Consider the following 72089-nt stretch of genomic DNA (forward strand, 5'->3'; position numbering starts at 1 on the left):
CTTTATGATTATTTGATTATTTTGTTACTATATAAGTGTGTAAAATCTTATTATTTATTAGCATTGTACTCTACTGAAGAGAATTGCTCGAAATATATTTAGTGTTTTTTAAATTGTGTGTCTTGTGTAATTATTACAATTATTGCATAATTACTGGTCACTTATGTTCCAATATTAAATTTTTCCTATTTGATTTTTCAAAACTAGCTGTTTGATGATGTTAACGTAGAAGCCTACAAAAAAAAAACAAGATATAAATAATAAAATCATGGTAGTCCTTGCTTATAGGCTTAGCGGCTAAATTGAACATGAACAATTAGTAAAAATTAACCGAAAAACTATTATCAGAATCAAAACATTTCAAACTTAAATTCTATAAAATAGATTTTAACATTAAACTTCAGACCTTTTTTTATATTGAATAAATCAACTTAAGTTTTATTTTAAAATATAATTGATCAATTTTTGTCAGGAAAAAATCTAATTGAAGCGGTACAAGATTTAACGAAACAACTATATTACAAAAATTAATCAAATGATAAAACACAAGTTTAATTAACGAAGTAAATTTTAAATTAACACAAAATGTCTTTACGCAACTAAGGTTTTAAAAGTATTGAAATAGTTTCAAGTCTGGTTATTTTTTTAAAATTATAATATTTTTCCAATTACTAAACCTAAAAATTTCGAATCCATTTCTTAAAATACGATTGTTGACTTAAAGCTGAGCTATAGAAGCTCGTTTAATAAAAATTGAGACTACTACTCTATCTTTATTTTCTACATAAAAAATAGAAAACAAAATAATCGATTTTGAAAGTTAAATCAATATTAAAAACACATAATTTAAAAAAATACTACAAAATTTACCTAAATAGAAAGCTATGTTTTGCTTAGTATAACAATAAACCTTTTTAAGCTTGCTTCATTATCTCGAAAAGTTTGTGCACGCATAATATTTGTTCTTTATTTACATAAAATTTCGGTTAAGCAGTTCTAAAATATTTAAAAATTTTTGCATGCTGTATTTTAGTGCTTTTTAAAACAAGAAAACTTAAACACATTTTGTTTAATTTTTTATAATTAGCAGCACAACATTTATTTATTCTTTATTGAACAATAAAAGTTTGGTAAACTACCTTTATTACACTTATAAATTCTTGCACGCAAGGGTAACGATTACGAAGCCTTGAGTAAATGCAAGCCTTGCATTATTTTATTGTTTATCAAAAAACAATTAACGCTCAAAAAATCAAACTTTGTTTGGTCTAAACACCTAGTGTACAATAAACCCTATTGGTTATCGAGTCGTACACCACATTCTTTTACAATCTATTACGATTTATTAAAGAATGTTTTTATTTTAAATTTAATCTTCCACAAAGAAAACAAACGAAAAAAGAAAGAAATTAAAACTAAATTTTAAGTAGTGTATTTACTTTGAAAATTGTAAGCAAACCGTACACAAAAACTATTCTAATAACATGCAAATAAATAAGAGTAAAATAACAGTCGTGCCCAAATAGGTGTATATTTTGTCTGGTTTGATTAGATATTGATTAGTTAAACAGATTTAAGGCTATTGTTTACTGGTTTAAAATATTTATTTTAATTAGTAGTTAAGTTAAAATCATTACCTTATTGTAAATTAATCCGATTATTTAAACTAATTATGTTTACTATTACACTTATTATCGTTTTTAGTGCAGTTATATATTGGTCCGATTATAACTTGAAGCCTTCAGGTGAAGGGGCCTTAATATTTGCTGAGTCAGCAGAAAAAAAAATTTAAACTTATCTCTTATCTCTAGCTCACCTTACCCAAACATATTTAAAATTTATCAAAAACAAAATCTTAAATAATAAAATATAAAAAATAAACAATTTTTTTTGGTAAATCAGCAAATATTAGGCAAACCTGACATTAAAGCTATGTGTTAAGTCAAACTTTTTTTCAGCTCACGAAAATCTCTAGACTTCGGCATTGTAAAATATTTTGCCCTGATATATATTTTTATGATTTACACTGTTAACATTAAAAAAATTATACAAATGAAATTTCAAAGAAGTTATATTATATAGTATTGTTTTTATTAATTTATTTTACTCGTTTTATGATTCAGTGAGTATCTTATCGATGTCTTTGCTGTATTCAATAGCACAGTGATGAATTTTAGGCTATACAAACGAACAACATTCTAAAGTTTGTTATAATAATTTAGTAGTTTAAGTCCGGCTTACATTGTTTAGTTGTGTTATAGTTTATTAAATTAAAACCGTTTTGTATCTTGTTTTGTTGTCTTTAAATTGGTTTTAATTGTAAACACTTAAAAAATATTATATAAGTAAATTGTTAAAAGGCTTATGATAAACATGTTTGCTTTTTATATTAATTTCATTCATTTTTGATATAATTCGTATCTAAGGCGTGTGCACACCTCTTAAACGGCTTACCTTACCAATGTCTTTACTTTTTTAAAGCATATTTGTATAAATTTGGTCGTGGTAGTAAAATATTTATTGAATATCTAATTTTAACAGAAAAAGTTCCTGCTAATTTTGTTAAATATGGTCAGCTTTGCTAGTTGTTTTAAGTTTAACAGTTAAAGCTTAATGTTACAAACAACTTAAAGTTTATTCTAGATTGATCTCCTTTATAGAACTAGGATAAAACAAAGGTTGGTAAAAACATGTTTTTTGTTTTATTTAAGTTTAGATAATTTTTTAATACCTGTACACATTAACTGTACTAGATTGATACATGTGTTCAAAAAACATCTTGTTTTGTACAATATAATGTTTTTAAATTTGGATGTGAACACTTTAGTTTAACTTGTTTTGGCAAACAATTGAAAAATATAATGGTTATGATTAACTTTAGGTGGGCACCAATATCAAAGTGTAATTTAATATATAATTTAATATAATTTATGTTTGATAATTTAGAAACTTTAAGTTTTTTTGATTATGATCACAGCCTGTTTTATTTAAGATTTATGTATCTAAGTTTTATTAACACTTGAAAGTGTTTTAGATCAAATTTGTATTTATAAAATAAAAAAGTCATTATTGAATTTGGTTATGGTTAACTTTAGATTTTTCTAACTTTTTAATATAATCAGTTATTAAAACTTTCAAAATATTATTTTATATATTGTTTTGTATTATTTTATAATTAGTTATTTCTGCATGTTTAATTTCTGTTACATTAAATTAATTATTTGCAACATTTGTAAAAACATATACAGTTAAATATTTGATATATATTAATTCAGTTACATATTTGACTAGGGTTATTTTTAATTGGTTTAATTACAAAACATTAAAGAACATATTTATTTCAACTTGTATTTTTACTATTTCAATAAGTTTTGTATTTTAGTTTTGTAAAATTGTTTGGTAATTACTAGTTACATAGGACAATGTCGCACCAATATCAAGCTGAATTATATTGTATTTGATCAAAGTTTTGATCTTTTTTAATCGAAGTTTTAGGCTAGGGGTCGGCAAACTGTGGCTTGCGGGCCGTATTAATTTTTTTTTTCAACTTGTTTAAAATATTAATATTCTCAAAAAACAAAAAGTAAATTTTGTTGTTATCTTTAAAGGATTATCTATTGCCTAAATTTTTTTGTTCAAAATAATTATTTTTAAGTATAGTTTTTAAAGCACCTAGAAAATGTTCATTTTTGACCTGCCAACCCTTGTTTAGACTAAAAATCAATGTAAAGCCTAAAATAATTAATCTAACTAGTAGTTATAACGGCCATCATCAACAGAGTATAGATGTTTTTAGCCATCAATAATAATTAATGAACATTACCCAAGATCAACAACAACAGCATCAGAGAAATTCTACAACTGGTTTCGTCCTAATTAGGACTCATCAAGCAGGCATAGTAGTGTGAAACCGCTGTTAAGATGTAACCAAGCTGGCTTAAGTACCAGGTACTGAAAGCGACTGTTTGTGGGTAAAGTTGATGATGACCGTAATAACTACTAGTTAAAACTGACCAAACGAGCACATACTATAATCTCAAAATAAGCTGACAATGTTTGAGACGTTGGGCTGTGAATGATTTAGTTGTGTCAATTTTTCAACTTTACCCACAAACGGTTTCTTCAGTGCTTTGTACTTATACTAATAGGACAAAACTGGTTGTAGGTTGTCTCAGATGCTGTTTTTGATGATCTCGCTGTCAAGTTCAATTATTATTATATCTAATCTTAAAAGATACTTTGTTTAAAACAAGCTATATACAGGGTTTCCAATTACCCTGAACACCTGGAATTTGACAAGTTTTGAAAAAAAAACTTTAAAAACCTGGAATTTTGAACAATTAACATGTTTGGTAGAAAAAAATTCAATTTGACACTAAAAATCTACAATATAGATAAAAAAATTATCATCATCAAATTTTTTTATTAATTATGTAGCATGTTGTCGCACCAATATCAAGTTTACAATATATCATATTCAATGTCTTATTTGACCACAATTTTAGGCTAAAAATTAATGGTTTAAGCTCAATATGTTTAGTCTAAAAAGATACTTTGTTTTACGCTATCTGTATATATACAAAAAATAGAACTTAATGTTATATAAACTAATAACATATAAATATCTAGTCGTTTTATTTTACAATATTGTAATCAATAGAAAGTATTATATGATTGTTTAATATTGTCAAATAAAAGCAATTAAGTATTTGGTAATTATTAGATATTGATAAGTAAGTTAAGTTCTGTTTATTTATTTGTATAACATTTATTTATAGCCAAAATTATGGTTAAAAAGAAAACAAATACTTTAAAGACCCCATACCCAAAAGTGTGTACTTTTAGAAACCTTTAGATAGATTTTTAGTGATTTCTAGTTATTTGCTGTTTTAGTTTGCGCCTCCCATAAAGAACTTATTGTTGCTTGCGACTTTGACCGGCGATATCTCAAAAATTATTTAGAATTTTTTAAATCTGTAAAAAGAATTTTGTAGCTTAGTAAAAACTATATAAAATGAGATCAAAAATCAAAAAAGGGTGTTTACCCCCCTATGCCCTTAAAAACCCCATACCCAAAAGTGTGTACTTTTAGAAACCTTAGAAAATTTTCTAAAAACATTTGGCAAACCTGTATATAAATACATAGTAAGAAATAAATTTATATATTATAAACTGTAATATTTAATCAACTTTATTTTACAATATCACAATCAATATAAACATTTGTATTGATACAACCACTTTATATTGTAAAATACAACTAATTAAATGTTTAAGTTATATTAGTTTATGATAAACAAGTTTGAATTTATTTATGTTAAAATAAATATAAATATTATATAATAAAAGATAAGATTTTGGCCTAAAATTATGGTTAAAAAAGATATTGTATACAATATGTATAACCTAAACTTCATATTGAGGCGATATCATACTAGGTAATAATCAAGTGTTTTTATTGTAATTTAGCACAAATAAATAAAATTTACATAATTTTTTTTTTTTTAAGCTTTCGTATAAAAAAAATTAAATATTAACTTATAAAATTGAATAAAAATTGTAAGTTCTCCTATAAACCTGGAATTTGACAATTCAGGCTAAAAAACCTGGAAAAACTTTAATTTGGGAAACTTTGAAAAAAACACCTGGAATTTTTAACAATTTAAATTGTTCAGTAATAAAATTTTAATTTGATACAAAAAAACTATCATCAGGGTTCGTGCGCGTCAGGCTAAATCAGGCTAAGTCAGGCTAAATCAGTTTTTTTGAAAAAAATTGAAAAACGTCAGGCTAAATCAGTTTTTTATTTAAAAATTTGAGAATCTCAGTTTTTCTCGATTCAAATGCTTCAAAATTTTTGATTAAAAAAAATTCAGAAATATTTTTCAGATCAAATTAAGATGTGAATTTATTTCTAAATAATGATTTACTTATTAAAGACGAATTCAGTCAGTATTTGTATAAGTAAATGCTAAAAACCTTTTGTTGAATCTCTAAAAATTTTTAAGAATCTTCATTATTTTGTTTTGAGTAGATTATATACGTCATAATTATGAAAATTCATAAAAAAAATACAGTTAAAACATTACAGTTTAGTTCAATAACTTAGCTTTTTGTTTGAATTTTAATACTCGTGTAAGCGTTTTATTTTAAATTTTAATAATACAAGACAATGCATGTCGTTTTATTATAAATATTCTGGTTTTTACTTAGTGCTTAATTAAGTTGAACAATTGTGTTTAGTAATATATATGGAATTTTCACACTAGTCAAAGACTAGATATAACACTTATTTCAAAACTTATCACTGAATTTGTTATGTTAAGGGCATAGGGAGGGTTTATCACCTTTTTCACAATTTGGTCTTATTTTATTGAGTTGTAACTAAGATATGAAATGCTTTTTGCAGATTTTTAATGCTCAAAATATTTTTGAGATAAAGCTAGTTGGAGTCGGAGACTAAAATAGTACTAATAAAGACCCCTGAATATCTAAAATGACTTCTAAAAGGGATTTCCCTTACTTTGAAAAAATGTCAGGCTAAATTGGTCCCAGTCAGGCTAAATGAAAAAAAGTTTCGCGCACAAACCCTGTATCATATACTAAAGAAAGTTTTGTAATCATCAAAAAATCATCAAATTTTTTTCTATTTAAAAACACATTTAAAGTAGCTTTACAGTATCTTTTCAATGTTGTTAAACTACAAAACACAAAACTTAACTTTAAAATAAAAATAAACTAAAAATGTGAACTTTATAAAACCTAAAATAAGTTCATAAAACCTAGAAAATTTTTCTCAAAAACCAGTGGCAACCCTGTATAAACTAAACCAACCAAGCTATCTTGATGTAACTCACAACTAGTTTTTGGTCACTCAAGTTGGCTTTTTTGTCTCAAAGAGTGGCAACCCTGTAGTAAAACAGTAAGGCTTTGACAAAAGTTATGCAAAATTTTTAAATCTTGTTTGTTGTATTTGACAAAACTCATACTAAATATAATAGTTTAATGCATGATTTTTTGGTTTTACTGAAGTCAACAAGATTATATTACCTAGAAATACCTATAAAAAATTTTATTTAGAAAGCTTTGGCAAAAATTGGAATTTGATAATTAAAAAATAATTAAATTTAGACAAGACAAGAAATACCTATTATATACTTCAAATGTATTTAAAATTCTAGTTTTTAAATTACTTATCTTATTTTTTAATGTAAATTATACCATTCCTAAGAAAAAAAAAACATTTATAACTAAGTACTTCAGTAATTTTTCTGGAACTTTCTGCAAGCAAATTTTTGAGGAAAACTATGAAGAATTCTGAGTAGTATTAACACTATTAAATGGAAAAGCTGGTTGGATTTAAACTCACATGACTTCTTAAATACTTGAAGCAGAAAAGTAACAAAACTAGTTTTTAAACAAAAAATCAAGTTCTATCTAACTATGTTTAACACTTAGTTAGACTCTATTAAGCAAATAAGTTTTTAATAGTCAATGGTTGCTTAAACCAGATTTTCACTGCACTGTGTCCCACTATAATTTGTTGTTTTATTTTAAAAAGTTTATACATGGTTGCCACAAAACCTCGAACCTGGGAATTTGACACTTAATTATTATTTTAAGTTTATTGTCCATATGATGCCACTTAAACAGAAAGGCACATAGCAAAAAAATCAAGAATTAATTTAACTTAAAATGTTCATTTTCTTTAAAACAAAGATAAAAACATATGTTAATATTAATATAAAGTTTATAGATAACCTTAAAAAGTAAAATTTTTAACCACAAACTTTGATGTAGAATGATCAACATGAAATATTAAATGAAAACTAAAAATAAAGACCTAAAGCTCCAAGCACATTAAAATAGACTATCCAGATTAAAAATCATTAAACACGTCAGAAAAGGACTCATAATTGTTAGAGGAAAGGGGCTTTTAATAAAACTAAACTATGAAATCTTAAAATTTAGTCAATGGTTTATAAAAATACTAAAAAGATTTACTAACAAACACTTTATTTCAATCAAACTTTTAAAACTTTAATCAAAGTTTTTGATCTTTTTTGCAAGAAAAAAAACATTTTGAAGATTATTCCATATTTTAATGACTGATAAAATAAAGAATTATACCAAGCTTCATTATTGAAATGATGTTTTCATGTAATTTTTTGTTATTTGCTCTCAGTAAGTAATTAGTTCTATAAGCTTCAAAGATTGGTTGTATATTAATTGTAGTTTCACTGTTGATTAGTTTAAAAAAATCAATGAGGTCAAATTCAAGTCTCCTATTTTGTAAACAGGGTTCCCACTTCCCTATAAATCCCTAGAAGTTTGCAATAATCTTAAAAAAACCCTAGAAAAAATCAAAAAGTGTGTGAAAATTCTTAGAAATCCTCATGAATTTACTTTTTTTTGCTTGGTGATTGAAATTTATAAGCCAAAACTTTATAAGCAACACTGTCTTGTGAAAAACACATAGAAAAATTTAATAATTTTTTTCCAAGTCAAAATCTTTGCAATCTCAGAAAACAAGTTGTGTCACTGTGGAGCTGTTTAGCAGATATTATTTCTCTTAATATATTAAGGTCATAGAAGGGGATAAGTTATGTTTTTTACACGTTGATCTTATTTTATAGAGTTTTTACTAAGCTTCAAGTTGATTTTACCATTTAAAAAAATTCAAATTAGTTTTTGAGATATGGCCAGTCAAAGTTGCATAACAGGTTCCTCATGGAAAGGGAAAACTAAAACAGCAAAAAAGACTATTATGTTTAAAATCTATCTCCTACATTTTCCAAGCAATCTTCTTCAAAAACTAGAAAAATTCACAGTCTAACCTTCATACAATAACAAAAATGTTACTTAGACTAAAAAAAATTTGGAGTAAAAATATCTTTTTTTAATAAAAAAAAGACTTTTTACAATTTTTGTGATAAAATGTTTATTTTTTAGTTTATTAAAATTCATAAGTAACATTTTTTTTAATATAATGTAAGAAACATTTCATGAAAATTTGAAGTAGATTGCTTGAAAAATGAAGGAGGAGATAGATTTTTAGTGATTTTTTACATTTCTTAGAAAATTAACTGCAAAAAATTTGCGGTCTATACGTTTGTATCAGAAACTTTTTACAAAAAATGAAATATCTCAAAAGTTAATTGATATTATTGAATTCTATAATAACTGGCTTGTAGTTTGTACTAAAGCTTTCAAATAAAAGCCAAAGTTATACTTTGTAAAAAAATGTGTTAGACCCCCCTATGGCCTTAACTACTATTTTTTTAAAGTTTACTTGTTTAACTAAAATTAGAGCTCAAAAACCTTCAAACTTATGTAAGTTTTTTATTAAGACCTCACTTATAAACGGTTAATAACATATTTTACTCTATGCACCTTGAAAATATATTTGTAATGTTTAAAGTTCATTGATATTTTTGACAATTCCCTAAAAATTAGCATGTTTTATAGATTTCTCCATAATTTTTTTTTGAAATTTTAGTGTGAGAAAATTTGTATGATGATTTGTATTAAGGTTTGTTATTAAGGATAAGAAAACCTGGAAAAACTTGAAATTTTAGAAATTTTTAAAAAACACCTGGAAAAATTTAGAATTTCGAACAAAGGTTACCTAAAAACCTGATAAAACTTGGAATGTTAAACAATTTTTACATGTTAAGTAGTAAGGTTATAACATGACTGGAAAAATCTTTCTTATATATAAAAAAAACTTTTGTCATCATCAATAAGTTCTTAATAAAAATTCTTAAAGTAGCTTTACAGTATCTTTTCAATTTTGTAACACTACTTAAAACATTTTTAATCTTAAACTTAACTTACTAGATATAAACCTAAAACATGTATTTTCATAAACCTGGAAGAAATTTCTCAAAAACTAGTGGCAACCTCGTATATACAATTGTGTAATTAATTTTTTTTTTCTTTCCTAGACACATTTGTATATCTTAAAGGTATTGAGTTATAAAATTAGTTTTTTAAGCTTAGAAAAAGTTTAGTTTAAATTATTTTTTATGATTCAAAGAGTACTATATTCAGAGATCTTAATTTTAACTAATCTTTAGCTTTAAACCTCTTTTAAAATTTTTACAAATATGTATATTATATATATATACTGTATAATTGCACTGACTTGCTTAAGTTTAAATTTATAACCAACATTATATGTCTGTTATCTTAAATAAATTATATGTTGTCACATTAATACCTTGTAACTGTTGTTACAATTATTTCTATTCTACAATAGACAGTTAATTTAAAAAACTGTAACACAAGTATTACTGTATTTTTAAATTCTTAATAATTTCAGAACAACTTAAGACTCCTGAATAAAATCAAATCATAGCTTCTGTTATTTAATTAAGTGTTTCTGTAGTTACATGTAGCATAGACAATTTTTTATTGTATAAAACTTACTATTTTAGTAAATGTTTATAAACATTACTTATTTTCTTGTTGTAGTTAAGTGCAAGGTTCTTACTACACTGGAAACATCTAGGAAAACTGTACTTTATAAAACACAACACTTTTTTTTTTGCTTAGTGGCAAAATATTTTTTAGTAATATTTGCATAATAAAAAAAGTACAGTTTATGTTGTTTATTTATATATGTTAAACAATTTAACTTTTTATTCAGACATGGAGAAATGCTTGATTAATACAGAAAACCAAAATTAACAAACCAAGATTTTATGCTGATTTACTAATTTTTCTAGTCCCTAACAGTTTCTTCTAACATATACTTATTTTTTTTTATTCAAACTATTTTTTTAAAAACAACACATGATATTAGTTTTAAACTTTGGGTTTTTTTATGCTTAGTTGGATCCCTGTAATTTTTTTTATTAAAGTTGTAGTTTAGCTTGAATAAAATTATGACTTGGTAATTATGATAAATTTGCAGTAAATCTTAAGTTTAATGGAATTTACTTTAAATACATAAACTGTATAAAAAATATTTTACTCGTAAAAATTTGCCATGTTAAAACCTTATCTGAAATAAAAATAATGGTTTACCTATCACTCTGGCTGAGTTAAATTAAAAAGAACATAATTTAACTCAGACTAGAATTTTCTTTTTTAATTGACTGAAAAATTCAGTCTAAATCAGACTCAAATGTTTATGTCTCTTAAGTTCCAAGACTTTTTAATAACTAAGAAAAAGTCTTTTGTTAAACATTTTCCATTAATAAAACAGAATAATTCTTTTAGTTTTTGTTTAATTTATTTAATAAGTGTTAACCTCAATTTAATATTTTTAGTTTTGAAACTTACAACTTCAGTAAAATTTTCTCATAAACTCGGGCTAGCTTTTTAGTTTTAAGAATTACAATCCTCTTCATTTTGTAGTTATATATTTTTTATATTTTGTCTATAATATTTTAAGTCTTAATAGTAAGGTTTTAAGCAGCATGAAATTGATTCTATTGTTATTTTTTCTGTCACTTTATATCATAAAGTTTCAAAAGCAGGTATTATTTTTGAAATTCAAACTTTCATAACCAAAATTATAAATTAAAGCTCACATTTTTGTTTTAAAGTTATGAAATAGTAAAAATATACAATAAGTATTTACAAAAATAAAAATAAAATAGTTTGCTTCTCACTCAGGTTTTTTCCAAATACCAGTCTTTTTGGAGTATTTATAACTTAGATTATTTTTTACATTGTTTATGAATTTTGTATATACTTGCTTAAACTACTTCAATTTTAAGATAAAAAAATTAGCTCAATTATCAATAATATTTTTTAACTGCAGGTCCAATTATTCAGTAGTTACTTTATAAGCTGTACCCATAACTCTTGCTAGTTTATTTTTTCATATTGTTTCATTCCAACATTTAGTGTTCTTACAGTTTTAATTTTAATTACAGTTTTAATCATTTTTAACTTTATTATATAAATGTTTTACTTTTTTATCTCTAAATTTTACAGAATATATATCTTTAAAACCTTGAAAATACTGGTACAGTTTCTATGAAAGGAAAAGGTAAGCTAAGGTCTTGTAATAGTTGTTAAGTTATTTGTAGTAAAAAATTATTCAAAATTTTGTTTATAGTTAATCACTTAATTGAAACACCCTTTGTTCATTATATTTGATTCTTATAAAGTTTAATGACAATATAGAATATTTTTGTTGTAATGTTAAAATTGAGCTATTAGGTTTCATAAGGATTTAGTTGTTTGTTTAAAATGTTTTATAACAGCAGTAAATGCTTATCAAAATAAACATTTTTAATATAAAATTGTTAAATTTACAGTAATTTTTTTTGACAATGTAAAAATGTTTCTTAACTAACTTCATAAAATATAGATATAGTCTTATTTTACTTTTTACAAAACCTTTAAATTTAATAGTTTTTTTTTTAGATTAATGTTTTTTTATTTTCTTTAAAAAATACTTATGGTCTTAGCTATCAAATTATATGTTAAGGTCACAATTTTTTTTTTGAATTACTAATATATTACCAGTAGGTTTATTACTATAAATAATTGAATTAAAAAATGTATTATAAATAGTTAAATACAAATATTGTATAGGAAATTTTATAGAGATACAAGGTGAGTCATCTTCTAAGAAGTGGCTTACTGATGATGGAAAAATTGGATGCATACCTATCAGTCTAGATGACCACAATTCTAGTTTAGTCCATCAAAATAGTAAGTAATTTTTATTATAAAACTATTATAAGCGCTTATCAAGTAGTGAAATATTGGTAAAATGTCACACTCATAAAAATAATAACATAGATAATATAAAGTAAAGTATTGTTCTATTTTTTTGATGTACTTAAAAGGCTGAATAAAGATAATTTGATTAAAGTTTTTATTAGTTATTTTACAAAGTGACACAAAAAGTAAATACTATAGTCAAATTAATTAATATTCTTAAAAACTTTTTTGTAGGTATGTTTACTTCTTGGTATTTTTATAGGTATTTTTACTTTTTGTTTACTTCAAAAAAAAATCATTATGAATTGTCTGTATTTTAACATTTTTCAATAAATTTTTTTTTAAATGTTAAAGCTATATCTTCTACAGTAGGTGGAAAAATATTTGTAAAATTAAAGTTTACAAATGGCAAAGAAGATTTTTATGATAGAGACACAATTAAAGCACAAGAACCAGATCCGGAGTTAGAAAATTTAAATTATTGAAGCTTTTTAATTTTTATAATTGCTTTAATATCGTAAAATAGAAAAAAAAATATTTTCTTAGATATTTTTGTTTTAAACAAAAATTTATAACATTGAAAATTGCACACAATTATTTAATTTAACAGATATCAAATGAATAATATTTTTAAGATTTTATTGTTATCAAAGTTTTTAAATTCTCAATTATTTTAATAGTGTAATAAAACTTTTTAAGTTATATACAAATATAAATTATAGAAATTGCTATGTTCAGCTACTGCTTATATAGAAAATAGTACTCAAAAAATAAGTTCAAGGTTTTATAAACTTCAAGTACTAAAATTAATGCTATGACTATAAGTATATGCTATCGCTATAAATATCTGAGGTAGTGTAATAAGTATCCATTTAAAAAATAAACCTAATTAGATTGCTATAAGTTAAGGACATAGGTAAGGAAGCACCTTTTTAACAATTTGATCTTTTTTACAGTTTCATCTTAGCTGTCAGCAGCTTGTAATATTTAAACAAAATTTTAAATCAATTTTCACAATTTAGTTTTATATTGAGTTATGACTAAGTTACAAGTTACTTTTTACACATTTTCAAAACTCAAAATAATTTTTGAGATATAGCCGGTCGAAGTCAGAGACTGCAATAGGTTTCTTATGAGAGGCGCAAACTAACATATTTAAAAACATTCCAAGAAACATTTTCTGAAAGTATGAAGTAGTTATCATAAAAAACGTAGAAGGTGATAGATTTTTAGTGATTTCTAGCTATTAGCAGTTTTAGTTTCCGCTTCCCATAAGGAACCTATTGTTGGCTTCGACTTTGACCTGCTATATTTAAATGTTTATTTTGAATTTTTGAAGTCTGTAAAAAGCATCTCGTAGCTTAATTATAATTCTTTAAAGTAAGATCAAATTGTGAAAAATGTGTTTAACCCCCTTAACTAGTTTGCATTATACTATGAATTGTGTGTCTTATTAGGCATAAATTTTTGTTAAGTTTATCAAGTTAAGAAAGGGTTTTATCAGTGTCCTGTCCACATGATTAAAAAAAAAGTGTGGTCAAAGTTATTGTCTGTTTGTTTATTATGCTTAAACAATTTTATTAAATACTTTTGTTGAATATTATGTCATTTATCATGTATGTATTGTAATTTTTAGTTTAATGAATCTTAGTAATTACAATTAAAAGAAGTTTTTAAAAACATATATAAAAATTTATAAGTCTTCTAGTACACTAATGATTTTACGTCTAAAAAGTGAGTAAAATATGTTTTTTTGACAAGCAAAAGTTATCTAATAAAAATTATAAATAAATAATTTTGAGAAATTTCATTATTCTAATAAGAAAATCTAGGGTTGCACTATCTGAGCTAGTTTTTGCGAAAAGTTATCTAGGTTGAAAGTTCTTTTCAAGTTACAGGCTAGATTATTCCAATACTTAATTGAAGTTAAGATATTTTTATTTTCATAGTCATTTAAAGTTGTTTTACATTATAAGTCCGGTCCTGTAATCAGTAATTGTGAATTGAATGTACTTTTATATGTGTTGATTGAACTTTAATTTAAATCATAATACACAGTGCAGTTTTACAAAATCTAATTTATGTTATTACTTACAGCACAGCTAAAATTCATTCACTAATTTTAGATGATTTACGAAAAGTTGGACTCAACGAATCTAGTGTAAGTTAAAAACTTTTTTAGATCAAGTTTGTATTGTATGTCGTATAAAGAAACTTGAGAGTTTTTTATTTTTTTAAAAAAGTTTTCTGATTTTTACGTAGTTTTAAACCATTCAATTGAATTAATTAATGAACTATTTTATTATTTTGGTTCTGTGTTTTGCACTTTGAATTTATTTATTTTATGGTTATGTTAAAGGTATTATAAACTTTTTATTTTTTTTACCACTGTTTTAGTAAAATCAGTACCACTATTGAGAACAAGTATCGTTACACTACTCAGAGTTGCTACATTACCTGGAAACCTGGAATTTGACAATTTAGGCAAAAAAAACCTGGAATGTGAGAAATAAAAAAAAAAACCTGGAATTTTGAACAAAAACCAAAAAAAAAATTGGAATTTTAAACAATTTTTACATATTAAGTTGAAAAATTTTTATTTGACAGAAAGAATCTTTAACACAGTTTTTTCACCTAAAACTTAACTTTAAACTAAAAATTGATCCAAAAATGTGTACTTTTAGAAATCTGGAGAAAATTTTGAAAATCTGGAAAAATTTTGAAAAACTACTACAGATAGTAATCTAAAATATGACACTAAAGGTTATCTCTCTTCTGATTTTGCAGGACAATTAATATAATTTAACTAATTTATATATTTTTTAGTTAATGCACTTCAGTTATACGAAACTTAAGCCTGTATTAATATTATATAATTATATTTTACAGGACTCTGATTTTGATCCTAGTGATTGCGATACTGAAAACAGTGTTGTTGATTTTGAGCCGAGCAAAGACGCTTTTTCAAACAAAGACAGAAAAAATTCTATGAAATTTGAAGTATTGAAATCTTATACATCTGAACAGTTGATGAATTTAGCTGCCGTAATAAATTACTTTTTTGGATCGAACAAAAGCTGCTCTTCCAACACCCTGGTTAATTACTTTAAAAACATAAAAGGTGTATCGGAAGCACAAATCAAAAGGTTCAGTCAAGTTTTCCGCTTAGTCAACAACGGAGCCCTTATGTCGCTGCAGCCGGCAACGCCCAATGGAACAATGATAGACCGTAACATTTGCAGTGAAAGAATTAAAGTCATAGCAGATTCGATTTTAGGGAAGTTGAAGAAAATTAGAAGCGGCCTCAAGGTGTTTGACGATGTAACTAATAATGATTTTAATAATTTTGATGCAGAAGTAGAAAAATGGAGTAAAACTTACAACTTAAATATTCAAAAAAGGTCTGGAAAAAAACCAAAATCTAAAGCCGAATTACCAGAACTTCATCCTCAAACTTCCATAAGTCAAAATTATAAACGTGAAGCTTTAAAAAAGTATACGGAAGATGAAATGAAAGAAGCTGCGGCTTTTTTTAACTTGAAGCGTGCTAAGTTGAAAAAGCTTAACGAACCAGCCTTTTTAGAACTGGCTACCTATTTTAGTATGAGATTAGATAAAGGAAAAACAAAAAATAATACTTTAGTTAGGGTAAGAAACATAGTCAGGTATATCCCTTCATATGGTATTGATCTTTCTGTACAAAAATATACTCCGGATGGAAAATTTATTGACAGAAAAGCAAGCAGTGAAGCGATAACAACTTGGGTTACAAAAGTATTAAATATACTAAAAAGTATTCGGAATGATTCAAGTTGCTTGCCTGAAAAAGCCAAGGAGGCTTTCTTTAAGTTTAACAATAGTATTGATTTTTGGAGTAAAGCAATTGATTGTTATGAAATTTCACATCCATCAAACACTGACAAATCACTTGGATCCAGTTCTAATTTAAATTGCAATGGCGTTATTCAAAAAAAGAAGCCACAAGACCAGTGTCCACTACCAACTAAGTATCAACTTGAAAAAGCAAAAAAAACAAGTTTATTCAAAGCTGTAAAAGCTAACATTGTAACCGTTTTTCATTGGTTTTTCAAATACAAATGTAATATGAACTTACTAGCTCAATTTTTGCAGCTCCATGTAAAGGAAAAAATTAAAAATGAAAAATTATGTGAAGTTATTAACCACTATTCAGATTGTTTTTTAGAAAAATTTGATGAGTCAATTGACGAAAATTTTAGAAAATTAGATTCAAATTTTAAATGTGTTTTAGTTGACATCATTATAAGTATTCAAAAAAACAACTGGTTCTTTACAGTTGATGAAATTGTAGCAGATTGCAACAAAATTATTGGAGTCAATAACGCAAATGGAATTCCTCCCGATAGTGTTTTTCAGAAACTGCTACCCAGTTTAAGTTCCACCAGCATGTTTCTAAACTCATTTGAAGGTGTTGAAAGAATGATCAAAAACATAAAGAGCTTTCATTCACAACTGCTTAAAAATGATAAAGTAAGGACTACCTTCTTGCACCAAACAGAACTCGTTTTTCCTGATAACATAAAAAAGCTAGTCAGTGTTAAGTTCTGGTTTGGATATAGTTTAGAAACTAGGAAAATAATAAGTTTTGCGTTGATTGTCGACGAAAGCAGTAAGCTGAAAAAGGAAAATTGTGGCGCCTGGATTGAACTCGAAAGCGGCCTGCAGTACAAAATAGATTTTCCGCACCGGGAACAAGCAAAAAATGAAATTGAGATGATAACAAAGATAATGGATGAAGGCAAAGACGTTCGTCATTTAGTTATTGTTGACCGAATAGATCCAATTATGGAAACATTTTTCTTAAGGGAAACACAGAAAAAAGGCAATTTGGTTTTGAGACTGCCAAAATGCAACCCCGAAATGGAACCAAGCAACCAAATAAATTTTGGACGACTCTTTCAACGTATAGTCACCCGCCATTTTTTCAACCACTTTAAAGAGCATGGTACCAACATCAAAGAAATTAAAGGTGAAGACTTCGTGGAGGCTATTGAATGTGGCACTATAAGTTTGAACAATGTTTTAACTGAAGATGTTTTAGAGGAAATGTATAAGGATACTGGCTTGAACCCCATTGACTTAGATCGTATTTTTGATGCAGATATTGGAGAACTAGATGAAAAGTATAGAAAATTGCTTAAAAACGATGGGGACATTATCAACATGTACTTGGGTACCGCGCTTTGGAAAAATGATATCAAACCTCAGAAAATTAAAAGCACAGCTGCGATTGATAATAAGAATGAGAATGAAAATCCGAAGTCATTAAACAAAACTCCACGTATATCAAATAAAAATATTAAAGGTACTAAAAAATCTGAGGGTAAAAATGAACAATCAATTGCAAAACCAACTATAAAATGCATTAATTGGAAAGTACCACTGCAACAGCAACAAAAAAAATCTGATGATGTAAGTGATTTTGCTGTAAGTTAATAAATCTTTTAATATGTTTTTAAAATAATTGTATATTAAGTTTATATATGTTGTTTTGATATTGTTTTATTTTTTAGATATTAGTATAAAATTAGTTTTTTATTTTGTATTTATCTTATTTTTAAATAAAAACTATCTTTTTATCAAAAGTAACAATTGTAATCAGTTAGCTTTTTAAAATTTGGAAGTCAATTACTCATTTTAATTTTTATTTAAATATGTATTTATTGCAGCAGCATACTTCGATCATAGATAAAGCATTGAAATTACATAGCAGCAATAATGAAAAAGGGTATACCGATAGGGAAGTAATTGAACAGAAAATAAATCAATATGTTGTTAAATGTCTGCTTTGTAATAAAAACTTCTGCTTTGAGAGCCATTTCCGCAATCATATTTGTTCAAATGAGGACGGTTAGTTAACAACATGTTTAGTTTTCATTCAGCTAAGTTTACAAAAGAAAAAAATGATAGTATATTTTAATAACTTATATCAATTAGTTAAAACGTAGTTATTTTTGCAATTAAACATAAGTTTACGGGTTGAATTTGAATAAACAAGAGTTTTTTTGCATTATAAACTCTGAAAAAAAACTTTAATTTTTCTTTTAGTTTATTTTTGCATAAAAATATGAGTTCTATAATAATATGAGTTCTATATAAACATGAATTAAATTAAACGTGAGTTTTTTAGAATTATGTAGAATTGAATAATATAATTCTTACGACAAAAAAAAAATCAAAATATTTTCAGTCATTTGATTAGTTCTTAGTGAAAATTTTTAGATGATAAGTTTAAAGCTATAAATTTATAGAGGAAAGTTAAGCTTTAGAATATTGATAGCTGTGAAAAAATGATTACATAAAATATATTATAGTAGTGTTAATTATGTATATTTTCAAACTTTTATTTTGTATTGAGTTATCAATGTGTTTTTAAGTGTTAATGATGTAATATTTTGACCTAGCACGTCATTTAACAAAAGTTAAAGTTAAATTAATAAATTACCTAAACTAAATTGTAAAATTAGGCCTTGTTAACAAACAGTTGAAATTTTTTTTTCTAGTATATTTTTTTATTATCTTTCTCAATACTTTTTTTTACCATTACTTTGAGTCCTAATCAGGACGAAACCGGTCGTAGTTTGTCTTGGACACTGTTGTTGATAGTCGAGTGGTATAGTTCATTATTTATCATTACTATAACATTTTTTTTCAAAATGTAAAATTTTAAAAATTACTAATAAAACGAAATACAGCGTATATTCAATATGTACAAAGAAAACATAAAAACTATTACAGTTTTATAATATTTTAAACATTTCTAATGTTCTAGAACTAATTTTTTTAATAAATAACAGTTTTTCTGGTGATCAAAGTAAGTTTAAACATATTGAAAACATATGTGAAATTTTTTTATTTGTTTCACTAGATATTAAGCTCCAACTTTTGTCAAGCATTGTTGACCAAATTTAGTTAAAAAAGAATTTGAAAATATACATATATTTTTTAGAAATAACTGAATAAAGCACTTTTTTTGAATTAGTGTTTTTTGTTTATATAATTATATATTTATAACCAAACTCGTTAAGACTGTGCTTATAATAAAGTTTTTTTTGTCATATAGTTCACTTGAAATAAGTATCCAGCAGTGTAGTTATTCTAGTTGTTAACTATTAGTTTATCATTAATTTTAGCGTTTCTCTAAATAATCTCTAAAATCTCCAAAGTTAACAAATTTCTATGGTTTCAATTGCTCTTAATTTTTGCAGAGTCCAACAAGGTTGAGAGAGACTTCGAAATACCCTTCAGAAATGATTTTTCTGATTGGTTTTATCCTCTAGTTGAAATAAATCCAAATGAAGTAGAAAGAAAGTGGGAGACTAGTAGAAAAGAACATCAGAAGTCAAATCTCCATGAGGCTAGAACTGTAATAATCCTAAAACGTATGTTCTAAAGTTTTTATTTTTATAAACTCTTAGTGTTTTACGATATCTACACTTGTTAGTTGTTTATTTAATTAAACAATAGAAGTATGTTTACTAGTTTATATTGTTAGGTATAATTTTAAACAAAATTACACACTAGTGCTTTATTAAAACATCTAAAAACTAGATATATAGTAAATTATTATATATATATTCTATTATCAGAAAGGATTTTGATGTATTCGAAAACCATTTGCAACTTAAAATCCCTATATGTTTAACTTCATAAATTCATTAATATTAAAAGCTTTTCAAATTATGCTCAATTCTTTGTCAAAAGTAAAATAAGTTGTAAAAATTTTTTGATAACTCATTAAATTCGAAAAATATTATTACAAAACTATAAAATCTTATATAAAATTGAGCTATTTCACTAATGTTTAAAACGAAAGCAAGTTCAAGGCTGCTTGTGTATTTAATTCGGGTGTATCTTGTTCGATTAACATCAATTAAAAGCCATAAAAGTTTACCTCGAGCACACCTCTGAAGAACTTTAATATTAAATAAATTATAAAAATCAATAATGTAGATATTTTCAGTTATAATTAAAATAATATTATCATACTAATTATAAAAAATACAACAGACTTTTTAGACGACACAGTCTTAGAGTCTTCAAACAGAATTCAAGAACCTACGTATATACGAAGTAAAGGTATCTTTGTAGTTTTCTTTTTAACATTAAATTTGTTTTATTTTACTTAGTTTAGAATTTTCAAAGAAATAAAAAGATTATAATTATTAGCTTAATGAAACTCATTTACTTTTATTATGACGGGAAGAAGAAGTTTTATTTATTATTTTTTCAATGCAAAGTTTTTATTATTTTTGATAAAGTTTTGTAAATAAAATTTTTAGGATCAACTTTTATTTTACAAAAAACTTAGAAAAATTAATATCTAACTTGTGTTTTAAATTCTAAAAAAAAATCCATAACAGTGCTTAATTTACATAACAGTGCTTACACTTTGAAATAGACTACATTTCAAAAGCAACCGGTTGTTATGTAAATGTCTAAATACAAATATGATTTTTAAATAATTTAAGTTATGTTTTTTTTTTCTTTTACAAAAAAATACTTATTATTCGAGTTTTGAAACTTAAAGTTTTCGTTTAAATCCAATTAGCTCATGTAATGTGTTTTAATAACTATATTCAAAATATTTCGAGTTTGTCGACCGAAGCCAAATTTAAATTCACAAACAAAACCAAACATGTAGTCAATACGCCTTCTTACCAACCTGACGACGACATAGTCCTAAGTCCAAGCAATATCGGAGTGCTTTCAGACCCGTCCATACCTATTCCGAATTGTTTATCCGAAGCGAAGTATCCGGTGTTTAGGAAAGAAGCTGACTGCGATGTGATGAAGTCGGTTTACAGCGAGTTCGACTTTTGCGGCTGCACTTCCATTGTCACTTGGAAAAACGACGCGAGGCTGAGAAAGTGCGCGGTGAGTTATCAGCTTCTCATTTCTTTTAATTGTTTCTGTCCGAGCAAGAATCACAGTTTTAAAATCCGTTCGCGGTGAAACTCAGCGGCTGTCAAAATTTTAGATTAGTATTTTCATACGTGAATGTTCATGTTTAATCGGTTCTTTTGTTTATTTTGTTTCAACCGCATATTTAATACTTTCTCATGTCTATTTTGTTTGAAGTTTATGTAATCTTTTTTTAAAGATATGCGAAGAAAAGTTCTCTGGCAACGATAGGTTTGAATGTACCAGCTGTCGCAAATACTTTCACCAGGAATGCGTTGGCGGCAACATAACCCACTTAAGAAAAAAGAAAGCGGTGTGCACGGATTGTAGCTCAGGTTTGTTTTATGAAAAGATACGAAATACTGGGATGTTTCGTAAACTATTTCTTATTGGTATTCTAAAGTTGTGTGCAGCTACAACTTTTTAGTTTTTAGTATCATATATGCTTGAAGTTTATAAATTTATCAAACAGGTAATATCAGATGCGTCATTTGCAAAGAAATCATGGTTGAAGTCGCGAGATGCAACCACATTGATGGTTGTTCTAATTTTTTCCACGAAGAGTGCAGAGGTAAACTCGGCAATTTACAAAGATCCATTACTGGGTTAGCTTTATTCATTATACCAATTTTTATTGTTAATTTTTTTTTATTAAGATTTATGTTTGATTAAAATTGTTTAAAAATACTTAATAATTGACTAGTACAAAACTTAATTTTATTTGAATGTCAAAAATTTTTTTTTTAATGTATAAAATAAGTTTTATTATTTTAATACATAGAAGTAAACATAATTAAACTTTACTCACCTTTTTCAAAAGAATTTAACAGTAGTTTTTAAATAAATTTTGATCATTTTAGTATATGATAATTTATTTTTACAGCGATACGAAAAAAACAAAAACACCAAAGAATAAGGATAAAGACTGCGGACTTCATAAATGTATTTCTTGTATGGCCCTGAACCAATTAGATAAGAAACATTTGCAGTATCCCGCTGACCGTCTGATTAAGTGATATATTGTTTTTGTGTATCATAAAGTATTTGGTCTTATTGATTAAAATTACCTGAACTCTTTGTACAAATATTTTCGCTATTATAAAATTTCATGGATTCGCTGAAAATTTTACAGTTTGTCGTATTCGCAGGTGTTTACAATGCCCGGTCGTATTTCACAACAATCACTCGTGTTGCCCAGCAGCTTCCTACATTAATGAAGACTTGGAGCTGATCTGTCCGTTGCATTGTGACGACAAAGTAAGCACCCATCTGAACGAGTGCATTTCATGTCGCGATCAAGGTTAGTTTACTTAAAATTTCAATAGACTGAGGCTTTTATACCAGTTTCTTATTAGTTTTTTAATCCGTAAAATAATTAAGAGTTAAGTAGCCTTTGTTTTGCTTTTACAACTCGAAATTACACTTAAAAGCTTATTTAAAATTTAAAGTGTTAATGTGAATATTGTTATGAAAACTGATAACTCTGGTTACTAAAATACATATGATCAACGTGAGGTAAACCTGTAAAAAATGAATCTTCATGCAGCCAAAATTTAATTTTTAATTTAGTGTAGTTGATTAAATATCATGTTCAAACTCATCAATACTTACTAATAGGGAAAGGAGAACTTGTGCCTTGTGATAGTTGTCCTGCCATGGGTCATGTAGAATGCATGTTCGATCGAAACCTACTGGGCCTCACAGCTGATAACTATTTCTGTTTTAATTGTGCGGCCATGAACTTTTTCAAGCCAAACCAACGTGCTCTATATGTGATTAGCGACAACTCGTAAGTTTAAACTAATAATAAATGAGGCAAACGTGAGTTGTAATATGTTTACAAAGGTTTATAATAAATTAGTTGAAATCTATGTTGAAAATAATTATAATGTTACAAAAATTGTGTTCACAAAAGTTTTTTTTTTAGCATCGACCACATTTTCATTGGAGATAATGGACAAGATGATAGCAACAAGTTAGTTTGTTTTAATTTTTAATTTTTCTCACTTTAAGGTGATAGTCGTAATATATGTTTAAAATATATTAAAAGTAAAGATGCCAAAAAGTTAACTGTTTTTTGACTAAAACGCATGAAAATATTTATCTGTCTTTGTCTTAACTTACCTTATTAACAGCATGGGACTAAAACTTTGGCCTGTTAGAATCCACAATTGCAAGGAAATGTTGCAAGCCCCTGTAAAACGTAAATGTGGTTATGTAACGGCAAATTTTGGAGATCAAATTGGTGTTCTGACTATATCCGTAAAAGAGTTAATACCTTTTGATGTGAGTTAAGTTATATTTGTATTTTTTTTTATTATACTTGAAAATTTTTGATAGTAATGCTCACAAAGTTTTAGTATGCAGAAATAACTAAAATTGTTTTTATAACATTTTATTAATATTAATTTATTTTTTAGGAAAGTCTTCTGACAATGAAAGCTCAAAAGGCTAAGTTTGACAAAAAGAATCAGTGCTATACTGAACAGTTGAAAAAAATCAGAGCGCACACTTACTATGGCTTTTTTCCTGAAAGTAACTCTCAATACAGCAAATTTTTGACTTCAAGGTTTCATTTTTGGGCAGATGTAAGTTTTGACTTTTATAAGTGATGATAGCCTCTTATAAACATTTAAAACATTCATATGTAGAAAATAAAGTTTTTATGTTGAAAATAACTATTGACTGAATTATTCAAAACCTGGTTCAATCTTATTTTAATTATTTTATTTTATGATCACATAAATTTAAAATAAGCATGTGAGTATTTTTTATTTTTTTTTATTTAACCTAATAAATCATGAAATTCAAGGTTATGAGTCGGTAAATAGTTTTTGAAATATTTTTTTTATAAGAAAAATGCATATTTGGGTAACGGACTTTGTACCAAAATTAACAATGGTTCTTCATTGAAAGCTTAAAGTATAAAATATAAGTCAGTTTTTATAGAGTATAAAAATTTAGTTAGATTTATACATATAGTCGTTTTGTTAAAAATTTCACATATAAATTTAATAATTAATTTTTTTTCCTCGTCTATATTCTTCGAAAATTAAAAACCGACTAAGTATCTATTTTCTACTTCTTTTTTTTACAACTGATCTCACATTTTAAGGAAGTTTTCCTAGATTTATTCAAAAATATATTTTTATAGATTAAAGAAAATTTAAAATTATCATTGCATAATTAAAATAAGAAAATGAAAACATTAGTTTTACTAAAAAATTAAGTTTTAAGTTTAGATTAGACTGAAAAATTACGAAAAAGTCAATTTAAAACTGTTGTAGAGTTGTGGTTTTTACTTAAATAGTATTTTTTCACCTTTTTAACTTGTTATTTTTTACAAGAAACCTCTTAAAAACAGCTACTTTGTACTCTTAAATCTTAAAAACTAGTTTAAATTTTGGAAAAGCCCATAATTACCAACTAACTTTTCTGTAAGTGCACCAAATTGTGTTTAAATGAACCTAGCTTGTTTAAAACTTTAAAGTTGTAACCAAATTGCGGTAACCAACAGCAACCGGTGGTCATGAGGACGCTGGTGCAGGAGTCGTACAACACCGAGTTCCGCGACTACGTGGAAGACCCGTGCAGGTGCACTCACGAGGACGACGGGTGCGACGAGTCGTGCATCAACAGGGAGAGCAGCAGGGAGTGCGGGCTGAAGTGCCCCACCGGCGACAAGTGCACCAACAGGGAGCTGCAGAAGCAAGCCTTCGTCGACCACGACCGGTACTTTGGGGTGAAGGATTTTCCGAAGAAGGGCAAGGGGCTGATGGCGAGAATCGACCTTCCCTCCGTGAGTTAAATTTTTAATGTTCAAGGAGTTTTTGTTAATTCGTATTTTTGTTGCTAAAAGTTATAAAATTTCTGGGTTTTACCTATTTTTGAATATAGTTTGTAACAATATAGTCTTTGTCAACAGCTTTTACAAAATTTAGTTAAACTTATTTTTTATTACAAGTGTTATCTACGGGTATAATAAATTTCGAATGTACTATTATTCGGAAAATACTTTTGAGTAGTTTAAAAATTAAGATGATTTCAATTATCAAGTGCATTGTTTATTTAGTAACAACTATAAACTGTAATTTATCTTGAGCAAAATAAAAAGAAATTATTAAAAAAAAAATTTCTTACAGTTGCTGCATTTTTATTCAATTGTAATACAAAAATAGTCTGAAAAGTTCATATTCTTTTTAAAAGTTATCTTGATTCTTCTAATTATTTATAAACACTTATATTGATGAAAATGACTTGAAATATTATATTAATATATTATACATACAAAAAATAAAAAATTAAACTTCATAAAATTATGAATAAATAAAACAGAACTTTTTGGTTGGCGAATATACCGGTGAACTTATTGATGATTATGAGCGACAAACACGTGAAAATAACGCTAAAAATCCGATGTTCTACCATATGAAAACTGAAGGAGTTAGTTTAGCTTAGTCTTAAATTTGTCCTGAAAAAAATAGTTTTAATTATTAGTAATAGTTAACTTTTAGATTTAGTTGCACTTTACAATTGTCTAAGTTTTAGAGTTATTTATTATACTTTAAGTTATAGTTTCCTTGCGAACTGTTTTGCAACTAAATAAAATATTTAAGGAGTACGTGATGGACGCAAACCCCATAGGAAACCATACGAGATACCTCAATCACAGCTGTGATCCCAACTGCAAAACTCACAAGGTCAAAGTTGATCACCTCACCAGGGTGGCAATTAGAACACAAGTTCCCGTAAAAGCCGGTCAGTTATCTGTTTTTGTCTACTGCTTGTGTGGTTGATTGTTTTAATTTTTTTTGTGATTTAAAAAATGAGTCTGTTTGTAGTAAACATATTGAAAAATTTTGTCATCATAAATAAATTAAATGCTTAATTCTCTAAATTACAAAAAAGTTCCATCAATTTCATACCAAGTGCATATTTAATATTGTAATTAAATACATAATTTTATACTTAATACATATTTAAAAAGTCTTTCAAATTGTCAGTTTTTTTGTATTTTAAAACTACTTTGAAGTTACAACAATTAACATAAAAAGTTGATGCTAATCAGGTGAAGAACTAACTTTTGCTTATCATGGTGACAAGTCGGTACTGAAGGAGGAATGTTATTGTGATTGCTGCGTTAATAATGGTGGCAAAAAACAGTCACCTCAAAATTCTCCCAAACAACCAAAACCTGTCAAACATAAACCACCTAAAAAGGTTTGTTCACATTTTCGGTAAATTTGATGTATTGCTTGTTTTCATAAGGTTTTTGATTGTTACAGCAGGGTTTCGTTAATTGGGCAATATTATCTCTTTGGGAGGTTTCGCCGTTAGGGGACAATAACTGGTAAGGGGCTAAAAATAAAACGTGTAATTAATAAGGCGGCCATCATTTTTAAAGCTCTTTCAAGTGGGCGATTAAGAAAACAAGTTTAAGAAATCATGGTTTAAAAATTTAAAATAAACATCTGGAGTACGTAGAAAAACTCAAAGCCAAAATTGCGATGAAGTGTTAATAAGAAATAAAAAATGTATAAAAATTTAAAATAGTAGTTTTATATTATATTTTTTCGTAATATATATATTTTTTTAATTATGCAAAACTTAAATATTTACCAAATTATACTCATACTCTAAATAATTTTGTGTTATATCATAGATGTGAAATATAAAAACTAAAATTAAAAACACTTGATATTCTAATTATTGTAAAAAATAAATGCAATTAGAATTATTCTACGATTACTATACTTGAAGATAGTTCAGAGAAGTTTTAAAATAAAAATAATTTTCTATAAGTATATTTAAATTTAAGACATTAGTTTCTATACAGTTTAGATACACTTATATTATAAATTATTGGTCGTGTGTGCTTATACTAGGTAAGGAGTCAAAAAGTTAGCTAAGAGCTTTTTCAAAAAAACTTTGAACTTACAATTAAATCAATAATTAAAACATATAAATAAAACATTTAATATCAATCCAAAACTGCGAAAAAGAAATATAATATTTTAATGTTAAGAAATTTTTTAATGTTTTTTTTTTCTTTCAAGGTTGACTATAAACATTTAAAATGTTTAAACTTGATGTTATTAGGTATATCGTCTTCAGTTTTAGAGTTTTTTATCTGGTTGAAAGTTATGAATAAGGCAACGTTTAAGATCCGCGACATATTTTTAGCTTGCGAAGTATTTGTGCAAAACAAATTAAGTTGAGCTTTTTATTGCGAATATTTTAAATTTTTATCTAAATTACTTTTATATTATACTACATAATATTTATACATATATTTATATATATATATAGTGTTTATACAATTAATATTTGTTACTTTTAAGTACTACAAATATTTATTAAATGATTAGTTTGTTATTTTGCTTTTAAAGTTTTTTTTAGTTCTTCCAATACATATTGCTATAGTTACAGTTTAAGATACTTAGTTCTACTAAAAAAAAATTCTGATAAATATGGCCTGCCAACTTAAAAAATACCTAACCTACTACTTAATTAGAATCTAGGAGTTTTTAATACTAGTTTTAAATAAAAGTTTCCAAATGTTTTTTTTTCTAGTTTCAGGTCTACTGCGAATAATCATATTTATTATTTTAAGTCTTTAGAGCAGTTATTATAGATCACTTCCTTTTCAGAGATTAACTACGCCACCTAAATTTCATTCACTGAAAAAGCAAAGGATGACGAATCCGGTCGGAAGACCGCCAAAAGCAAACGTCTTTCAAAAGCCGGTAGACCCACAAGTTGGTCACACAGAAAGCAGGAGAAGGTCCACGAGAGAGACGCGGCCCAGCATCAAGGTTGCCTCAATGGGCCGTTTGACGGAACCAAATAACAAGAAAATCCGTTTGACGGGACCCACTAACGAGCTGTTGAAGGTATCCGCCGATGACGTTGACTTCAAAACTCCTCTTTTCACCTCAAAACAAAGACAACAGGTTAATCAAGTAAAATGCTTTAATGAAAATTTATTTATTTTATACTAAGTAGTAAATGTGCTTTCATCTAATTTATGTATTTTGCAGAAAAACTAGATGAACACAGACAGCAGCCACAGAAATGATCTTCAACTTCCTAGCTCAACTGCGCACTTTTTTGTTGCACATTTTATATCATAAAAAATCTTTTTAATGTAATTAAAGATTATTGTCACAAAAAGATATTTGTGTAGGTAATATTTGTGTTTGTTAAAAAATTATGTCATGTTTGAAGTCTTTTATATTCGTGGTTGAAGTTTTTTCTAAAATTAGGTTTGAAATTGTTTGAGGCTTAAGTTCATTTAGTTTTCTAGTTTAATTTTTTGGATTTTTATTTAATGCATTATGTGCTACAAGAAGTTTTAAAGGGTTGTCTTGAAGTTCTACAAAATACTGAATTAATAAATTGCTACAAAGTGATTAGTTAGATGTGATAAAAGAATAGTTCTTGTTAATGTTATATATTATTTGGTTGACGTAAATAAATGCAGCTCACCGAACTTGTTGTTTTTTTTTAATATTCGGATAATTACAATTTTGTTATATTTTTTAACAAGTAGATAAATCCAAATAACTAATACTCTGATTAAACCTTAAATAACCTTTAGTTAAGCCTGTTTGAAAAATAAACCAAGTTTGAAAAATATAGTAAGTAAATTATTTTCAATTATAAATCTTTCTTGTAATACAATTCATTTTGGGTCCACTAGATTCAACTCTATTCAAGGTTGCCAATAATTTCGATTTGATGCAAAAAATCTATCATGTAAATAATTTTTTTGAAATTATCAAATTTTTTTTTATTAAAAAATACATTAAAAGTAGCTTCTCAGTATCCTTTCGATGCGATCATACTATTTAACACAGTTTTTTACCTTAAACCTGAATTTAAACTAAAAATTGTCCCAAAAAACTGGAAATCCTATCTACTATGAAATTTAAGGTATAACATTAAGGTGGTAGATGCTAGAGATCATACAAGCAGCGCCCCTGAAAAAACCAAAGTATTTTTTTTACACAATTGCTTATTGACTGACAACATTACGCTGATTCTAAACCAGGGTTTCCTAAAGTGGGCCATCTTGGGGGTCAATTCAGAAATTTAAAATGCTATAAGCTGCAAAAGGATCATAATCTAAAACTATTACTAGATATTTTGAAATTGATAATGAAGAGCAAAATAATGTTTTCGGCATATTTAAGAGAAGTTTATTTTAAAAGTTACTAGATTTTCTGGAGCTGACGATGAAGGGCAAAAAATGTCTGAGGTGTATTTAACATTTGTTTTTTTTTTTGGGATATAGTACTTTTCATTTCTTTAAATGGAGCCTTATGAAAAGTTTAGGAAACCCTGTTTTAGACCATTTTAAATTTGTTTATTTTTATGTGCAGCTGTAACACTTGACAGTGTTTTAGCAGCTGAAAGTGGCTTTCTTTCTTTTCTTTCATTATTTAGCTTAAAAGAGCAGAGCCACGCTCGAAGGCGGCTTAGTTTTAGTGACTTAAGTCAAAAACGCTTCTCTTGCTTGCAAAGTGTTGATTTCCCATCGTTACACTTTGTAAAGATGGCGACTGTATTTTATATGGGCTTTTGAGTTAAAGTAGTTTATTTGTGCAGTTTGTTGTATTTTGCTTTTTGTACTTTATTAATTTGTAAATACACATTTGTTTCTAAGACTCGATTTTTATATACTATTGGTTTAAGCATTCTTACAATCTTACTCTTTAAAGGCTAAGTTTAAATGATAGTCCAAGTTATTTAGCTAAGTCAATTCTAAACATTAGCCTTAGCAACCGTCACCGATATTGTTATAACGCGTTAAGTTAGTTAATCACCAGGTCCGCGTAAAACTAAGTAACAACTTCGGTTGACAGGTTCACAGCCAAACGCCGTCAGTCAATATATAATTTTCGTGCATTTTTTTTGGTGTTAAAATAATATAAATAATTTTATTTATAGAAGATTATTTAATTTTTCTAAATCACTTTATTAGAAACTAATCAGTTCTGTTTAACCATACTAACTAGTATACAAACAATTCCTTTAAAGTAAAACTCACAGAATTCTGGAGTGATTTATGTAGACAATTCATTTTGGTTTTAATGCGTTTCAGTCAGAAATTAGACTAGAATCCTAACACCTCGGCTCCTACAAACAAGTTTGCAAATTAGTCTGGTAGATTTTTATTTATAAAATACGCTGTTGTACTATAATTATTTTAATCATACAGTTTCAATTTTTTTAACAGTCGACAAAAAAAAAACAATAATGCTTAACATTAAGGTGTTATTTTCATAATTAATTACTTTGAAACGCTGTGTAATTGTATTTTAGTAATTGTAAAATAGGATAATAGTTCAAAATGTTTCTAGGAAAATTTTGCAATTCTAGTCTGACTTTAGAAAATATTTTTTAAACTTATTTAACCATTTGAAGGCTTTAGAAATTAATTATTATATAAGCAAATTTCTAGAAAAATTTTGTAATTTTAGTCTGACTTTAAAAGATTTTTTGTTAACTTTTTACCATTTTAAGGCTTTAAAAATCATGGAATTTTTAAATTAGAACTGATAATTCTGAAATTTTGCCACTATGACATCAAAAAAAAACTGAATTTTTGCTATTTTAAACTAAAAAATTGCCAGAATTCGAATTGTCGGAGTTTGAATTGTCCGAGTGTGAATGATCAGTATTGTATCGTCTTAATCAAAAGTTTGAGTTGTTGCATTTGTTCTACAAATTTGAATTGTGGGAGTTTCAATTGTTTCAGTTAGAGTTGTCGGTATTTGAATTCTCCGAGTTTGAATTTTGGAATTTGAATTGTCTGAGTTTGAATTGTCTGAATTTTAATTGTCCAGATTCGAATCGTCAGAATTTAAGTCGTCTGAATGTTAATTGTCTTAATTAGAGTTGTCAGAATTTTTATAGTCGTGCACCCAATATTCATAAGACCTACATGTTTTTATTCGAATGTACATTACTTTTTGAATTGTTGTGAACTTGAATTTTTCTAATTTAACTATCTATGCACCTAAAAACTTAATTTAAACATAGATTTAATAAAACAAATAAAACAGTCCTGTACAGACTTTTAAAGGTATCTAAGAGTTGTGCGACTCGTTAACTAAAGTTCTTAGTGCACCTGGGCCTAGGACTAACCATTTTTATCGTCTTTTTTTTGTCGCTTAATAAATTATAAAGTGATGATTTAACAAAAAGTATACTATCCCACCCAGTTAAAACAATTTTTTATCCATAACTTTTGAAGTTAAATCAAGTAAAAGAGTTGTAAAAAGGTAAACGTTATAAGTATCTGTGAACAATTATAAACAGTAATTTAAACTGGTCGAAAAACAATTAAATGATAAAGAGTAAGGTATTAAAGGCAACTGATGTTGTTTACAAAACTAGGAACAGTGCTTTTTCACTTATCCGGACACGATGGGCAAGATTTTTCTGTAAACGTGTCCGGATACCAAAATTCCGGATAAGTACAAAAAACAAGTTTTTTCATATAATAGTATAGCTGCTGCATATAATGCAATGCATAATAAAAGTGTTATGGTAAAAACAAATACATAGTAATTGTGAGTAATATATAACAAAATGACAAACAATAAAAGCTCAATTTTATGTTAATTAGTTTATTTTTTCTAATGTAGAAAAATATCAGACTTACTAACCCTCTGCAACTATTTACGTCTTTTGAGGGTCAAGCAAGTAAAATTCGTAGTTTGTAATTTCACCTGTCCTAACTATTAATTTACCAAAAAGATTATTTTTTGTTTAAGATAAGTTATAAATTAAATTTATTTTTAAAAACAAAAAATAATGTAAACCTATCTCTCAAAAAAAAAACTTTTTAAAAAAAGGAAAAAAACAGGGGTGGGTGTCAAAATGACACAGCGACAAAATGACACGGTGTGTCACTTTGGCACGGCGACAAAATGACACGGTGCGTCACTTTGGCACAGCGACAATATGACACGGTGCGTCACTTTGGCACGGAGACTAAATGACACGGTGCGTCAGAATGGCACAGCGACAAAGTGACACGATGCGTCACTTTGGCACAGCGACAAAATGACATGGTGCGTCACTTAGGCACGGTGCGTCATTTTGGCACAGCGACAAAATGACACGGTGCGTCACTTTGGCACAGAGGGTCACTTTGGCACAGCGACAAAACGACACGGTGCGTCACTTTGGCACGGAGGGTCACTTTAGCACAGCGACGAAATGACACGGTGCGTCACATAGGCACGGTGCATCACTTTGGCACAGCGACAAAATGACACGATACGTCACTTTGTCACAGCGATTAAATGACACTGTGCGTCACTAACATGGGTTGCATAAGTTTGCATGGATTAACAAACTTACAAGCAAAACTAAACTTCTTCAGTAATATAACTTTTAATTGTAAAATTTTGATAGTAATTAGTTAAACAAAAGATTTATTATATTTTTTCCAAACTATAGTAGCTTGATACATTTGAAACTATATATGATATATTGCTTTTAAATTTAAGTCATAGTATAAAAAGAAATATTCTTAAGTTTTATTTTCTACGTTTCACGATTTTTCATATTTATGTAATAAATAAAATTTAGTATTTTTTGTTAAAAGTTTAATTAATTATTATCAGGAATTGTTATAAAATATAGCTAAGATTTAATTTAATACAGAGTTATTTCGTAGTAAGAATAAGTCATGCGTGTTTTAACTCTAGTTTTAAAAATACAGAGTTAAGCTGCTTTTGTAGTAACTAGCTATTTATATTAAATATGTATGTATATTTATATTCCACCAAAAATAATAAGTTAGGGTGTTTACTTAAAACTCTGTATTGAAAATATATAATAAACTTGTCTAAAAGCAAATAATGAAAATGAACGGACCTGGAGCCTAAATTTATGAAAAAGTTAAAAATAGTATTATGAACAGTTGAGAGAAAATTAAGAGTCTGATGCAACCATTTATGCGCATTTATATATTTATCACTTAAAAAAAATTAATCACTAGAAGAGGTTATACATACAACATTGCAGCTGCAGCCTTCTAATTAAAGCTGCAGCCATTCTATTAAAGTTAATACTATAAGTCTTTTTAGTTTTTACAAAACTTTTTAGTCTAAAATATAAAAAATTAAACTTAGAGTATGACAGATATTATAGTATTTTATTGCATATTAGGATTTAATTGCATTTATATTTAATACAAAATCAGTAAATAAATTTCATAATTATACAGTAAAAGCAGATTTTGATTTGCTTGTAAAACATTTCTTCTACTTTATATTCTTGAGTTTTATAACAAAGTTTTAAAAAACTCGGTTTTGTCTTAACTCTGTTATGAAAATAATATTTAATTTTCTATTTTTAATCTTGCGAATAAAAAAAATGGTTTTTTGTTAAAATAAATACATTTTCTGGGATTTCTAAAAACTTTTTTCTAAAATTTTAAAACAATATTGTTTATTAATTAGGAGCTAATTTCTTTCTGATGAAAAAGTAAAAAAAAAAATTTTTATTATTATATTTTCGTCATGGAATGCAGTATTAAAGTTCAAAATAGCAACCTATTAAATCGCCAAAAAAGCGCAAGTATTAATTTTTTAAGCATAAAAACGTAAAATAAGAACCGCATTAGAATTTAGAATTACAACAGCAGAAAAGTTGCTTTCGATAACGTCTGAGTTTTAGTTTATAAAACAAATTTTCCTCTGTATTTACATCTACTAGTTTATTGTTTTGATGTACTGAATGATTGATCTAAAATGAAGATTGTATTTTTTAAATCAGAATGTTGCTGAAGTTTTAAAAATATGTTTATATGATTTTTTATCTTTTTAGTCGTAAAATTGCAAGTCATTTTCTAATTTTTATTACTCGTTTCAAGTTCTAGTACTAAACTGTGTTTAAGTTTTTCCATTCGAAAGAAATCAAAAATAAATTCCCTTTAATTTTGGCAGTCGTATTTTGTTAAAATAGTTGCTGCTTTTGCATCTTTGTGAACGTTGTTTGATACAAACAACTAGTTGTTGTTTATTAAGCACAGCTTTTAAACACACCTAACACCTTGCTACTGCTTAAAAATGAGCATGTTGCTTATAAGTACGACGATGAGAATAGAAGGTATAAACATTACGTGTTTCACTTTATTTTATGAAGTCACGATCAAAAATTCTTGCGGTCTTTGTTTTTAAAGTTAATCAATGTGATTGTTGCTGATTCTACAAAACCGGTTAGAAGACAGGAAACCGAAAAGTTTCCTAGAAAAATAAGATCGTTGTTTATACCAATGAAGATTGAAGTTTCACAACGAATCGTTTCCTCCCATATTTACCACCGTGTCATTTTGTCGCGGTGCTAAAGTGACCCTCCGTGCCAAAGTGACGCACCGTGTCGTTTTGTCGCTGTGCCAAAGTGACCCTCAGTGCTAAAGTGACGCACCGTGTCATTATGTCGCTGTGCCAAAGTGACCCTCCGTGTCAAAGTTACGCACCGTGTAGTTTTGTCGCTGTGCCAAAATGACCCTCCGTGCCAAAATGACGCACCGTGTCGTTTTGTCGCTGTGCCAAAGTGACCCTCTATGCCAAAGTGACGCACCGTGTCATATTGTCGCTGTGCCAAAGTGACGCACCGTGCCAAGGTGACGCTCCGTGTCATTTTGTCGCTGTGTCAAAGTGATGCACCGTGTCAATTTGTCGCCGTGTCAAAGTGACCCTCTGTGCCAAAGTGACGCACCGTGTCATTTTGTCGCCGTGCCAAAGTGACCCTCCGTGCCAAAGTGACGCACCGTGTCATTTTGTCGCTGTGCCAAAGTGACGCACCGTGTCTATTTGACGACCGTGTCATTTTGTCGCTGTGTCATTCTGACCCGCTCCCAAAAAACAGACACAAGGAAAAACGAAAAACTAAGTTTGACTAATTTTAAAGTCAATTTAACGGAAACATATCACTACTAACAAATTAGTTTTTATTGGAAGTTTTACTAAAATAAGAGGATAGACGTTTGTAGAGTTTATAAAACCACTTGAAAATTTCTTACAGCATGAAAACTTAAATATTTGTATTATACAAAAATGTTAGTGTTTAATAAATATTAAAATTTTTTTGAAATTTCTTCTGACCAAAACTGTCCGGAAAAGTGAGCGTCTAGATTAGTGAAGTCTGGATAAGTGAATAACCACTGTACTTTGTAAATGAGAAAATTTTTATACTTAAGTTTAAAAAAAATTTATAAAAATAATTTAAGTTAATTACTAGTATAAAAAAAAAGCTTAGCGAGCATTTTACCTTAGTTTAAGGCGTAAAAAATAAAACTATTAAATTACTAAAAAAATATTTTGACTAATTACCTCCCCTGATTTGCTGAAATTCTTTTGCTTGCTGATCAACCCTTAAAGCAAAGAGCTCATTCTTTTGATTCGCTCTTCGAACCGAACTCCCAGAAAACTAATCGATATAGTTTAATCCCAATATTTTAAAAAGTTATTTAGCTTACTTGGTAAAACAAAAATTTATACAATACAAAATTAGTATAAAGGCACTCACTTAGTTTAAAACTTAATGAAAGTTGTGAAATGTTTTCAACTACTTTTTTAAATCAAAGTTTTAACAACCTGTAAAAGTAAGGGTTAAAAGCGCTATTCATTTATGCGTAATTCTTACGTCATTGTGGAACATGGCAACAATGACCCTGGTGCTCCAAGGAGAAGCCTTGAATTTTCAATATGTTGTGAATGTGCCAAGGAAGCCAGCTGATCACGAACAACCCTACCAGCATGAACACTATGAACATTAACCGCTTTCTGTATGATCTCTGTTAAAAAATTAAAGTTTACACTAAATAAACAATTATTATACTATTACTTTCTTATTATTTGATTGGAACACAATTGTAATAATGTAAACAAGATAAATTTGTTTACAAATAGCCTTACTCATTGGAACGTTACACTTTAGGACAGAGTGACACTTTAGCGTAGAGCAACACTTCAGCACAAAGTGACAGCACGTAATGACATTTTAGCACGGATTGACACTTAAGCAAAGGGTGACACTTTAGCACGGGGTCACTTTTTAGCACGGAGTGACACTTAAGCATATAGTGGCACTTTAGCATAGAGTTACACTTTAGCACGGCGTCATTTTAGCATGGACTGACACTCTTTTTTTATGCTTACATAACATTTTTACTGTTATGTTTAAAAATCTTAAAACAAACTATGCAACATGTAGACTATAAGTTAACAAGCTTTAAATATGTTACAGATTAAAGCATTAACTAAAACTTGGTGTTTAATATAAATATTACTAGTTTTTTTAAAGCAAACCTTAACTTTTTTATAATAATATAAAAGTAAATTTACAAATTCTATCAACTCATTTTACCAAAAAATTTTAACGAAGGTAATTTAAAACTGTAACTCTATACTTTTAACTTAAAGCTATATGTGTAAACCTAGCAACATGTACGACTTCCAGGTTTTTTGTTTCATTTTTAATAAGCATAAACTAATTTTAATAACATCGGCGAAAGTCTGCAGAGCAGAAGCCTAAACTTTTGTTTGCAGTGAGACAAGCTTAAGTTAAACAAAAGATTGATCATGCTAAATCGATCATCAGACCACAAGCTTCTAGGGATTTCACAATTTTTTAAACTTTTCGAGGGATTTATAGGAATTTTTCAGAGTATTGTAAATTTCTAGGGGTTTATAGAAAAGTGGTAGCCCTGTCTATGCTTAAAGACGCCGTGTTAAAGTGTCACCCCGTGCTAAAGTGTTACTTTGTGCTAAAATGTCATGCCGTGCTAAAGTGTCACTCTATGCTAAAAAGTAGCCGTGATACAAGTGTTACTTCGTGCCAAAGTGACGCCGTGCTAAAGTGTCACCTAGTGCCATAAATTCACTCTGTGCTTTAGTGTCTCTCCGTTTTAAAGTGATGCTATATTTTTCTGACACCTACCCATAAAGTATAAGTATTAGAAAAAACACAAAAAGTTTATACTAAAGATATAAAACGAAAAACTTTTTATAGAGTTAGGAGAAAAGTTAGAAATAAACAATATATATGAAAATACTAACTTTTGTATACTATTTTTCTTACATTTTTATAAAGTGATCCTTTTTTAACACATTTTTGCTATTTTTTAATTTTTCATTCTTATTTCTTTATATTTAAAGTTTTTATATTTAAATACGTTTATAAAAATAGCTATACAAAATAAAATGTATTGATATTAACAAAATTTAAAACAATTATACTTAACTAGGATCATGAAACTTTTTAGTTCGAAGACCACATTTTTCATAGTCTTTCCACAGCCAGACTTATTGAAAAAATTCTAGCAGGGTACAGCATTATAAAATCTATAATTTTGGTTGGTGTCAGAATAACACAACGATATGGGTCGTCAGTTTAGCATGGTGCGTCACTATTGCACGGAGTCACGTAAACACGATGCGTCAATATTGCACGGTAGGTCATTTTAGCAGGGAAGGTCACTTTAGCACAGTTGGTCATTTTTGCACAATGGGTAACTTTAGCACGGTAGTTATTTTTGCACCGAGCGTTATTGTAGCACGAACTAAAGATATTTTAAGAAGAGGTATTTATGAAATTTTTTATGCAATTGTTAAAAATTAAATGTTAATACTCTAAGTTTGTAAAGTTTAATCTTGAATAAAAACCTTTTTTTTTTTGGCTATAAGTTTTTTAAAGAACACTTAACTATATATTTTTTTGCACGTAGTTGTAATAGAATTCTTTGTAACTTTATTTAATATCAAGTCTAAAAATGTTAAAGCTTTTTACTTATTAATTATACACATACCAAACTAATTAATCTGATAAGATAAATAAAAATTTACCGATCATTAGTATAAATTATGCAAAAAACTTAAAAAAAACCAAAGGTTTTAAACTTTTTAAAATAAATCAAGGATCAAAGAAGCAAAATTGTTTTGAAAACAAATTAAAGTTTGCTTTAAGAGACTATTATTGTATAATTATTTACTGATCTTGTAATTAATGTATTTTTTATTTCTTATTAACATATGATATTATAATATTTGTAACATTCTAGCGTTTTAGTTTTTTTTAAACTAGAAAGTTTAGTAAAACAAGGAAAAGCCTTAAAGTATTAACCATTATAAAATTAATTAAGTTGACATAAAACTTGAAAATTCTATACTCTATTTTTTTAAACAACAATCTATTTTAAGTTTGATTTCATACGACATTATTTTGCTTTAAATTAGATGTAGACTCTGTTTCTTAACGTAAAAATAAATGCTTAAACCTATTAATTAAAGTAAGTTTATAAAAAAAGTGTTAATTAAACTTATGTTTTAAAATTTTATAAAAAAAAAAACAATAAACATATACGATCACTAATTAATTGTTTAACGTCTATTTCTGATTCAATATTCTTGAATAACATCTTTGATATAAGTTTTGTATTTCTGCAACATTTTTATTATAAGCCTTTCAATAAAAATATTTAAGTAATTTTTTTGATTGAATAGTTAATTTCAAAACTTAGCTTTATATAATTGGAAATTAAAGAACAGAAGTAAACTTAAGTTTTCGGAGTTTGTAATATTTTTACTTTACAAAACTAAATAATAAATTGAGTTAACAATAATTTGTTTTAATTTCTATACAAGTAAAACTAGTTACATATTTGAAAATAAATATCAATTGTATGATTAATCTTATAAGTTATATCTATATTTAAACTTTGCTGTATACTCTTTTACATACTTGTCAAACCAATTTAGCATAATATTCTAACAATTGTTAATATACTTCCAAAAGTAATTTGTAAATAAAGCTTTAATTCTCTGCGAATCTAATGCTTTTCTACTTTTTTATATAGTTTTTGTAGGAACGGGTCTACTTCGCACAAAAATAATATAGCACGAGGTTACTAAATTGCACGAGAACAAAACTGCACGAAAGCACAAATTTGCACGAGAACAAAATTGCACGAAAGCACAAAATTGCACGTGGAAACATAATTACACGAAAGCAGTTCTGCACCAAGGGTCAATTTTACACAAGAGTAAAAAAATAAAAAAAATTAACAGAAAAAAAAAAAACTAAAAAAAGATTTAAAAAAAAAAGTTACTGACCAAGGGTAAGGGTTAGGGGTAACAGTAATAATTAAAAAAAAAACCTTATAAAAAAATAGCTACCGACCGAGGGCAACAGTTAAGAGTAACAGTGAAAGTAGAAAAAAAAAGAAATAACAAAAACACAATAATTTTTTTTTAATGACATAAAAAAAAAAAATAAATAACTTACCGACTGAGGGTAAGGGGTAATAATGATAAAAAAAAATTAACTCGTGCAGAATTGTCTGCCAGTGCAAAATTGTCTTCGTGCAATTTTATTCCCTCGTTTAAAAGTATCTTCGTGCAATTTTGTGCACTCGTGCTGTTTTGTCCCCTCATGCAATTTAGACAGCTACCCAGTTTTTATACACGTTTATATATTTTAAAGTTCTAAAAATTTATAACAATAGTTTTATTATTGAAAAAAATTAAGTAAAGGTTTAGTTTATGCATAAATGACGCACAGTGCAAAAAATAAAATTCAAAAAGACGCTCCAAGCAAATACAAAAGAACAAAAACGGTGCAAAAATGACGTTTGGTGCTAAACTGACGCCGTGCAAAACTGACTGTTAGTGCTAAATTCTTTAGCTTAAAAAGACCCTGCTTTCTTAGCTATTAATATCTTTTATATTTGATTTTGCCCTCTTGATAGCTTATTTTAAAATACAAAATCTTTTAGCACCTATTATGCCTAAAAAATCGTACAAATTATATGGGAAACGCTCAGTTTCAACCCACGCACATTCCTACCCGATCAAATCCCACCCGAACATTTTCCTCCGACTAAATTAGACCCAAATCAAAACTCATCCGAATCAATTTGAAACGTAACTTTTACAAAGCATCACTTTTGCACGGAAAGTTATTTTTGTACAGTGTCAGTTTTGCATAGGTGTCAATTTTCCACGAGTTATATATTTTTTATAACTGCACTTTGCACAAAGAGTTCTGTTTGCATGGCATGAATTTTTTTCTGGTGCAGTGTTTTGCGCCAGTCGTCACTTTTGTACGGCTAAATTTTTGTAAAAATTTGATAAAACTAAGTTAAAAATGTTTATTTAAATACATTTATAAAAAAATAAACTAAAATTGTTTTAAATGTTATTTTTACTTTTTTAAACATTAATTAAATATTAATGTAAAACTAAACTTGAATATAAATCAAAACAAGTTTGACATAGAATTAAAACAAAACTAAACACAATAAAAACATAATTAATAATAATAGTAATTAAAAATACAGACAATTCAGGGAATAAATTATTTGTTAAATTTCGATTTTTTTGACTAACTTTCTATTTTTACTTTGATATTCATTATTTTTTTTATCAAGTCTGAATATCACACTTAGTCATATGCTATTAAAGCAACTAATTTTTCAAAAAAGAGTTTGATATCATTATAACTTTTCAAGACACGTTAACTGCTAACAAAAAAATCAATATATATTTTAAACTTGGAAAATAATCTTTAAACTCATACTATGTACTTATTTTAAAGATTACTACTTGCTAAAGTAGTTCAAAAAAAAAAAGTTTAAACACTTTTCGCTTATCAGTTTTAATTTTTCTTTTTGAAAAGTTTAAGTATGAATAGCTTAAAAGTTACATTGATTTTCTCGTAAAACAAAAAAAAAACTACAAGACTTACTAGAACAAGAATCAGTACATATATTTTACCACAAATAACTTTCAAGTTGTACGATAGATTGGGCTTGTAAGACATGAACATTTTATGATAAAAATGTATAACAGTATTTTAACAAGAACATAAAATAGTGGTAAAATTTATGTAATAAAATAGTAGTTTATCTAATTTATTGCTTAAAAGTGCACTTACACAAAATACGGGGCAAACAGTTTTAAACTAAAACACTTCTAAATATTTTTTACACAAAACTTTACTTTTCTTTTAAAATACTAACATGCTCTAATAATTTCAAAGTAAGTCTAAAAAATTTTTAACGTGCATTAGCATACAAGTTTAAGCAATTTTTTAAGCTGTAATTATAAGTTAAACATTTAAAAAATAAAAAGTACTAAAATTACCATACTATTCTACTAACTAAAAATAAATAAAATTAATAAACTGTTGTTTTACTTTACTAAAAAGTAGTTTTCAAATAGAAAATTTTTTTAACATTCTTAATGTTTGTAAAATTATTTAAAAAAAAGATAGTTTAACAACATTTTCAAAACACTGGTTCGTGCATACTTTTGTACATATATGTATTGATGTATTGTATATTGTATTTTTGAATTTAAACCAAGTTAAAGTCATAAATTGATTTCTATTAGAAATATATTATAGAATTCAACTAGAAATTATTTTAAGTATTAAATTTTTTTTAATATGTTACATAAAAATAAATTTTAACTATCAATACACACTTTTTTAAAGTTTAATTTTAGGCTGAACTTGTTTTGACTTTGTTATATTTCATACTAAATATACTAAAGTTTTTGTGTAATAGAAACTAAAATTTAGTTTTAGGTTTACTTAACAATTATTAAATTTATAAAATTTAAACTTAAATTAGTTTAATTTACTTTAAATATAGTTTTTATTTATTAAGTTGTAATCAGTCCAAAAATGTCATCTGTGCAAAAGTGACGACTTGCTCAAAAGTGATGTTATACAAAAGTAGATAACCATCCAAAAGTGATGCTTCGTGCAAAAATGAAACCCGTATGAAAATAATGCCATGCAAAAAAAAAGATACTTGCAAAAGTGACGAATAAATTGGGTTGGAATTGATCGGATGGGTATTGAAGGTGTTTATTATGAAGGTGTTTATCCAAGTAGCCTAAAACTTTCAAAAGTAATACCAATTTTTAAATCAGGATTAAAAACTTTACCAGGAAATTATAGACCCATTTCACTTCTATCTAATTTAAATAAAATAATCGAAAAAGTAATCTATGGTCGCCTGTACAGTTTTTTTTCTAAAAATAATGTTTTAAACAATTCTCAGTTTGGCTTTCGACAGAATCATTCCACCACTTTAGCTTTGTCTGAATTTGTTGAAGGGGTTATGTCAAATTTTGATAAAGGAAACGCAGTTTGTGCAGTCTTTTTGGATTTAAGTAAAGCGTTTGACAGTGTAGATCGAAATATTTTACTAAGAAAGTTGGAAAGTTATGGTGTGAGAGGAAATATGTATCTGTTAATCAGCTCATATCTAGATGGAAGGAAACAATTTGTTAGCTTTGGAGGATATGAGTCAACCTGTAAAGAATGTGAAATTGGGGTTCCACAGGGGTCAGTATTAGGGCCGTTATTATTCTTAATACATATAAATGACCTACAAAACAACACTGGTCTTAACATCCTCAACTTCGCAGATGACACAATGTTGTACAAAACATATACAAAAGACACATATCTAAATGACAGTAAAAATTTTAACATAGAACTTAAAAAGGTATCAGATTGGCTAATGGAAAATAAACTTAAATTAAATCTTAATAAAACCAGAAGCATGATTTTATATCAATCAAAAAATATTTTTTGGAAAAATAAAGATCCTAATGTAAAAATAGGTAAAACAGTTATATCAAACACAAATAGCTATAAATATTTGGGAATAATTATAGACAGAAATTTAAAATGGTCAGAACATATAGAAACTATAAAAACAAAATTACAAAAAACATTGGGTATATTATATAAAACCAGACACTTCTTAAATGAAAAAGCATTATATTTGATCTTTAATTCTTTGCTTATGAGCAATGTTAGATATGGCTTGTTGTGCTGGGGAAGAGCAAATAAAAAATGTATAAATGATATTAATGTTCTCATAAACAGAGCACTTAGATGCATACATTATAAGAAATATGATGACAGTGTAAGAGAATTAAAATCTCAGAAAAAAATATTAAATGTTGAGAGTCTGTATTTATATGAATTAGGTCTTTTTATGTTTAAGTTTAACAACAATTTGTTACCAGATAACTTTAAAAATTACTATAAAAGTGTAAAAAATGTACATAATTATCATACCAGGTCTTCAGAAACAAATTTTTTCCTACCTAGATTCAACAGCAAAATAGGTCATAAATCACTATCCTTCCAAGGTAGTAAGTTGTGGACTAAGTTGCCATTAAGTTTAAAAAGTATAAGTCATTTTGGAAAGTTCCAGCATGAACTTAAAAGTTATCTTTTAAATAGTAATTCTCAAGGTCATTAGTGATCATTCCTACTCCCTATTTACTTTGTTTAAGGAGTTAATAGTACTTGTCATTTAAATTCCAAATTTTTATAATTTTTTTATATTTTAGTTTTTTTTTTGTCCGAAAGTTGGTTTGTTTGGTCACAGTAACATTGGTTTAGACTGGATTTTATCATTTTCTATCTAATTATTTCTAAGATTGTAGTTAAAGTTAACTATTTAGTAATTCATTTAATATCCAATTTTTTGTTTATTTTTTAATTTTTTGTTGGAAAGTAGATTTGTTTGGTTACATTAACATTGGTTTAGTTGAGATTTTAGCATTTTCTGTCCAGTTATTTTTAAGACTATTCCTTAAGATACTTTTTTTAATATATACTTTATTATTTTATATTTTTTATTGCATGAAAATGTAAAAAGAATAGTTATAGATGTTTATATTTTAGCAGAAAATAAAGTATTTAAAAAGCAAGCTGAGATAACTGTTTCAAGCAAATTTATATTGAAGAAAAATCTCTTTTTGAGCAAAGTAAAATTATTCTTTTTTATGTTTACAAATGTTGTTTTCTTTCTATTATTTCAGTTAAGACTTAGACAAGTTTTTCAAAGAGAAAAGAGTTTTTTTTTTTTTTTTTTGATTTAGTGGAAAGAAATTTGTTGTTGTTAATATCATTGTTGTTAAAATTATTATTGTTTGTTTTTTTTTTTTTGTAACGTATCTTCATGTTTTTATTTATAAAAGTTAAGTTCAGTTAATGTAAAAATCACTTCTTTAATATTCTATAAAAAAAAAGATTTTACAATAGTTTATGTAGCTATTCAAATGTGAAATATTTTTATTTTCAACTTAAATTATCAAAGGAAAAAAAGAAACCTTTTTAGCACAAAATACTTAATTAAAATGATATATTTATTCTATACTTTTTATCTAGTTTAAGCAATTTTTTTATGGATACAGCTTTATTTTACTTTGTTTGAATATTGCAGTTTTATGTTATTTTTATTTATTTTTTCTTCAATGTTATAGTTATATTTTACTGTTACTTACTTTTTGATAGGTTAAAATAAGTTGGTAGTAGAGTCGAAATTCTTAAACACACATAAAAAAAGGAAATAACTTAATATATATATATATTTTTTCTTTCTAAATTATATAACAGGGTAATTTATTTGCAAAGTTCTGGATTAATTTTAAAATTGAAATTTCAGATAAAAACTTAACCTTTTAACGTAAAGTTAGATATATATTTATGTGTATATAGTGTTAGATATATGAGTGTGTAAAAATTCTTTAATTTTTTGGAAAATTCTTTTTTTTTTCTATTTATTTTTCTTAAGAAAAATATTTAATGTTGTAAAGTTTAATGGAGTCTCTTTTTATAGAGCTTTTCGTTTTAGAGTTTAAATTTTTCATTTTTTTTTCATTTTTAGCTCATTATAATATTGATTAAGTTTGGGTATGCAACTCGATGACCGAGAGGTCTTTTTGCTATCCAGGTCATTGAACCAAAACATTTTTGAGCAAAAATTTTTGTTTTTTTTTTCGCTTTTTGTTCAATAAACTATTATTATTATTGATTTGGGTAGGATTAGATCAAGTTAGATTTGATTCGAGTGGGAATTAGTTCAGGCAGGATTTGATTCAGGTGGAAATTAATTGGGTAGGATTTGACGTGGCCGGTAATCGATTCAGGTGGGAATTAATTGGGTGGGGTTTGACTCGGCTGGGAATCGATTCAGGTGGAATTAATTGGGTGGGATTTGACTCGGCCAGGAATTGTGCGGGTTGGAATTGAGCGCGGGTGGGAATATTAGTACACCAAATTATGTATATCTAAATTGGAAACAGCTTTGTTATAACTCGCACACAATTTCCACCCGATCAATTCCTATCCGAATACAATCTCACCCGATCAATTTCAACCCGTTTTAAATCCCACCCGATCAGTTTCAACCCAAATCAAATCCATCTCAATCAAATCCCACCCAATCAATTTAAGACACCACTTTTGCATAGCGAGTTATTTTTGCATAGTTTCAGTTTTGCATAAGTGTCACGGTTTACCACCATTTCTAACTCGCTATCATTTCTAACCCGATCATTTCTAACCCAATCACTTCAAACCCAATCATTTCTAACTCGATAACTTCTAACCCGATCACTTCTAACCCGATCACTTCTAACCCAATCACTTCTAACCCAATCACTTCTAACCCAATCACTTCTAACCCGATCATTTCTAACCCGATCGATTCTAATCCGATTTAACCCGATCTGTATTAATATTTTTATTTATTATTGTTTTAAAAACAAACTTTTCTCAGCAAAGTTGTTTTATTATTGAAATTTAGTTTATTTTGTATAAAATAAAACTTAATGCTCAGATAGCTTTAGTTAAATTTTAATTTTGATGTTTATTGCTATTGGAAGTTTGTTGTCCTACGCTAAACCCAGGCATTAAAATTTTGGCCATTTAAACTGAATGACACATAACGAAAAGACGAAAATTTATAAACTTTAAAATATAAAATTACAATTTAGTCTAATTTTTATAGACTAACACTAAAAGAAATCAACACTTTAGTATAATACTAATTAGCTTGTTTATGATTTGAAGTAGAAGGTTTTTCACAAGTTTGGTTTTACTTTGTAATAAGCAACTTTAACGTCAACTCTTTAAACAATCAGTGAATTTCAACAAAACCAAACACAGCTGCACAATCGTTCATTTTAGAATTAGCTTCCATTAATTTTTTTTAAAACCTTCTCTGCAAAACTTAGCAACACATATTGAGATGATTTATTAAACTATTTCATTAGTCTTGGTGCAACAATCAGAAAAATAGTCTGAACCACACAATTTACAATTAAGTTCAGGGTTTGTTCTATTAAGCTCCTTTAGAACATACCAGAACTTCAGAATTCAAACTAACTATAAAAATTCATGAGTTTTTTTTTTTCTTGTTCAAAAATCAACTGGATATACACATCCTGACTTTTAGAATTAGGTTCTGCACATTTGTGCAACCGTTTAGTATTTAATTATTATTTTTTTATTAATTGTTTTTGTAGCTTTGCCAAAGCATAAGGGGTACAATTAAAATAAACATTATTGAATTAAAGGTACAGACATTTGTAAAAAAGAAATCAAAAATTTAAGTGCATTGACTAACCACTAAATGTAATTCTTAAGTCCAAAGCACATTAAGAATACAGGTCAAATAAATATCTATCGAAAACATTGGAGAATAGAATTTTTTATTTGAATAAGATTTAAATTGTAGCTGCAGATCCCTTAAAGGATAAAACCTATTTTTGCAAATAAAAATCTTGAATAATTAATCTTTTATATCTGTCTCCTTTTTTAAAATAAGTTGAGAACTATTTTTGTATATAAGTATACTAAGTGTATATTAAGTAATTTTGTATATAATAATTTAGAAACTCATATATGAATAAAATATAAGTTAAAAGTATATGCTATTGGCTTAATTTATATAACTTAAAAAACTTATAATAGAATAATAAAAATTATTTGTTTTGTGAAACTTATTATATAGGTTTAAATTTTTATTGAACAAAAAATTCAAGACATTTATAGAAATTTAGAGGTGCATAAAAAACAACGAGAATAAAGTCAATAGACTTCAAGCTGGCTTTACTGTAATGAATAAAAAGTAAACATGTTGCGTGTAAAAAAAATTGTCTGAAAAAACATTTGATTAATGAAAACAAAGACCTCGATGGAGTTTTTATAAGCTTCTGCTCATATTTATACTTAATTCAAATATAACTAATTTAGTGAACTATTTCAAAAAGTTTTTTTTAGTTCTTATTTTGTTTTTACTTACGTTATTTCAACTCTCCATAACAAAGTAAATTAAAAAAAAGATTCCAACTAAAGTACTAGTTTAAGTCGTAATTGAAACATTTCGTATAGAATATTAATTTAAATGAAAGTTTTTAAGAAGATTGCCTAGGCGAGGTTTAATTAACCTTGGACTTGTTATACAAATTAACATGTCTGTTAAATTATTAATGACAACTTTTTGCTCTAGGACTAAGTAGGAATTTATTAATGATGTGAAATCAAGACGGTCAATCGACGTACCATACTTTTGCGGTTTGTTATATTATGACATAAGTGTTTCAATAGCTAGGTTATATCTTAAAATCATGTTTTTCAAATTAATATAATAAAAGTATTTAACTTTTCCTAACGTTTGTTTGAATTCCATTATCTTAATAGGTCTATTCAAGTTGTAGAAAAATTTGTATAAGTTATTAAGATGAAATTTAAAACTAACCTTCTATAAAACATTAATACATTAGTCAACAATAATACAACATTTACGTCAGACTTACAAGATGTAGTTTTTAGACCGTAATGTAAAAGTTTTTGAATCTGAATACTACAATTGTAAAGATTTACCTTTTAAAATTTGCCTATGTTAAAATTATTATAATCATGTGGATTACAATAAAATCCAACTTTTATATAGTTAATTTCAAAATATTGCAATATAAACGGTTCAATAAATTGTATATGATTAACGAAACATTTCTTTAAATTAGATTGAAAAAACAAAAAAGTATGAAACAATAAAAATAAATTAAAATTATGTTAAGTTAAATTAATATTGAAGTAAAACTTTATACATAAACTATTATAACGTAACACATTAAAGTCAATATGTTTTATAGTAACTAAAAATTCAAAATTATTTTAATATGAATTTATTCTTTCAAGACTTCATTTTGCAAACTAAATTTCTGTCAAAGACCTCGTCAGTGCTTAAATAAGTCATATTCAAATAGAATTATTTTAATATTTTAATAACTTTATTAAGGCTAGTTTGTTTTTGCAAGAAATTCGATAAAAAAAATTAAGTAGAGTGGGTTAGAAACGATCAGACAAAAAAAGATCGGGTTAGAAATGATCGGGTTAGAACTGATCGGGTCAGAACTGATCGGGTTAGAACTGATCGGGTTAGAAGTGATCAGGTTAAAAATGATTGGGTTAAATCAGGTTAGAAGTGATCGGGTTAGAAGTGATCAGGTTAGAAATGATCGGATTAGTAGTAATCGGTTTAGTAGTAATCGGGTTAGAAGTGATCGGGTAGGAAATTATCGGGTTAGAAGTGATTGGCTTAGAAGTGATCGGGTTAGAAATGATCGGGTTAGAAGTGATCGGGTTAGAAATGATCGGGTTAGAAATGATTGGCTTAGAAGTGAACAGCTCCCAGGTGTCATTTATCACCGAATAATCTGTTTTTACTATTGCACTTAGAACAAAAGTAGTGCTTCATTTAAAGAAATTTATAAAAAAAAGTTAAACTAAAAATGTATCAAATGTAAATTTTACCTGTTTAAACATTAATTACGTGTTATTGTAAAACTAAACTTTAAAATAAATCAAAATAAGTTTGACATAAACTTAAAACAAAACTAATTAAAATAAAAAGCTAATTGAAAATATATAAATTAGAGTCCAAAAATATATTTTAAAATTTATTATTATAAATTTACTGACGAATCGGGGAACAAGTTATTTAATAAAATTTTGTTTTTTGGACTTAATTTTTATTTTTACTTTGATGTTTATTTTTTTACTTCATTAATTTTTTGTTTGTATTTATAAAAGAAATATAGGAGATTTCATGTTCAAATAATGATAATTTTATTAAAACGTGCATGGGTTATGTTCTACTTTAAAGATTTAGTTTAAAAAAAGCGTGGACTATTTAAAATAGTCATAATTAAGTGTAGTAAAATATATTTAACTTTCTTTGCAACTGTAACCGTTAAAAAATTGAAAGTTTTTGAAATTTACAATCGGGCATATTTGTATACATTATTAAAATATTACAAATTTGAAAAAAAAAACAACGACCCTTGAGAATACAGCAAAGCAAGAATATTAAAAAAGACAATTTTTTTAAGGGGCCTCACTCAAAATTTCGAAACAAAATCCAATGATTATTTTTTAATTAAAAGCAAAGGAGCGTTCTCTAAAATAAAAAAAAAATTTAATTAGCTTTAAAGATCAGGAAAATAAGTGGATCTAAAGTTTGGACAATTTTAAAAATTGTAAAATATGTTAGACGAGGTAAGTTAATGCTCATAATTTATTATAATAAAAATGTGTACGGTATTTACTCTTAAATTACGGTAAACACTATGTAATAAAATAGTAACTTATTCACTTTCTTGCTTAATACTGCATTTACACACCATCGGGGCTAAGAGTTATAAGCTAAAATATTTTAAACTTGCTCATTTCTAAACTTTTATAAAGTGCATTAGCATACACGAGCGTGAACTTGGCTTGAATGGCTTTTTTTGTAATTTTTTCAACCAAACTTTAAAACCTATTAATTTTAATTTCTTAAATGCTAACTTGGATTTTTTATAATTCTTAAAAACGCTCTTTTGCTTAGCTTCTCAGAAATTTTTTTATCAAATTGGGGTTTTACTTTTGTAAATTGGGCCCTTTTAAAAATTTAATGTTTTTTTTGCTTTGCAACCTTTTGCTTCAAAATTTTTTTTTTCAATTTTTTTTATTATTTAAAACTTATTAAATTGAGTTTTAAGACGTTATTATTTTTTTTTTTCAAAATTTTCTTTTTCTAACATATGCTTTTATAATTTTTTCAGAAAAGTTCCAAATTTGCACTGTTTTTTTTTTTTACATGGTTTTATAGCGAAAGTAAATTATTTTTTTAGAAGTTTCATTTTTACCAGACTTATATAATTATATAATTAAGTTTTATAATGTTATTATATCATTTCCCAACTTATGATTGTTTTTTAAACATATAACCCATGCGAGTTTTACCTAAATTTTTTGTTTACGTAATTTGAGGGATTTCTTGATCAAATGCCAAGAATTTAGGTAAAACTTAAATCGATCTTAATTTGAAAAATAATAATAACTTGGGAAAAAATATAATAACGTTGAAAAACTTAATTATATAAGTCTGTAAAAACAAAAATTACAAAAAAAATAATTACTTATGCTATAAAACCATGTAAAAAAAAAACCAAAACCGTGCAACTTTGGAATTTTTCTGAAAAATTTTTCTAAGCATATATAAAAAAAAATAAAATAAAATTGAAAAAATATTATTAACGTCTTAAAACTCAATTTAATAAGTATGTTAATGATAAAAAAATTTGAAAAAAAAAAAATTTTGAGAAAAACGTTGGAAAGAGAAAAATTGCCTAAAACTGCCATACTATTTAACTAACTAAAAATAATTGAAACTAATAAACTGTTGTTTTACTTTACTAATAAATAGCTTTCAAAAAGAAAAGATTTTAAACACTCTTGATGTTTGTAATATTATCTTAAAAGAAGATAGTTTAACAACATTTTCAAAACACTGGTTCGTGCATGTGTTTGTGCATACATGGATTGTATTATGTATTTTTGAATTTAAACCAAGTTTAAGTCATCTTTAAATTGATTTCTATTAAAAAAATATTTTTTAATTAAACTAGAAAGTATTACAAAATTTAATACAGATTTTTAATTATCTCAAATATAAATAAATTTTAACTAGCCGATTCATTTTTTAAAGTTTAGTTTTAGGCTAAATTTATTTTAATTTTAATATATTTCATACTAAATAAATTAAAGTTTTTCTATAACAGAAATTAAATTATAGTTTTAGGTTTACTTTAAGGTTATAAAATTTAAACTGAATTTAGTTTAATTTATTTTGAATATAATTTTAAATTGATAAAGCTTTAAACTGTGCAAACATGTCATCTCTACAAAAGTTATTTCATGGAAATATGATACTCGTCCAAAAGTGACGCTTCGTGCAAAAATGAAACCCATATAAAGATGGCCCTTCAAAAAAAAAAACTTGCAAAAAAGATAGTCAACTTGGGTGGGAACTGATCGGATGGGATTTAACCCAGGTGGAATTCGATCGAGTGGGATTTGATTCGGGTGGGAATAGATCGGGTAGGAATTGATCCGGATGGAAATTGATCCGGGTGGAAATTGATCGGGTGGGATTTGATTCGGGAAAAAAATGATTCGGGTGGGAGTTGTGCGCATTTAAGAAGTAATAAGTTATTATTTTAACTATATACATTTAACTTAACTCAGGCTCTCTTTATCAATAAGCAGTTTATTGTAAAAAATATTTTTTAAAACTATAGGTTTTTTAAATGTAAAATAATTTCAACTAAAATGATGATCTTGCGTTGTTAAAAATTCACTACAACCCAAGAACAATAAGACATGTAGTTACAAATTGAGCTCGAACAGAGGCAAGTCGAGTAGAGACAACTCGAACAGGAGCAACCTGAGCAGGAACAAATGGATGAGGGACAACCCAAGCAGGGGAAATTCGAGCAGGGCAACTCGAGGAGGGACAATTTGAGCAAGGGCAACTCGATCAAGAGCAACTTGAGCAGAGGCAACTCGAGCAGGAGCAACTCGATCAGGGACAACTCGAGCAGGACCAGAATATAATTATAGAGAGTTATAATTATTAAGAAAACATAACTTTTTAATTTATTTTTGTAATTAACTTTAAATTAAAAAAAAACAAGTGTTCAGCTAATTGACAAATTGATGTAAGTGTTATGTAAAAAGATCCTAAGTTTATTTGAAATAAAAGTTTTAATTTTTTTTTTCTCCGCTTTTTTTGTAGGTTAATATATTATAAAACTGAAAATTTTAGATTTTCAATTTGTTTTTAAGAGGAAGAATTTTAATCTAACAATGCCTGATTAGTCTTAAAACTAATAGAAACTTACTAATTTAAGTTTTTTAATGAATATTCAAACTATGATCAATCTCAGAGAATATAAGTCTGAATTCTTTTTGACTAGGAGCACAACAGCTTTTAATATTTCAAATATTTACGTTTTAATATTCTTAAAGGAAATTTTTGTGTTTTTTTCAGAACACTTTGGAAAATATATTTGAAAGCTTCTCAATACATTAAAACTAAAAATTTTATTGCATAAATTTTAATTTTTTTTAACAAAAGTTTGGAATGATAATACTTTTGTTTTATTTAGAATAATATTAGTTTTAAAGTTTGGTAAAGTCTAATATAGTCTTAAGAACTTTTTTATAACAGTACTTTAAACTAAAAGATTACTGAAAAAAAATGTTACTTTTTTTATATCTAGTATTCACAATAAGATATTTTTTAATCAGCTATATTTTTATAATAAATTTCAAAGATAAAAAAAATATTTTAGCTTAAAAGCTAGTAAAGGTGTCTTGTGAAACTAGTTTGAAGTTTGTTGTGAACCTTTTCATAAAATAAGATAAGTAAGTTCTTTTAAGCACTGTAAACAATATTACAAAAAAAACTAAATACAATAGATTTGTGAAAAAAATATGATATGCATACAGTTAAATACACAAAAAACATTTTTTTAATCTGCACACACTAACCTTAGTAAAGTTTCATAAAATTAATTAATTATTTATTTTTATATTTCAATAGTTTATGTCCTTAAATTTGTTTAATTTTTTTTTGATATAGAATATTTTAATTAAATAAGCAATTACTAAGTGCAGAAAAAAAACTTAGGAAGTAAGTTTTAGAGCTGAGACCACTTTAGTTTTCTCTTATAATAAAAACTTGATAAAAATTTAAAAAAAAGACTCTGTGCTCATCATAACACTCATCTTTATGACAGTATCCGTGTTGTAAAATCACCACATCTTTAAGTTTTTTGCTTTTAAGCACTATAATGTTACTTTTAGTCTGTAAACAAAAATATACTTTCTTTTAAATGTATTTAATAAGTATAAAAAAAAAGAGTTTTATATTGCTTGTTTAGAAATATTACTTAAAATCAACCTTTACATGAATTAAGTATCTACTCTGGAAATAAAAAATAAACCTAGGTTACTAAAATTTTGTGATATCGTCCCCCTGGTAGGTCATTTGGCTATCTTGAGGTAATTCTAAGGAGCCATAAGTTAAGTGTATATATAAAGGTATGTGATTGTGAAAATAAAGTTAGGAAACCTTAGTTTAAAATAAAGTTGTTCTTAAATAGACTTAACAAAATAAATATTTTTTTTTAACTAGTGAGTGAAGCAATAACTTCTATGACAAACTATTGGCAAGGTTTTATTTCTACAGTTAAACTAACTAGCAAATAGTTGGAATCAACTGTTTTTTTATAGATAAAAATCAAACAAATAAATACCTCTTCTAGACTTAAAAGTGCAACTACAGTTTTATTTTACTTTATATTAATTTAGAATTACTTTACCTCAGTGCTTAAAACCAAACAATCAATATACTAAGAAGAAACTTGTGAAGTAGTCCAATTTTGCTCTTTTATTAAAAAGGCGGCATGAATATTGTGTATTTCGATTCATTGCTGTTAAAAAAAGGTTTAAGAAAAGTTTATTACTACACTTCTGATTTTACGGAAAATTTTTAGGTTATTTGTTCATTTAACAGTTAAATTCATTCATTACATCTAATAATTACGTCAGAATATAAATTCGGTTATTTCAACTATTTAATTTGTAATGCAAAGTTTGTTAATTTTGTTTTTTTTGTTTGTAATCTATTTAGAACAAAATAAAACATTAACCATTAGATAGTGTATCAATAAAATTTAATAAAACTTAACAACGGTGAAGACAATTAAAGCCTCAGAAACTCGATGTAACATGTATGTTATATATTAAATGTTTTTAATGATAAATCAAAGTTATATACAATTAGGAAGCAGATTTAGTTCAAATGAAAAAATTTAAAACTTAAGAAAACAAAACACAAAAAAAAAACTTGTTATTGAGCTTACAAAGTACTGACAGATAATTAAGTTACGGCGACATACATAAAATCACAATGACTTAAATTACATATATACTGTATTTAATGATTATTAAAATATTTGATTGATAAAGTAGCAGTCGGGTGTTTAAATTAAACATCCAATACAAATATTTTAAATATTTAATAAGTAAACTGTGTTATATATGAAAGTTAAAATGTAAAACAACAAGGTGGTCATATGCTAAGTATAAACCTGCAGTAAAAAACCTACTAGCTCTCTTTGGCGTAGTAGGTAAAAAAAGCACGGTTTATCTGTGATTTGAATACAGGCTTCCAATTAAACTTGGTACTTAACACATAAATAGGTGAAGAATTGTAGTCGGAGGGTAAGTGAATATATGAAATGTCGGAGAATAGAAAGTGACTTGTGTGAAATAGATATACAAATAATAAATGATTAAAACTATACGTTACTTAGAATATATAATTATATTAATATATCTTAAGTGAATGTGTGTGTGTATGTGAAAGGTGAATGAAAAATATGAAAGGTGAGAAATGTAAAAGACGTAATATTTCAAACAACTGTGCACACAACCGACGGTTCTTTTTCAAATAACACCTTAGCGCTTTTTCACCTTTCATATTTTTCATTCACCTTCACATACACACACACATTCACTTAACATATATTAATACAATTATATATTCTAAGTAACTTATAGTTTTAATCATTTTATATATATATATCTATTTCACACAAGTCACTTTCTATTCTCCATTTCATATATTCACTTACCATCCGACTACAATTCTTCACCTATTTATGTGTTAAGTACCAAGTTTAATTGAAAGCCTGTATTCAAATCACAGATAAACCGTGCTTTTTTTACCTACTACGCCAAAGGGAGCTAGTAGGTTTTTTACTACTGATTTATACTTAGCATATGACCACCTTGTTGTTTTACATTTTAACTTTCATATATAACACAGTTTAAAATATCTGTATGGGATATTTTAATTTAAACACCCGACTGCTACTTTATCAATCAATTATTATAGTAATTACTAAATACAATATTTATGTAATTTAAGTCATTGTGATTTTATGTATGTGGCTGTAACTTAATTATCGGTCAGTACTTTGTAAGCTCAATAACAAGTTTTTTTTTTTGTGTTGTGTTTCCTTAAATTTTAAATTTTTTCATTTTTGATTTTTACATTTGAACTAAATCTGCTTCCTAATTGTATATATTTTTGATTAAATCATTATAAACATTTAATATATAATATACATGTTACATCGAGTTTCTGTGGCTTTTATTGTCTTCACCGTTGTTAATTTTTATTAAATTTTATTGATACACTAACTAAAGATTAATGTTTCATTTTGTTCAAAATAGATTACAAACAAAAAAAAAACTAAATTAACAAACTTTGCAACACAAATTAAATAGTTGAAATAACCGCATTTATATTATGACGTAATTGTTAGATGTAATGAATGAACTTTCTTCATTCATTAACAACAGTAAAATTTGAATCAGTTATTCTTTCCATTAACGTGATTTGATTGTTTATATTACGATTTGTTGTTTTGTTGTGTATTTTAGTTTACTTTACTTATTTTAGACTTAATAAACACAAACATAAGAAGCTAAATATGTTTTTTTGTTATTTTATAAATATACAGTTGTTTGATAACAATTAGTTGTGACCATTCATTTTTTTAAAGAATTTGAGTTGTCGAAATTTAAATTACCCGAATTTAAAAAATAGTCGTGCATTCGGAATTTGGACAGCTAGATTTTGAGTTGATGAAGTTTTAAAATTCATGTGACCACATCTAATAAAAGCAATTATCATCCATAAGCACATTTTAAACAAAAACATCGCGAAAGTCTGCAGAGCAAAAGTCCGGAATTTCGTTTGCCGTGAGACAAGCTCAAGTTTAATAAAAGGGTTGATCATGCCAATTCGATCATCAGACCACAAGTTTCAGTAGACGGAGACCGGTTTCGTATAATAAGGACGAAACCGGTCTCAGTCTACTGAAACTTGTGGTCTGATGATCGAATTGGCATGATCAACCCTTTTGCACATTTTAAACACGTACTGATGACTAAAATAAAAATTCATAGTTTAAGCTTGTAAAGAAATTAATAAGTAACAAGGATCAAATAACAAACATCTAGTTAAAAAATACTTCACCTAATAGTGATTGTTAGAAAAAAGTATTTAATTCATCTAAAAATTAAGTTTTTAAAGTTTAAGAAAAAACGACATCTAAATGAAAGAGTGTTTTAATTATATTAAAGTAATTTAAACCTCTAAAAACCATAGTCTTAAAATTTTATTTCAAAAAAAGCTAAAGATCACAAATCCAACTTTTTTTTTAATATATGCAAGTTTTCAGTCGCTTATTTCTTGGTAAAAAAATAAAACAGCCATAAATGTATGACAAGCTAAGAACTTCGAAAAACTAAAATTTAAGCATTTATGTTTTCTGGAGTTATTAATAACTTTTTTTTTACTATTACACAACCGTTGTTTTTCCGTGTAAAAGAAAAGTTTTTTTCTTAAAGCCTTTTATTTTATTTTTTAATTTAACTTTATTCGTGTTTAGTTAATAAAAACTTTACATTTGTTCTTGCCACTACTTTATTTTTTGTTTAATACGTAAGAACCACATTATTTAGACATCACCAAGGTTAATTAAAAAGTTTCCTTTTAATTTTTCAATGTTTTCCTTTAGCTAAATGGTTAAATAACAGAAATTTATTCCAACTCCATTGAAAATTCTTCACTTTCACTGATCGATACTCGCTCATATATTTCGTCATACAGCTCTTCAAACCTTTTCTCATCAAAAGTAAACTTTATTTTGTCTTCAAAAGCGTATTCTTCTTCATCATCTTCTTTTTGTTCAGCTGAATAGTCGTCAGTGTTCCAGTACTTTGACGAATCAGTCGAACTTTCATCTGTAAAATTTTGAGCTATCAAGAAAACGATCTATTTCACTTAACTTAACTAAATAAAAACTGTTTCCCAAGACTTTATTACAAGTTCACTAATTTACCTACTATTTGTTATTAAGCTAAATGTTGTTTGGTTAGACTACAAAAAATTTGTATTTTTAAATTACAAACTTTAAAACACTTTTCGTATAATGTAATGTATAAGAAGTTAAAAACTTTTTAAAAAGTTTTAAATATCCCAAAAATACTTTAAATACATTGGTTCTAAACTAGATTGTATTTTTACAAACCTTCACTTTGAAAAACACTTTCTTTATATTCGTTGGTATTACTGGCTTTTTCACCGAGGTTTATGCTTGTTAGACAAGTATCACCAGAACTGCTGGTATTATCACTAATATCATCATCATTCATTTGTTGCAAAATATCATTTTTGGCGGTTGAGCTAACCTCTTCGGGGTTATACATATCATGCATAGATTTGTAATTTTTAACTTGTTCTAGCTCTGAACTTAGTGACTGTGACTTTTTCAGTTTTAAACAGTCTAATGCGTCAGTACAATTTTCACAAAAAATTGGTTCAGATTTAGCCTCTTTTACATAAAAAATTTCCCTTTGTAGTAAATCTTTTACCGGATTCAAAAAAGTTTTAGAACTAGTTTGCACCGATGTACTTTCCTTCTCTTCGTGTATAGTTATACCACATTTTGTAAAGTTTTCAATACTTTTTTCTTTGTCATCTTTATTTAAATTTGTTGGTGATAGGTCTTCATCAGGTACTTTGTTTACAATATTTTCACTGGTAATATTTGAAGTAATTTTTTCTCTTGAAGTAGATTCTTTGTTTAAGATTTTATCATCAAATGATGCTTCTTCTTTCATACCTGTTCAGAGTTGCAAAAGCGTAAATATGACTTATGATATTACTGTTCTGCTAATAGTCTATACGAAAACTAAAGCACATATAAATAAGCAAGCATTAAACTAAGAAAATTTAAAGTATTTATAATAAGTTGTTTATGTAATCAACAAAATGTATTAACTAGTAAAAAATTCGATCAATATTAAATATTTTTTGTTTAAAATAAAGTTTTAACTTTAAGATTTTTTTTTAACAAGTGGTAATAGCTTTTTTATGCTGAATATGTAATTTCGCCTTAGCTAAAAACAGAAACCAAGTTTAATTATTGAATATATTGAAATAAATGTTTTACCTTTATTAACATATTAAATATTTTCTAAAAGCTATATTTGATATTGTAGGATAAAGTCTAAAACATACTAAAAATAGATAAAATATTGCAATAAAATAGCATAAAGTTACATATTTTAAATTCAGCTTAGTGTGTTTTAAAAAGTAAAAATAATTAATTTTTGACTACTGTTGCATACGATTTATTATACAAAAGTTATACTATTTTAATTGTACAAAAAAATTATTGATCGGTGAGTTTGTTGTTAGAATAATATAAAGCTAAAACGACCTCTTAATGTGTAAATCAAAAAATATATTTTCTAAATTCTAGTAGTTTAAATTATAACGATGTTGTTGATTTTGTAATTTTAACTATTGCAAAGTTCATTTTGTTTCAAAACATTAAAGCAATTAAACACATACCTAAATTAAACTTTACTTTGTCTGCTGCTAAATTGTCTTTTAAATTTTCAATCTCTTTGCTTAAACATTGATCTTTTTCTCCTTTACCATCATTATCAATTTTCTGTATATTTAAAAACTAGCATTTAAAATTTTCAAACTCAACTGTAACTGTAAATATGTATAGTTAACTTCAATTTTTTTAACAGCAAAGGATAGTAAATTATTCATATAGCTTTATTAAAATCATGTACATTTTACGCCGTTGAAAATTATAAAAGTGTAATAATAGTTTAGTTAATGTTAAATATTTTTGTTATAAACAATAACTTTGTTTTTAGTTTAGTTCTTTACAACAAATTTTCATTGCATATAGATCCATGAAAAAAACGAACTAAATTATATCAAACTAATAAGTTACTTACAAATAATGAGATGCAGAACCTTAGCTATCAAACTTAAACCTTAATTAATCAGAATTTTTTATGTTTTATTTAGTATATACTTTTAAGTTTGTGATGTTTTAATACTTATAATGTTTACAATTTTACTTAAAACCTTTAGTTAACATTATTAAACAAAGAGTATTTGTAATCCAACTTATTTTAAAATAAAATTTGGTCTAAACTACAAAATCTTTGATGCCTAGAAACATTTAATATGTTAAATGTTGAAAAACAAACACACAAACACTTTTAGCTGTTATGAAAATGTATTTTCTAATAGATCAAACTTACTTTATATTTGCTTGTTTTTGGGAAGAAACAGTACAAGGGCAGTTTCAGTATTCCAACAAAACATCGAAGTACTCCAAAAATAGGCCTACAAATTTATTAACTATTCTATATAACGCTTGAAATTACTGATAATTATATCATTTAAAACATATCTTACAAGTATCAACTACAGAACTTTAACAAATAAGCTACCTTCTCAACAAAAACCAGTAAAACAGGCCGAAATTGACGAAGAAATAAATATTATTCTTTACATGCGAATCGTGCAGTTTCCTCATGTAGTCTGTCGTCTCTTTGAAGAGTCTTCTTAAGTGAAGCAACAAGATTCGTGCCAACCTGTCGTTTATTGGCTCCCTCGCTTTTGGTGCTTTAACCTTCCATACATTGAAGTATGAACTAAAATCTTCCGAGAAAAACGTTTTTGGTTTGTTTTCTAAGCTGTCTAGAAATCTATGCAAGCTGTCAGCTAACTCAGAGGACCGCTGGTTGTAATAGTCCTTGAAATTTTGAACAAAAGACTGAAAACCAGAAGTGTCTAAATGCTTTTCACTGTCCGTGTTTTGAATATTATGTTCCTGTTCTAATAAGCTTTCCGTCTGTTGACTTGTGTTGGAAACACGTGTCAGCATCGTAAGAATTAAAAGTATCTTGAAAACTACTTTCATAGTTTCGTACTTGTTAGAGAAACAGCCGATATAAGTTTCTTTTTCATAATTTTTTAAGGTGTAAGTAAAATAGTTGATCGAGGTTTTTTAAACAGGATACGACATAAGTAAATGTTTGTTGCTATTGGTAACTTCGAATAAGTACTAAAGTTAGTTTTTAATTTTATACAGTTTTGTACTATTGTTTAAATAATATTTAGATTTTATTGTTTTGTATATATAACGATTATCAGTTTACAAAAATACAGATAAGGTTATTTTTTCTTGTTTCTACTTTTTATACGTAGACAAAGAAAAAGGGACTAAGTATTTGTTAACATTAGCCCAGAACCAAAAAACTAATTGACGTTGCTCTTTTAAAACTATATTTTTAATTTGTTTTATCTATAGAAGTTATTTTATTTTAATGAAAACATGTATACACCTACTTCATTCTATGCTTCTATTCTTTCATTATAGTAATTATTTTTTTACAGAACTCAGTTGAAGTGTGTTGATTCGTTAACACACAGAAACATATGTTGGTACAATAAAGGAAGATTACTGTACAATTTATTTTTATTAATTTGTTTTTATAGACCTTAATTTTTTTTGGACATCTATGATAATTTTTTTCAAGATGTGGTTTTATTTGACAGTTTTCTATATCTTTATTATTTCGTGTTGAATTTTATTACTTCTTTAGTACTAGTTTTTACTGATTCAAAAAAATAAGTTTAACTCATATCAAAAAAAAAAACAGCACTAGTATAAACGAATTTATATGTTCGGTACGGTTTTTATTTAGAAAAAAAACAATGCTTTTAAATTTATACTTATTTAACTAAGAAGTAGTTGATGTTACATTACTTACCTAAAGCCTCTCTACATTAGTGTTACTTTAAATTTGTTAGTTTAAGTCTACAATAAAAATTAAAGCATACAAAACTTTTAAAGCACATCTTCTAATATTAAGGTTAGGTTTTTCAAATACTAGCTAATAGTAACTGTACCAGTGGATTTTTTTTAAAATGCATCGCAGTTATTTAGTGAAAAAGTCTGTTCGTATTCTTTATTTAAACATGTATTCACTTAAGCAAAAGGTAATTTTTTAGGTTAGTTGTTTTATTGTAGAGAAAAAAGTTAAAGAGATAATTTAACTTTCTTACTGTATTTAATTATAGCTATTTGGGTCATCAAATAACAACTAAGACAACTTTAAAACCGCAAAAAATTGTTTATAAACAAAAAATCAAAAAGAGGTATTTTAGTTTTAATTTTTAACAAGATAAGGTACGAACGTGTAATGAATATTTTTGATAATTTTGTATGTACGCAGAATGTAGAAACCATCGAAATTACGGAGTTAGTTTAAGCTAGTTTATTCACATCCTAAGTGGAAGAAAAAACAGCCATCAATGATTTTTAAAATTCAAACTTTTGACACCCGACTGAATTACAGATTTATACTTTTTTTTTGATTCAATTCTTTACTCTTCACGAATTTATCAATAAGTAAACAAAAAGTACAAAATATATTAATTTTAAAAAACTTCATTTAGAGTACTTACAATATCTAAATTAATGTTAAAAAGCGCTTATTTAAATTTTTATTAATTAACTAAATAATTACTTTAGTACAAAGAATTAAACCTTTGGTAATAAAAGGTTTACAAAACAATTCACAGAATTTTTAAAACCTTGTATCTTACTGCACTATGTAAATTAGAGTGTTAATTTTGTTAGTTGTTTTATTTAGCTAGTATTAAAAAATGCTGAAAATGACTATTTTACCAAAAAATACGTTTAAATATAGTACAAAAAAATGGTTGCAGTTTTTTTATTGTTCTGCATGTACAAGCTGCATGAAAACAAAACTTACAACTTTTAATGTATTAAGTAATTGATAGCAATAATTTAAATACAAAAATAAGAACGCGCTACCAGCCAAAACTGGTCACGTTTGGCATGCTCATAGGGTTTGTACAACAAACAAACAAAGAAGTTATAGAAAAAATCGGCTATGATACAACCTAAATACCTAAAAAAATAAAAATAACAAAACTTACCACATTAATTGTAAAGAATTATTAATTGCAGAAATTTTTTATTAGAAGAGACTCGGACGAATCAAGCTTGCTGAAATAGAACAATAGTAACAATGTGCAAAGTACAGCAGTCTTTCTCTTTAAAGCACTTTCAAAACAGCTAAAAAGTTCTCTTATAGTCTAAAATTATGAATTTATTTTTTTAAAGATATCTTGAGGTTTTACGGGTTTCAAAAATAGCAACAATTTTTAAAAATGGAAGTTTACGATTTTGCTAAAACACTGTTAATGTTTGTTTTAGTGGATCTGCTATGTAAAGCTAATTATGTCAGAGAAAATTATCAAAAGATAAACATAAGAAAAATTTGAACAGTATTAAATGATTAAAATGGTTTTTGCAAAAGAGTGTTCTTTTTATGTTCTTGGTGATTTTAATATGCCAAACATAGATTGGAGAATTCCTAGCACAGATTTCAATAAACCCCATGAGTGTTTTCTAAATTTTTGTACAGACAATTTTTTAACCCAAGTAATTGAAAGTCCAACCCATAAGAATGGTAACATTCTCGATCTCATAATTTGCAATCATTTTGGTCTAGATAGAATCATATCACATTCAACTAATTTTCCATTAACAAACACTTGTGACCATAACTTGCTTTCACTAAAAATTAAAATTGAAAATAAAATAGTACCTATTGCTGAAAAAGTCTCATATGACTATAAAAAAGCAGATTTTGAAAGCATCAATGATTTCCTGTCAAAAAGTGATTGGACCTCTTTATTTAAAAACTCAGAAAATCTCAACTATTTCTACGATCAATTCATTAGCTTAATCCAAATCTCAATCAAACGTTTTGTTCCAATTTATTCTAAAAATAACAAAAGTTAAAGATATCCATCTCATATTAAAAAATTATTAAAAGAAAAAGCGAATCTATTCAAAAAAAGTAAGACAAATAAATCACTTTTGATAAAATACAAAAACAAGTCTAAAGAATATCAATTAGCTGTTAAAAAATACAACTTTGAATATGAAAACAAATTCTGCAAAAAACCAAATTTAAAAAAGTTTTATAGCTACGTGAAATCTCAACTTAAGTTGAATATTTCCATACATCTCTTATATGATAATGATAAAAACAAAACAGTAAGCTCAGATTTTGAAATAGCCACACTTTTTAACACAAATTTTCAAAAAGTTTTTAAAAAAGACGAGAATTACCAGTTTTTTAAGCTACCCCAAAAGAATTGTAGTAAAACGCAAAATTTTCTCATAACCTATGAAAACATTATAAGTTCAATTAACCACTTAAAAGATAAAATTATAAGAACGCCAGAAAACATTCCACCCTATTATATCAAGTATGTTATCCAATCAATAATTTTTCCACTATCATCAATATTTAATTGCTCTCTAGAACTATCTGATGTTCCTAGACAGTGGAAAACATCTTTTATTATTCCTGTGAGCAAGAAAGGTAATATACACGATGCGTTAAATTACAGAATAATATCTCTAACAAGTGGCTTTTCAAGAATCTATGAACATATTGTTACTGTAAAAATTCTCAATCACCTCTTTGATAACAAATTATTAACTAACAAACAGTTTGGTTTTGTCCCAAACCGCTCATCAACCATTCAACTGTTAACATGCTTACATTCTTGGTTAGTTCCTTATCTCAAAAATGAATTTACTAAAGTAGTTTATACGGATATTCAAAAAGCCTTTGACTCAGTATCACACAAAAGATTATTAAAAATTTTAAATCAGTATGGGCTACATGAATGCTTAATTGATTGGTTTGATAATTTTTTAAATAATAGATCACAAAGAGTACTCATCAATAATATGCTTTCTGACTCTTTAACAATCTACAGTGGAGTACCACAAGGTGGTGTAGTTGGTCCCCTTCTCTTTTTGATTTATATTAATGATATTTGTTCAAACATTGATATTAAAAGTGAGTTAAGCTTATTTGCAGATGATGCCAAAATCTTTAGTCAGTCAAATACTTCATTACAACTATCTTTAGATAATATTTACATATGGTTAAAAACAAGAAAACTAAACTTAAATCCTAGCAAATGTAAAATTCTAACCATTAATAAAAAAATCATCTCCAACTGACCTCTTAATCAATAACATCAAGTTACCAGAAATTAAAGTTTTTAAAGACTTGAGAATTTATATTTCCAAAGATTTAAAATGGAATGAACATATCGACTATTTATATAAGATTGCAAAAACTACATGTTATCAAATATCAAAAAGTTTTAAAACTAATTCTGCTTCAATTTTGACAAAACTATTTATAACATACTTTCGCCCTAAACTTGAGTTTAGTACCCAAATTTGGTCACCCTATTTAAAAAAGGATATTAATAAAATTGAATCTGTGCAAAGGAGTTTTACCCGTCATATTTGTAGTCGTTGCAACATATCTTACACGTCATATAATGATAGAATGATTAAATTTAGCTTGAAATCACTGGAATATAGAAGATGGGAATTTGACCTATTAACTCTTTACAAAATTATCAATGGCAAATATAAAAGTTTTTTAACCAGTTTTTTAATTTTTCCCAAAATAAATATCTACTAAGAGGAAATAATTTGAAAATAAAATATAAACATGATTTTCAAAACAGTCAGTGGCGAGGCGCATTTTTTCACAGAGCAAAAGCTATGTGGAACAGACTACTTCAGGATATAGTATCTTGTGAGGGGGTAGAACAATTTCGTTTAAAGCTAAAAAGATTTGATTTAAATACAATAAATACCAGTAAAATTCACTAATTTTCCACTATAAACTAAAAAAAAAATATTCGTTTCCCTACGCCTCCCCCCTACAAACTATTAGTTTACTTATTTATTTTGTAATTATGATTTTTCTTTTATAAGCGATGATTAAAGACAAACTTCTTTGTTGTGTGTACTAAGTAATATATAAGTTTGAATTTTTTGAATTGAATTTTTAATTTAGTATATTCATTTGTATATCATATTGTGTTTAACTTTGTGTTTTCATTTAAATTTTGTTTATATCTATATGTAATTTATCTTAAAGTTTTGAATATAAGTTTATTTTCTTTTTCTCTTTTTGTGTGTCCTGTTTAAGTTGCTCAGGTTTTGATGCCTGAGTCCAACATTGTACAATAAACAATATAATAATAATAAAGTAATGATAAGCTTTTACAGAAGTTAAAGTTTTAAACAGCAGTAGATGACATAAATGATTTCGTACCGTAGGGTAGGAGTCGACTGGTCGATAAGAGAACGATTTTTATATGCTTAAAAAAGCCTAACTTTAACCAATTAAAAATAAAAAGAAAACTAGGCGATTAACTATCTTTCAAAGAGGACACTAAAACTAGATACAAAATAAAATAAAATATATAGTTATTTATTTAAATTAACTTAATTCTTCAAATAATACTTCGCTCAAAAAATTCACCAGTTCTTATCAAACTAAAGTTCTCAAAATAAAAAGTCAAAACTTAAAGGTCATGAAATACGGTTTTGTTCGAAATTCAGACAATTGAATGTAAATGCTGATTATTTTAAACTTATAGATTATAAATTTTATAGACGGATCGAAACTTAAGTTACAGCATTAAAGGTATTAAAATAGTTTGCAATGAAATAATTTTTTTTTAAGAGGTACTAAATGTTCATGCGGCTGAAATATCAACTTCTATGACAACTGCAGATTATTTGAACTAGATAATATTTTTTCAATTAGCACAGATATATTTTGTTTTAGCTAAGGATTTTGTACGTAGAGTTTAAAAATTTGATTAGTTATATCTATATCTATAATTTATTTTGGACGTATTCAGGAAAAAAAAAGTTATTTTATTTTGCTAGTAATCTTAAATACACATAATCACAATATTTTGATAGAATAGTATTTATTAAACAGTTATTAAGTATAAACAGAGCTTTCAGTAGACAAAACTAAAAACATTTGTCCAACATAACTTAGGAGTATAGAATGACAATTAACTCAACATAAATACGATAAACTGAGCACTTCATTACTTTTGTTCTTTAGTGGCCAAACGAGCGTGCAAACTTACAGACTCTTTTCTTGGATTATCTCGTCTCACATGCTCCTGAAGTGCACCACAAGTTTGGATAACTGCAACAATTGATCCTTCACGTGGATAACGAGGTCCATTCGCTGAGAAGATGTAGGGAGAATCAGGATGGAGATATACTGTGCAATCTTCACTTGCATTATATCTGTCGACAACTCTAGTCATCAAATCGGCAATCAACTCTGTTCCGCATACGGTAAATGTGTGAATAAGTTTACCTCCTTTACTAATATTGTGCATAATAACATCAATGTCAAAGTTGTCAGCCATTTTTTATGAGCAACAAGCTAATTTATAGATCAAAAACCTGCAGAAACATTAGATAAAGCTAATTAAAATTTAAAACATAGTTCACATAGTGTTTGTAAATATGAAATTAATTAGCAATTTTCTATTCTGTGAAAATTATTTTATGGTAATTAATTATCTTATGACATATCATTTTAGCTTTCATAAATATATTTAAATCTAATTAAAAAAATAGATTAAGGGTTCAAAAAGCATAAGAGTGGTTTCGGATTCATAAAAAAACTTAGTACTCACCTTTTGACACAAAAAGTTTTGAGTCTAATTTTTTTGTTTTTTTTAAAGTTGTTTCTTAAAAAATAGATTAAGGGTTTAAAAAGCATAAAAGTGGTTTCGGATTTATAAAAAACTTAGTACTCACCTTTTGACACAAAAAGTTTTGAGTCTAATTTTTTTGTTTTTTTTAAAGTTGTTTCTTAAAAAATAGTTTAAGGGTTCAAAAAGCATAAGAGTGGTTTCGGATTCATAAAAAAACTTAGTACTCACCTTTTGACACAAAAAGTTTTGAGTCTAAATTTTTTGTTTCTTTACAAGTTATTTCTTAAAAAAGTCAGTATAGGAATCACATTAGCTCTGCTGATATAAAACAGGGCTAATTGAAATCACCTTACTTAAATTTTAAGATACTATTTATAATGCATAAGTTCTTCCCAATCAATGTTTTTATTTATGTGATAAGTCAGAATGTAAGCGTTTACAACAGTGTTTTAAAAGAAAACAAAGTTATAAAAACTAATCCTGAGTTTCCATGAGTCAAAAAAAATATCTTTCAAAAAAAAACAAATGGACTTAAAATACTATAATATTCACATTATTAGATTAGGCTAACATCAATTTTGTTTATCTATGTGCTGTTAAGTGTGTCATCATTACTACTGTTTATAACTTCAAATATTATAAGATTTTATTGTTTCACTCAAAAAATTTTATGTTGTGTTTTACTGTTTAGCTTTTAGCACCAACTTATACGGTTGAATGATTTTACCTCATTGAAAAAAGCTATTTTTCGTGCTCAGTAGAGCGAAGGATTTGATGGCTAAACGCGAAGCTACCCCAATATTTGTACTTAATAATATTTTTTATACAATGACAACAAAGCCGCTCAAAATATTTGGTTCTAGAGCCAAGTGCCCGAAAAAAAATTTCAGAATTCGAGTTGAAAACAACTTGGATATCTTTTAACGTCTTATCAAGTACAAAGCAACAGCATTTTAGAACTATGATAACACAAAAAAACAATAAAATTTAGTGATATAGGTCTTTTTTCTAGTTTTAGTAAACTTTTTACATATAAAATGAAAGTTTGAGAAAAAAGTTTAAATTTAATATAAATAAAATTAGAAAAAATAAAGTTTTAACAGCATGTTTAAACAAAACTCCGCTTCATGAGATCTAGTTTTCAGATAAAAACATACTTTTGAAACAATAATGAAAACTATGTGGTGAAAACTGACTATTATTTTTTTAATTTAACAAAGTTTGGGTTTTAATTTTTTTTCAATTAGTTAAGTCCGAAGGGGTTTTCTTAAGGAAGACTCTCCCAACACTTTGTTCTAGTTTAAAGTCGTTTAACCATAAAAATTGTTATAGACAGCATTACAATGTCTGCAGATCTTTGACCAATTACAAAATATAATTTTCTAAATAAAAAAACGTATTTTATTATCATTTTTATATTTTATGTAAATCATTGAGTAAGATTAGTAAAAAGTGTTTCAATGTAAAAGCATATTGGTTTAAAACAGATAGTTATCATCATCAAAGCGTGCAACAATAATTTTATTTAAAACAAAACTTTGTTGTTTAAAATAAAGTTGAAATATTCACAAACTAAAAAGGATTAACTTCCAAAATATATGAAATATTTACAAGGAAAAGTTTAAATCTAAACTTTGTCGTGGAGTTTGATTATTAAAAGATTAAAACGTTCATAGTTATTTACTTACAAGTATTAAAGGTTGTTTCAAAGTTATGTTTGACTATTAGTTTATAACTGGTTAGCTTTTTTAAAATAAAACTTTTGTTTTGATTATATATATTTACTTATTTCATATTTGAAACAATAAGGACTGGACCATTCTTATGATAACTTTAAAAATACTAACGTTAGCAGTTACACATGTCAATAGAAGTTAAAATGACATTATCTTCTTTTGTAATTAAGACACTAACCTTACTAGGTAGTTATGAAGTGATTTTTATTTAGCTGTGGTAACAAATAATGAATATCAAAATGAAAAAATATCAAAACGTTAAAAAATTAAGTTCTTGCGGACCTTTCGTACTTAAATGCCATAAATTCTTCTGAAAAACTTTAATATTAGTATTACAGGTGATTAAGATCAGCTTCGAATCATTATTACTAGTGTTAAATGTTATATCTATTAGTGTATTTAATGCTACATTACTGATTTGCTGTTTTTAATTTTACATGCCCTTCCTCACTAAATAAAAAATGGACTTAAACAGAACACGATAAGTGATTAAAAACCATTATTGGTTATCATTTAGTTTAAGAGCGCGTACTTTACTTATAAAATAAATTTATTCCAGAGAAACTTTTTTACACTAGGTTTTTTTTTATATAGCAGGGCTAGTATTTTTAATTATTATTTTTTATTATTAAATTAGTATTTTTAATTATTATCAAAGTTAGTTTTATTTTTATTTTGTTTTAAATTTTTTACCATTTTTTTATTATCACTGTTACCCAAACCCTTACCCTCGGTCGCTAAAATACTAATCCTTTTTTTTATATTTTTTTTGTTAGTTATTATTACTTTTTTATTTATTTACTGTTACATCTAACCCTTGCCCTCGGTCAGTAGCTTTTTTTATAATTGTTAATACTTATTTATTTACTTTTTTAGGTTTATTTTAACAAATATTTTTATTAGCTAATTTTTACTTTTATGTTTACTATCACTGTTACCTTCGGTCGGCAGATTTTTTTTAACTTTTAGTTGTTTATTTTTCTTGTTTTTTTAATAACAATTTGTAATAGTAATTTTATATAAATTTAATTATCCCTGCTATTATAAAAAATTGAATGTAATGCGAAATATCTTCTCTGAAAATAATAATTTTACCAAGTAAATACGCGCTCCTAAACTAAAGGATAACCCCATTTGTTACACTTTTTATTGTTGCTGAGTATTTCCTTCCTAGGTTTTTTAATTTTGAAGGTTAAATATTTTTTTAAACTTATATTTAGTATTTACACGAGCATAAAGTTAATTTTATAGGCAAATTTAATATTTTTTCAAAAAACATAAAACTTTAATGTTAATTATTTTCCTTATGTTAAAAGCTGTCTAAAATTTTTTTTTATTTTAGAGAACGCACCTTTGTCTTTAATTTAAAAAAAAATTTTTGGTTTGGGGTTGGAATTATTTCATGGGGTCCCTCCAAAAATAAAGGTTTTTTTTTTGTTTTTTTTCATCAAAAGGTATTAAAACCAAAAATAAATATTTTTTTATATATATATTTTTTCCTTTTGTTTGCATGTTATTTAAACTCTTAAATGTTTATTTTATAATTAATGTTAATATTTTTTACGATTTGGCCCCAAATCAAAATGATGTATACTACACTATCATTTGCCTTGGCCATTTCCTAGATAAAAAATTGATAAAAGGAAAAAAAATAATTAATAAGAATGTGAATTACAACAAATTTAATTAAACTATTTTATTTTTATTAAATTTGTTGTAATTCACATTCTTTTTAACTTTTTTTTTTTCTTTTATCAATTTTTTATCTAGGAAATGGCCAAGGCAAATGATAGTGTAATATACTACATTTTGATTTGGGGCCAAATCGTAAAAAATATTAACATTAATTATAAAATAAACATTTTCATAGTTTAAATAACATGCAAACTAAGGGAAAAAAAAAATAAAATATAAAAAAAAAATATTTATTTTTGGTTTTAATACCTTTTGATGAAAAAAAAAACAAAAAAAAATCTTTATTTTTGGAGGGACCCCATGAAATAATTCCAACCCCAAACCAAATATTTTTTTTTTAAATTAAAGACAAAGGTGCGTTTTCTAAAATAAAAAAAAAATTTTTTAGATAGCTTTTAAGATAAGAAAAATAATTCACATTAAAGTTTTATGTTTTTTTTTAAATTAATAAATTTGCCTATAAAATTAACTTTATGCTCGTAGTATTTACAGGGTTGCCACTCTTTGAGTCAAAAATCTTCCCTGAGTAACTTTAAACTTCCCTGAGTTTCCCTGAGATTTTTTCAAATCCTTAAAAAAGAATTTGTTTATTAAAAAATTACCATGTTAATTTATAAGAATATTGAAGAACTTGCCGCAAGGCTAAAGAATTTTTAAATAAGCACTTAAAAATGATTAAATTAAATATTTTTCAGGGTTGCCACACACTCAGGGAACTCAGGGAATCTCAGGGAATTTTCAAACTGTAGAAAATCTCAGGGAAACTCAGGGAATCTCAGGGAAACTCAGGGAATTTTGGCATTTTTCTTTTAGCTCAGGGAAACTCAGGGAAGTTTTGATTTTTTCTCTAAATTTCAGGGAAGTTTTTGAAAATCTCAGGGAATTTTTTTTCTAGATCTAGAATGAGGTTTAGTTAATCCAGTTTCAATATTTTGTTCAAAAGTAGTAATTTTTATTATTTAAGTGGTTATTTAGAATTTTTTAAGCCTTGCGGCTAGTTCTTCAATATTCTTAGTAATAACATTGTAGTTTTTTTAAGTTTTAAATTTATATTTACTTAAGTATAATCAAACAGTTTTGAGAAATGAAAGTTGTTGTTAACTATTCATTATTATTTGTATGCATTTAAGTGAGTTCTTCATGTGAAATTATTATTATAGTATAATTAAATTTTGTCAATTAAAATGTCAAACAAATTAAACTTTATTCTTTTATGTAGAAAGTTAACTAACAAGTTTACACAAAGTTGTGCAAAAATTTAGTTTTTAATTTTTAAT

At 26.4% G+C, this 72089-nt stretch overlaps 1 protein-coding gene across 3 annotated transcripts; it reads left to right on the forward strand.

The window, feature by feature from the left end:
- Positions 1–2608: 2608 nt before the first annotated feature.
- Positions 2609–29122, forward strand: LOC145833753 (uncharacterized). 3 transcript variants are annotated; one of them, XM_082940924.1, is made up of 24 exons: positions 2609–2678; positions 11950–12004; positions 12556–12675; positions 13057–13150; positions 14785–14848; positions 15577–18138; positions 18396–18576; positions 19935–20108; positions 20737–20805; positions 21371–21603; positions 21830–21965; positions 22103–22235; positions 22514–22642; positions 22779–22930; positions 23248–23419; positions 23558–23605; positions 23766–23916; positions 24051–24218; positions 25148–25429; positions 25966–26073; positions 26247–26388; positions 26699–26850; positions 28281–28583; positions 28671–29122. In XM_082940924.1, exons 2-24 carry the CDS (start codon positions 11992–11994, stop codon positions 28677–28679), a joined length of 5595 nt encoding a protein of 1864 aa, XP_082797050.1. In that variant the 5' UTR covers positions 2609–2678; positions 11950–11991; the 3' UTR covers positions 28680–29122. The 3 variants fall into 3 exon arrangements, with proteins under 3 accessions (XP_082797050.1, XP_082797051.1, XP_082797052.1); XM_082940925.1 differs by having other exon boundaries at positions 13060–13150; XM_082940926.1 differs by lacking the exon at positions 2609–2678 and having other exon boundaries at positions 11951–12004; positions 12568–12675.
- The last annotated feature ends 42967 nt before the right edge of the window (positions 29123–72089 follow it).

Source organism: Thalia democratica, chromosome 4, assembly GCF_965202585.1.
Source record: "Thalia democratica chromosome 4, ktThaDemo2.hap1.1, whole genome shotgun sequence".
Classification (NCBI taxonomy): domain Eukaryota; kingdom Metazoa; phylum Chordata; class Thaliacea; order Salpida; family Salpidae; genus Thalia; species Thalia democratica.

Excerpts from the sequence above, each read along its gene's own strand:
- LOC145833753 (XM_082940924.1), top strand. Across the intron at positions 22,643-22,778 it reads CCCGCTGACCGTCTGATTAA|GTGTTTACAATGCCCGGTCG; the intron begins GTGATATATTGT and ends TCGTATTCGCAG. Across the intron at positions 25,430-25,965 it reads CGAGAATCGACCTTCCCTCC|AACTTTTTGGTTGGCGAATA; the intron begins GTGAGTTAAATT and ends TAAATAAAACAG.